This window comes from Hyla sarda, chromosome 3, assembly GCF_029499605.1.
Source record: "Hyla sarda isolate aHylSar1 chromosome 3, aHylSar1.hap1, whole genome shotgun sequence".
NCBI classification, from domain to species: Eukaryota; Metazoa; Chordata; class Amphibia; order Anura; family Hylidae; genus Hyla; species Hyla sarda.
The window spans coordinates 347,680,851-347,752,939 of record NC_079191.1 but is presented as its reverse complement, the minus strand read 5'-3'; positions in this window follow the sequence as shown (position 1 = coordinate 347,752,939).

The window sequence follows — 72,089 nt, the reverse complement described above, 5'->3', positions numbered from 1 at the left end:
ATATTCGTCATATATTCGCGAATATTCGCATATTCGTTATGTTCTCGTTTTATTTTCGCATTTGCGAACATTTCGTGTATGCGAAAATTAACATATGTGAATATTAGCATATGCAAAATTAGCACGCGTGAAAATTCGCATATGCGAAAATTAGCATATGCTAATTTTCGCATATGCAAATTTACGCACGCCAGTCTCACACAGTAGTATTACAGCCTTTTTTTTACACCACACAAGCTGGAAGCAGAGAGGGATGATCACTGTGATGTGTACTGTGAAAAAAAAAACAAAAAAAAAAACGAATATTCGTAATTACGAATATATAGCGCTATATTCGCGAAATTCGCGAATATGCGATATTCGCGAATAATATTCGAATTGCGAATATTCCTGAGCAACACTAATCATGAGATGAAAACGGAAAGACATCCATGAAGCAATCCCTGTGGATGTCTGTCCATTTTCGTCTCATGATGCAGTGATCAGACCACATGACCATCTCCCATTCCTCCTCTGGATCATCCAGATGTTTATTGGCAAACTTCAGAAGAGCCTGGACTAGTGTTGAGCGGCATAGGCCATATTCGAATTCGCGAATATTCGCGAATATATGGACGAATATTCGTCATATATTCGCGAATATTCGCATATTCGTTATATTCTCGTTCTATTTTTGCACATACGAAAATTCGCGTATGCGAAAATTAACATATGTGAAAATCAGCATACACAAAATTAACACGCGCGAAAATTCGCATACGCGAAAAGTAGCATATGCCAATTTTCGCATATGCGAATTCTTGCACACCAGTCTCACAGTAGTATTACAGCCTTCTTTACACCACACAAGCTGGAAGCAGAGAGGGGTGATCACTGTTATGTGTACTGTGAAGAAAAAAAAAAAAAAAAACGAATATTCGTAATTACGAATATATAGCGCTATATTCGCGAAATTCGCGAATTCGCGAATATGCGATATTCGCGAATAATATTCGAATTGCGAATATTCGCGAGCAACACTAGCCTGGACATGTGCTGACTTGAGCAAGGGGACCTTGCATGCTCTGCAGGATTTTAATCCACGACAGCACAGTGTGTTACTAATGGTTTTCTTGGAGACTGTGGTCCCAATTCTCTTTAGGTAATTGACCAGGTCCTGCCATGTAGTTTTGGGCTGATCCCTCACCTTTCTCATGATCATTGATGCCCCACAAGTTGAGATCTTGCATGGAGCCCCAGACCGAGGGAGATTGACCATCATCTTAAACTTCTTCCATTGTTGCCTTCTAACCAAGCTGCTTGCCTATTGTCCTGTAGCCCATCCCACCCTTGTGCAGGTCTACAATTTTATCCCTGATGTCCTTACACAGCTCTCGGGTCTTGGCCATTGTGGAGAGGTTGGAGTCCGTTTGAGTGTGTGGACAGGTGTCTTTTATACAGGTAACGAGTTCAAACAGGTGCAGTTAATACAGAGAGTGGAGAAAAACTAACAGGTCTGTGAGAGCCAGAATTCTTACTGGTTGGTAGGTGATTAAATACTTACAGTATGTAATAAAATGCAAATTAATTTTTTTAAATCATACAATGTGATTTTCTGGATTTTTTTTTTTTTACAATGAAGGATCAACCAATGACAGACTGTTATCATCTGCACAGAAGTCAGCCATGCTGAACATTTTCTGATAGTGGGACAAAAATGGAAACATTCTCAGGTTTCCTAGAATATTCACAGGAAGATTGTTCATACTTTGAGTGGTGACTTTGATCATGTATGGGCAGCTTAAACATTTCTAACAGCCAATATGAACTAAAATGTGTATGGATATATCTGTTAAACAATTGTTCATCAGATGATCATGTGTTCAATGGTTGTTCAACCATCAACCTACAATACTTTTAGCAAAGAAGTTTGAAATAATGGAGCACTCACCCAGATTTGAAGTCTTGCAGGGATAGCTTTATTCCAACAAAGGCATCACATCACACGATAGGGAGCAAGGTATCGGGGTGCGGGCATGAGGTGAGGGGTGGACAGACAGGTGGAGGAGCTACAATTGTTTCACGCTCTATAGCGCTCCATTGGGCTCCAGACTGACGTCACTACATAGAAGCACGTATAATATGCAACAGGTAGGCTTCACTCATAATTAGCATGCCCAGGTAGGAAAAAAAAAAGACACATATTTAAAACACGTAATAAGTAAAAAAATAAAAGTGACAAGTGCAAATAGAAAACAATGCAAAAACACTGTTTCATTTCAGCTTTTCAGATGAATTCAAGGCGAATTATCCATTTGGCTTCCGCCTGCATTAGTGCCTTGTGTCTGTCGCCACCTCGTCTGGGTGTAGCCACCCGTTCGATCCCGGCAAATTTTAGACATGATTTATCGCCTGCATGGGAATTTTTGATGTGGTGTATGAGTTTTTGTACACCTATCCCTGTTTGGATAGAACGCAGATGTTCTTTAACACGAACGATCATCTGCCTCTTGGTTTTCCCGATATAGAAAAAAACACAGGGGCAGGTAAGACAGTATACTACATTAGTTGTCTTACAAGTGATAAATTGTTTAACCTGTATATAGTTACCTCCTAATTGTAAAGTATTCTTAGAGTGACATAAGGAGCAATTACCACATTAAAAGTTTCCTATTGGTCTTGAATCAGTTAACCAGTTACTTTTTTGTTTAATTTTTCTTTTTGTGCTATTAATTACATTTCTGAGAGTTTTGTTCCTGCGAAAGGTAATGATCGTTTTTTGTGGAAAAGCACTTTTCAAATCATCATCCTGTTCAAGCATGAACCAATTACGTCTAATACGTCTTATTATTTCTAATAATTGTATTCATAGGAGAGTTAGCAAATGAAAATATAAATCTATCTGATTGTTTTTTTCTTAAATTTTTTTTGTCATTACGTAGGTTCTTCTCTGCTCTTTAATTCAACTTTTTTTTTACTTATTACGTGTTTTAAATATGTGTACTTTTTTACCTACCTGGGTAGGCTAATTATGAGTGAAGCCTACCTGTTGCATATAATAGGTGCTTCTATGTAGTGATGTCAGTCTGGAGCCTGATGAAGCGCTATACAGCGTGAAACAATTGTAGCTCCTCCACCTGTCTGTCCACCCCTCACCTCATGCCTGCACCCCGATACCTTGCTCCCTATCGTGTGATGTGATGCCTTTGTTGGAATAAAGCTATCCCTGCAAGACTTTAAATCTAGGTAAGTGCTCCGTTATAGTGTTGCTCGCGAATATTCGCAATTTGAATTTTATTTGCAAATATCGCATATTCGCGAATTCGCGAATATTCGCGAATATAGCGCTATATATTCGTAATTACGAATATTCGTTTTTTTTATTTTTTCACAGTACACATCACAGTGATCATCCCTCTCTGCTTCCAGCTTATGTGATGTTAGAAGGCTCTAATACTACTGTCTGAAACCGGTGTGCGAATTTTCGCATATGCGAAATTTGCATATGCTAATTTTTGTATATGCGAATTTTCGCATATGTTAATTTTCGCGCACGCGAATATTCGCATATGCGAAAATAAAATGAGAATATTACGAATATGACAAATATTCGTCCATATATTCGCGAATATTCGCGAATTCGAATATGGCCTATGCCGCTCAACACTACTCCATTATTTCAAACTTCTTTGTGATATATTTACCCAATGTGAACTGTCTCTTCTGAATGTGAGCACCACCTGAAGTCGTTTAACACGAGCCATACAGCTGGTTATCGTGACTGTGTATTCAAACTTCCGAAGATATGTGAACTTTGCTGACACGAGACTTTGGTGCCAGTGTCGCTCTACTGCTTAGTGCTACAATACTTTTATCTAACATGTATCTGCCCACCTTTAGGAGTCATCATCTTTAAATGGCACAGTCCTCCCTGTGCATCGGCATGACGTGCAAAGCTCTTTCAAGCTCACAGCTGTGGAATGCAAGTGAGTAGAAAGATAAATATTACACATTTGTAATTAGTGTTTTTTAACCTTATTTAAAAGATAAGCCTCGAACTAGCCAACTGACCCACATTTCACCTTTTAGTATCATTGAACCAATGGGTTTTTATTGTTTGTGAGGTGACTGAAATGTATAGATGAAGAGGCTGAGTGATATGACTATGCAGGTCTGAACTTTACACCCACATTTATTTACTTGATGATACAAATGTTTGTTGTTTATAAAGCAAAACTAACAGTCAATGTATCCGCACTAAATCCTGTACATGGGGTTATAGTGTGGGAGAACCATTTTAAAATTTGGCATACCTAGTCCTGATCTGCGGTCCCGCTTCAGAGACCGGTTATTAGCCAGCATTGCTAATATGTTAATCAATGGATATGCAGAATTAATGCAGGACCCGGCAAAACGAGCATCCATGCCTCTATTGCCTGGTCCCAGCTCTATTGCGAAAATCCATTGATTATCATATTAGCAATGCTGGCTAAAAACCTGTCTATATCTGGAACCGGACCGCAGATCTGGATAGGTTATGCCTCATTTTAATCTGTTTCACATGTAAAATAACCCTGTGTTTTGGGTTTAGTGCTGGTGGACCGGTTGTCAGTTTCCCTTTAATGAGGTGAGTGTCTATTATAATTTATTATAGAAATTATGTATTGGAATTAGGCTTTCAAAACTATTGCTGTTTGTTGGTATTTTATTTGATTTACTAGTTTTTATCATACAAAAAGTGGTAAATGTTTGCCATCAGAACAGCCTGAATTCTTTATGATATATAAGCAATAAGGTGCTAGAAATATTGTCCACACATTTTGATCTATAATAAAATAACATAGTTACAGAATGTTCTGCTAACAGTCTTTGAACTGTATTGAAATCACCAGAGTGGAGATCCATTGGATCACAAATACACTTTTATGCATGAGATCTTACTGTCACCATCTTCTCAGTTTTGGACCAGTCTGACCATTGCACTATGACCATGACTGGCTGTTCAGAATGGTCACTGACCCTATATGTAGTCCTCTGGGTTAATAAAAGTACCAGAAAAAAAAATATTTTTTATGAGTATTTTTTCCTATTTTAGGATGGAATGCTTTTCAGACTTCAACTTTTATTTTATTTTATTTGGATTTGTTGGCATGCCCAACTTTACTGGAATATATATATATATATATATTTTTTTTTTTTTTTTTTTTTTTAAAGCCAAAGTATTTGCAAAGTGCCATCGGAAGATCAGAAGAAGACAAAGGATTAAAGCTTGTACTTGTTATTGTAAACAAGATCAGAAATGTGATGTGGCTTTTTGTACAATGGTGAGGACAAATCCAACGAAATTACTAAATCCTTCAACTGATGAGGGCTGCATTCCTCTAACATCTAACCACAGGTCTGGTACCAGCACAACATTCCAGGCATTTCATACAGATGATTGAATTCCAAATCCCCTTGGTAATAGAAGTCGTTTCCCCTTTCACAATATCCAAATTCCTTTCAAAATCTGTGGTGTTTAACATGGTCCCAAACGTATAGAGCACATTATGTAACACAACCCAGAGACACAACCCAGTACAAACAGAACCCAGTACACAACTTTCTTTACAACCTGCATGTATTTTAATACAGTCTATACAAATACATATGTATGTTAATAGAAATATTAATATATAATAAAATTCCTTTAATATGGCATTGTGTCATAAGGGGTGTCATATTTTGATATTCATATAAAAAGAAGGAAATTCCTCCAGCCCATGTCCAACTTCTTTTATTGAAAGTAGGTAAAACTGTATAGGCAACAATTGTTTCACTGCTAATGCAGCTTCTTTACACCCTATAAAGTGATCACTCAACTTGCAATGGCTTTAACACACAATAGTTTCAACATACAATGGTCTTTTCTGGACCATTGTAACTTGAAACCAAACTCAACATACAATGCTACGGACAGTCCAGATCTGTGAAATATGCCAATGGCTGGAAGAACAAACCAATTAGAATGGGCATTCACTGGTAAAACACCTGTATTACTGAAGTGCATGCACTGAATTCCTGTCTGGTAGTGCCCCCTGCAGTATAGGGCGGTATTACATATTCTGTATTACTCTTAACCTATGCCACAATTAGCTGCTCCTTTGGACACCAAGTAAGGACGGCTCAATTTTACTTTTTTGGGACATTGCGTGTACTGTACAGGACCCTGAAGAAGATCCTGTCCTCTACATAGACAGTGATTACAGCTTCCAGCAGATCCTTCTTGCTTTTATATATAAGGATTTGCTTTCTCTATATTAGTTATCTACTTATTTTTGTTTACTCCTCACTTTTTCCTGTTTTTAGTAACATTTTGGTGGCCTCAGAACCAATTCTATAGTTATGGTCTCAACATACAATAGTTTCTACATACAATAGTTGTCCTGGAACCAATTAATATTGTAACTTGAGGGACCACTGTATTATGATAAAGTTTTGATTACGAGATGGTTGAAGTATAAAAAGTTTACAAAAGTTTATAGCCTAAAAATACCTTTATTGGAAAAGCGCCATGTAGATCATTCCAAAGCTGCATATAAAAGGGAATTTACTATACAATTGTCAAGACATTTATCAGCCAAACAAACATTTGTAGAAACATTTTTTCCTGATTTTAGCCTCATGTAAAAGACCCAGTGATCAGCTGATGAGCGAGCAAAATGCATGTCCGTCAGCTGATCGTATCTTATATACAGACATGAAATAATGTTTTGTTTGCAGCAGGTCTCCCTATGTAAACAGGAGATGTGCTGCAGCAAATAATGAAAGGGGATAGCAACATGGGCACTTGAGTGAATAGTTGATTGGTGCTTGTATCGTGTAATTCTCTGTTATATTGGTCCCTAATATATCCACAGTCTATATGATTTATTAATTAATGCTGCTTATCTGCAGCTTAGCCTCACAGATGAGGGCATATGCAGCCAACATACCGTATATACTCGAGTATAAGCCGACCCGAATATAAGCCGACGCCCAAAAAACCCAGGAAAAGTTGATGACTCGACTATAAGCCTAGGGTGGGAAATACATCATCCCCCCATGTCATCATCCCCCCCCCCCCCCGTCATCATCCAGACCCCCGTCATTAACACCCCCATCATCATCACCCTGTCCTTCCCCCTCCCGTAATCATCACCCTGTCATTTTCACCCCTGTCATCATCACCCCATCATCATCCCCTTCGTCACCCCCCCCCATTCATCATCACCGCCTGTCAATCCCTTTCAGTGGTCTTCAACCTGCGGACCTCCAGATGTTGCAAAACTACAACTCCCAGCATGCCCGGACAGCCGGTGGCTGTCCGGGCATGCTGGGTGTTGTAGTTTTGCAACATCTGGAGGTGCGCAGGTTGTAGACCACTGTCCTATACTTTACATTCGTCATCATCCAGAAACCCCCCTTTAGTTTCCTACTCACCTTCCCTCGGTGGGAAGGAAGGGTGAGCTGGTCCGAGCCATCTATGCTGCAGGGACCGTCCGGTGGGGAGGGTTAGTCTTTCCATCTTCACCGGGAGGCCCTCTTCTCCACTCCGGGTCGGCCTTGGACTAGTGACGTTGCCTTGACGATGACGCACAGGGACGTTCATGCGCAGGTATGTCTGCTGTCACTAGGCCGGGGCCGGCTTGGAGCGGAGAAGAGGCCCCCCCCCCCCCGGTGAAGATGGACAGCCCGGAAAGACTAAGCCTCCCCACCGGACGGTCCCTGCAGCATAGATTGCCCAGACCTGCTCACCCTTCCCTCCCACCGGAGGGAGGTGAGTAGAAAACTAAAGGGGGGGTCTGGATGATGATGATGGCCGCGGTGGTCTTCAACCTGCAGACCTCCAGATGTTTCAAAACTAAAACTCCCAGCATGCCCGGACAGCCGATGGCTGTCCGGGCATGCTGGGAGTGGAGTTTTGCAACATCTGGAGGTCCGCAGGTTGAAGACCACTGAGAAGGGATTGACAGGCGGAGGGTTCACTCGAGTATAAGCCGAGGGGGGCTTTTTCAGCACGAAAAAATCGGCTTATACTCGAGTATATACGGTAACTTAAATTTAGCTATATTAATAAAGAAATTCTTCTTATTATTACTATTAATATTATTATTTTGTATACCTTTTTTCCAAATTCCTTTAAATTTCTTTGATTGAACCAATTTTTTTTATTAAGATTATAAACCAATATATATATATATATATATATATATATATATATATATATATTTATATATATATATATCAGTAGTAAATATTTGGATCAGCCACATTCCAGACACGTTACTATAAGATAAGGATGGTGATGGCTCCTGCTTTTAATAAGCTCAGGAAATTCCATAATGAATATGCTTTACCATACAGGATATATCATTTCTTTTAATACACATGTTTACAATAGACACATGATCTGGTACTCGAATGATCCAAGCAAGATATTTATCAGTGTTCAATCCTCATACGGTGCCTCTGCAAACACTCATAACATTCTTTACGGAATAACATTGATTATCTCATAACAATGTGAAAAAAAGAGGAATGTCCAGCGCCAGACTCAGGAACAGAACTTTTATTGAAAAGCCATGGAAGCCATCAAACGGACTCAAGTAAAGTGACGCGTTACGGCCTCACAGGAAGGCCTTAGTTATACCATGAAGAAATGCATTACACAGTAGTCAATACTTGATCTTCATGTCTTGAAAGGAGGAAACAATGGGCCAGGATAATGTCCCCTGCCACACTATAACAATTGTTTAGGAATAGTTTGGGGAACATTTCAAGATTTTAAGGTGTTGGCTTAACCTCCAAATTCCCCAGATTACAATATTATCAAGGATCATGCAATGTGCTTTAAAAAAAGGCTGATCCATGGAGGGATCACAATGCATCTTACAGAATGAAAGTAACAGTAGCAAACATGGTGGAAAATATCACAGGGCACCTTGAGAAGTTGTGTAGAGTCCATACCACAATAGATAATAGCTTGGTGGCATAAAGAGCCCTACACAAAATTAGAGAAGTGGTTTTAATGTTCGGCAAAACTTTAAGTGTCTGGAGCCCAATGCAAAAGCTGTAACAGGGCACCTACCTAGCCCCCCACCCCCACCCACATAGCTCTGGTCTCCTTATTTGTGGTTGAGAGGTCTTTTTGACCACCTTAGGGACATTAAATGTAGGAATGAATGATAAAGGTATAAAGGAGTAGACAGGACATTTTTATACCCATATATATTTTACATGTTTTCAGAACATTTTTGTGGAATCCATAAGGGAATGTAAGTAATAATTTCCTGCCGTCTCTTTGTTCCATTTTTAACTGGTGAAAAACTAAAGGGTGCCAAAGTGTCTCAAACAGTACCTGTTGTTAGCAGAAACTTTTTATATAATGTAGATCATACTATAATAAGTGTATTTGTAATATGCATTGGTTAAACAAATGTGTATTTTTTGGGTGAAAAAATGCTGTCCTGCAGCTATTGCACATGTGCCTCTATGAGGAGACCAATACAGGAAGTGTGGGCTGGACAGGCAGGGCTCTGTGCACGCTCCTGACTTATTAATCAGCCTTCTGTTTGAGCCGAGAGCATGTCACAGAGCCTCAGTGCACAGAACCCTGTTTGCCCTCAGTGCACAGAGCCCTGCTTGTCCTCAATGTACAGAGCCCTGCATGTCCTCAGTGCACAGAGCCCAGCTTGTCCTCACTGCACAGATCCCTGTTTGTCCTCAGTGCACAGAGCCCCGCTTGTCCTCAGTGTACAGATCCCTGCTTGTCCTCAGTGTACAGAGCCCTGCTTTTCCTCAGTGCACAGAGCCCTACTTGTCCTCAGTGTACAGAGCCCTGCTTGTCCTCACTGCACAGAGCCCTGCTTGTCCTCAGTGCACAGAGCCCTGCTTGTCCTCAGTGTACAGAGCCCTGCTTGTCCTCAGTGTACAGAGCCCTGCTTGTCCTCAGTGCACAGAGCCCTGCTTGTCCTCAGTGCACAGAGCCCCGCTTGTCCTCAGTGCACAGAGCCCCGCTTGTCCTCAGTGTACAGATCCCTGCTTGTCCTCAGTGTACAGAGCCCTGCTTGTCCTCAGTGTACAGAGCCCTGCTTGTCCTCAGTGCACAGAGCCCTGTTTGTCCTCAGTTTACAGAGCCATGCTTGTCCTCAGTGTACAGAGCCCAGCTTGTCCTCACTGCACAGAGCCCTGCTTGTCCTCAGTGCACAGAGCCCTGCTTGTCCTCAGTGCACAGAGCCCTGCTTGTCCTCAGTGCACAGAGCCCTGCTTGTCCTCAGTGCACAGAGCTCTGCTTGTCCTCAGTGCACATACTAATGTTAATAGGCTAAAGGAGTACTCCAGTGTTTGCAAACATATTCCCTATGGAGCAGTAGAACCCCCCTGCAAGCTCCAGAACACTGCCCGAATGTCCCTGGGCACAGAACACAGGGATGATATGCCTCCTTCATGCATTTTCACTGTGCTGCACTCATAAAACTCTGGCGCTACCACAGAGGATGCATGAAGGGGGTGGCAACCCCCATGCTCCCTGCACAGAGAGAATTGGGTGCCATTCTAGAGATCAGAAAGGGGAGAGGTTTGAAAATGCTGTAGTAATCCTTTAAGCAAGCTTATTTGTCTTTAATTTTTATTTTGAATAAAAGTCAGGTGGCAGTATGAGTATACAGAAAGAAAGAAAAGATACATTTTGCAGTATAAAACATGATTCATCAGAGAGATTGGAGTTTTACCCTTCTTTTACTATGACTAAACAGAGAAACCTCAAAATACTCTTTAACTAGGAGCTTCCATGCATTACAACAAACACATGTTCTTGGTGAAGACGTAGCAGTGCACTTTATGAACACATTTTAAAAAGATCATCATTTTGCCAGTATAAAGCCAAAATAATCAGAAGTTCTGCTACAGACATTTTCCACTCAGTGTGATCTCTTTCTGGCCACATAGTGTATGCCCTGTGTTACACACAAAGAAGCAGTATTAATGCTGAAATGAATTTGAAAAGCAGAATCTTTATACATTTCCATAAATCATTCCATGTTTCAACTTTTTTTTTTTTTTTTACCTGAAATACTGGTCCATTCTACAAGTTGTGGGAATAACAATCTGTTCATTGTTTTCAAAGTAAAACATTTAACTTCCAAAAGAAGAGCAATGATATACCCCTGCAGTGCTGGAACCAAATCATACATTTCAGGACTTAGCAGCAATGCTCAAGGGGCCATTACACAAATAATTTAAATTTAAAATGGAATAATTTTTTTCCCTTGTTTTAAGTTTATATTCGTTTATAACAATGTACTAAGGAACATTACATACCACATTACCCGATTGCATTCCTGAAGTAGATTAATCCAAGTTGCAATACAGAGAAGGAATAAACTAATAACTTTATCAAGTATTTATTATTTATTTAAATATTTTATATGTTTTTAACTCGTATAAAAAATGTCTTCAGGATTGCTGTAGACTTTAGTGAGGGCCTTAAATAATTATCATGGCAATAGTACGCTTTCAAATCTGTTGTATAATTTGTATATGTTTTAAACAATGTACATTATTTATAACAACAAAACGTTTACTGAGGACCATGTTCCTTAAGATCCTGTTTTACATTCACTTGTAGGTCTTATAAGGAAACTCAGACAGGCTCATTGTTTCTAATGGTCTGTCCCTTATGCCTATACATGGTGTAGATTTGGAGACCTGAAAAGAGTCACCACAGCCTGAATCACAGCTTCTGCTCTCCTGCCCACCTATTTATGACAGACAATTTCTCCTTAAATACAGTGATAGCACAGAGAACCTTGTTAATAATCAGTGGGCAGGCAGGGTAGCTTCAGTGGTGACTTTTGTAAAGCGTACCTGTCATGGAAAAAAAATAATGCTTCTATATGTTACTCACTAGGTCATGCAAATGCTTTACACATCTTTTTATATATCTAGCTTCTGTATTTGGCTCATAAATCCCTCTGTTCTGCTACTCACTTATTCTGACATCCACTGCTCAGGAAAGGGTGCATCTAAGGCAAGCAATTAGCCCGCCTTTTCTCACTGTCTCCCTTCATTCAATCACTACAGGCTGCTCTGTAACCCTCTCCTCTAATGCAGTCTGATAGGACAGGGGTGAGCTCAGAGGAGTGCTAGTCCCACCCTCATTTACTGGACTTCGTCTTAGCCTGTGCTTCAGCTTAGACAAAGATGATGCTGCAGCCAGACGAGATTATGTTCTGGATGATATGGGGACCCCTTGTGGTCTTTTTTTTTATAAGCCATGATTTCTGCAAAAAGGAAATAACAAAAATATATAAAGTATATTAGAAATGTTAATGTTTTGCCAAAATGCACAACATATAAAAAGTTTTTGATTCTGACAGTGCATGTTCTGAACAGGTGAAGATTGTCTGAATGCATCAGTAAAAGCATCCTAACCAGCGGCGTACCTAGAGCATTTGGCACCCGGGGCGGACACTTTGTTTGGCACCCAGTGCTCTCCCCTACACAATCTTTCCATCTATAGGCCCACAAACTGTAATAATGCCCTTCTTGGTGTCCTGCACAGTAAAAGCGCAGGTAGGTAGGTAGCCAGTTAAATAGGTAACTAGGTAGGTAGATCAGGAAGCCAGATATGTAGGTAGGTGACAAGTTAGGTAGGTAGGGGGCTAGCTAGGTAGTTAGGCAGCCATGTATGAAGGCCAGGTATGTACATAGTTAGGTAGCTGGGTATGTAGGTAAGTAGTTAGGCATCCAGGTATAAAGTTAGGTAGCCCCCTTCCCTGTAGGTATAGGCAGCATAGTTAAACCCCCTTCCCAATAGGTATAGGAACAGAGTTAACCCACCTTTCTCCTTAGGCATAGGCAGCAGAGTCCCCCCACCCCCTTTAACCTTAGGTATAGGCAGAGTTAAACCCCTTTTTTCCCATAGGTATAGGCAGAGTCCCCCCCCCCCCTCTTCTCCATTAGGCAGTTACCCCACCCCCACCCCTTTCCTCCCCTTTCCCCATAGGTATAGGCAGAGTTACCCCCCCCCCTCTTTCCCATAGGTATAAGCAGGTACACCCCCCCTCTTTCCCATGGGTATATGCAGTTACACCCCCCTCTTTCCCATAGGTATATGCAGTTACACCCCCCTCTTTTCCCATAGGTATATGCAGTTACACCCCCCTCTTTCCCATAGGTATAAGCAGTTACACCCCCCTTTCCCATAGGTATATGCAGTTACACCCCCCCCTTTCCCATAGGTATATGCAGTTACACCCCCCTCTTTCCCATAGGTATATGCAGTTACACCCCCCCCCCTCATTCCCATAGGTATATGCAGCTACACCTCCCCTCTTCCCCATAGGTATATGTAGAGTAACCCCCCCCCCACCTCCCCTTCCCCATAGGTATATGCAGAGCTGAGGAAAAAAAAGGATGCTCACCTGATGTCCCACACAGCGATCTCCTCAGCAGCAGGGGCCGCGTCTTCTCCCCTCCACAGTAGAGGCGCCGATGAGTGACGTCATCGGAGCCTGCACTGCGTGCTGCGTGGGGGCGGAAGTCACGTCTCCTCTGTGTAGCTGCAGATGCGGCTCACACAGAGGGGACGCCTTCTCCTGTATGTTCGTGTATCGCGCATACAGGAGAGGGCAGCGCTGTCTGCTGGGGATCCTAACATATCTGACATGTTCCCTTTAGGGTAGCCATACACAGAAGAAGTAGGTAGATGGTTGAACAACTAATGAACAAAATATTATCTGGTGACTGATGCACTGCAACCATACACTATAATCTATATTGGCTGTTACAGCCGGTCAAACTGGCCATGCAGGATCAATGATACTGGGTGATGAACAAAAGAACTTTCTGGGAACAGTCTGAGAAAATTCTTTCATAGAAAGTTCATTTGTGGTCAAAAGAGCTTTCCTGATTGAAACTTGGAAACTTTTTCCAACTATTGGACAAAATGTTCCAACACCACCGACTCCATTTTAGAAAATTACAGTCTGTTATGGGTAAGCTCAAACTATCAATTATTATTGAATTTAACATGACCATTGCTTTTTGTAATTGTGATCATCCACTTAAATCATTTTTAATCTAATGGATATAGGTACCTTCATGGTAATGTGCCTCTATTCTAGACTCTGTTCAAGTTCTTTCAAATTTTACATGTCACTTCAACGATTAATTTAATGTGCACGCCATCAGTATAGAGCTGTTTTTTAAGAAATGTTTTTTAAGAAATGTGCCCAAGCTGTCTAATAAACTAAAAAAAAGCTTGCACTTACCTCACTCTCCCACCTCTATCATGGTGCCTTGTTTCCACTGAACTTTACTTCCTGGTGTTGGCCGTTGACACGTCACATTGCTGCTAAGCCAATCACTAACTGAGGCAATAGACCACTGCGGCCAGTGCTTGGCTGAACAGCAATGTGTCACGCTGACCCCAGCACTCGGTCTCCACTGAACTTCACTTCCTGGTGCTGGGGTTGGCATAACACATTTCTGCTCAGCCAACCACTGGGAGCAGTGTGACATATTGACCCTCAGCACCAGGAAGTAAAGTTTAGTGGAGGCCAAGCACCTTGATAACGGAGGCTGTGGGGGAATATGGGAGGTAAGTACAGGCTTTTAAAAACTTTTTCTCTTAATCTAAGATTTAGACATTTTGTATAACTTCAACAGATATTACCATGACATAGTATTATATAAGAGAGTAAAGAGTAAGACTGGTAGAGGCAGGCCAATAGATCTGGAGTACCGCTTACTTCATAACAATTCCACCCAGATAGATTTGTTTATAATACGAGGCATGTGATAAATGTATTATACACATCAGGTAGGGTGTAAAAAAAAAAAAAAACAGTGCATAACCAACTTTTTCAAATTTTAACTAATGACTTTCTGCACCGTAAATGATTCCCATTGCCGAATAAGGTCTTTGTTTACAAAACCCAACAATTAACCATGAGGAACTGGAATTTCAGTTACAAATCACAGTTTGACAGGACATTTCTCTAACCAGTGGAGGTAAAGAATTTTCTTATTAGACATTTCCAAAAAAGGATGTTTGAGAAGTGTAAGCAACAAGGATGTTAAATTAGCTGGATGTTTTAGTAGATTTTGTTATATTGAGACTACACCTGGGATACAGTGCATGAAAGAGAAACAACTCATGCCCAGTAACGCTCAAGTATATATATATATATATGTGTGTATATATATATATATATATATATATATATATATATATATATATAATAATGCCATTTTGGTTATTTAACAAAGATTACTGGTAAGTTATTAAGGAAATTCCAAAATATGTGTTATCATGAAAACTGGGTTCAAAGTTACTCAACTTCTTCCTAAAAATGTCTTATGTAATTTGGTATTAAAAATAATACACTGTATAGATGAGTGGGTGTATGTTGTTCTATAAGTGTAAACTAAATGACTAAACACAGATTGAAATCCTGTGCATCAAGTCTGCGCAGAATACTGTACGTGCGAATAGACCCTTAACCCGATAACGACCATGGATGAGTATAGACGTCTATACTCGTCCATGGTTCTCGTGGGTGCTGCCCAGTGCACCCACGAGATCGCGGCAGGGACTCGGCTGTAACACACAGCTGGGACCCTGCCGCACTGCCGGGACTGAAGTAAACTTTGGTCCCAGCAGTTTAACCCTTACAGCCGGGGTCGGAAGTGACCGCTGACTGTAAGTGTTATGAGGGAGCTCCCTTCAGTCTTCCCTGCAGCACCCCCGCAGCGCGATCACGGGGTGCTGTGTGTAATCCTCGGTGGGAGAGGACCTGCCACACGGCCGGGACCGAAGAAAACTTCGGTCCCGGCAGTTTAACCCTTACAGCCGTGGTCGGAAGCAATCGCGAGCTGTAAGGAGTTTTGACAGAGGGAGGGGGCTCCCTCTATTTCTCTCCTGTAGCACCCCGCAATGATCGCGGGGGGGTTCTGGTTACCTTTGAAAGGACCCCCAGGTCTGCCCCGTTATCGCCAGAGGCACATCCTGATATGCCACCTGCTAGTGTAAAACTAGCAGGCAGCATATATCTGAAATGCTATGGAATACTAAGTATTCCAGAGCATAAAAAAAGGGAAAAAATATAAAATAAAAAAAAGTGTAAAAAGTGTAAAAAAATAAAAAAAGAATTAAAATACATGTATTAAATAAATATAATGAAATATAAAAATGTATAATGTGTAGGATCACATGGCACACATCCGCAGCATATTACATGATGCGGATGCCCGCCAACAGTCACAATAATGAGCTCCCTGCTGCGGCTTGGTAGCTTTGTGTGTCCACTCATAGCAGCGGATTCCCCTCCGGCAGTCATGAGCGGACACACTGAGCTACCCAGCCGCAGCAGTGATCTCCCCCTTGTGACTGCTGGGGGGCATCCGCCGTGTGAAATATGCGCTCTATGTGACCCTAAACTGCGTCCCGTTCATGCTGCGTTTCCGCAGTGTTAGAGGTATCCGTCAGCATCACATCAAAAAGAGTGATGCTGACGTATACTGTAGCAGCTCCATTCATTTCTGAATGATATGGGTACAGTATACATTGGCATCTCTTTTTTGACATGACAACAGACACCTGTACTGCAGAAATGCAGTATGAATGGGGACTATTCATATAATGATGCCCTGAAAGCCAAAGGGGGCTCCTCTCCTTCTTGGTCCTACCAGGCAGTCAGGCAAACAGATATGGCCAAAGTAGGGGTACTGCCCAGCCCAGAACGAACAGGGTGATAAATTATGGGGCGTATTTCCTTCATTTCAAAAGCGACTTACCAAAATGATGTCCCACAAATAAAGAATTTGAGGAAAAAAAAGCTAATTGCTATTTTTTTCCACTGACTTTGAAATAATTCTAGCCACACAATAAGGGCTCAACGTACTTACTTTTGCCCTAGGTGAATACTTTAGGGGGTGTAGTTTAAAAAATGGGGTCACATCTGGGGGTGCAGTATTGCTAGAATGCTTTGCAAGATTAAGTGCGGCCTATAATTTGTATAATGATATCCTGAAAGCCAAATGATGCTCCTCTCCTTTTGAGTCCCACCATGTGGCCATGCAACCAAGTATGGCCTAAGCGGGGGTATTACCGAACACAGGACGAACAGCGTAATAAAATATGGGGCGCATTTTCTACTTTTCAGATGCAATGTACAAAAAATATGTCCCACAAATGATGCATTTGTGGGAAAAAAAGAAAATAAAAATTTTTCCACTGACTTTGTATCCATTCCAGCCACACAAAAAAGACTCAAAGTACTCACTTGTGGTCTGGATGAATACTTTACGGGGTGTAGTTTCCAAAATGGGGTCACTTGTGGGGGCTCTGTATGGTTCTGGCAGCTAAAACCCTTTGCAGGCATGAAGTGCGGCCTATAATCCATTCGGCCTAAAATGATACCCTGAAAGCCAAATGGCGCTCCTCTCCTTCTGGGTCCTACCACGCGGCCATGGAACTAAATATGGCCTAATTGGGGGTATTTCCAAACACAGGCCGTGCAGCTTAATAAAATATAGGGTGCATTTCTTTCAATATCAGAAGTGATATACAGAAAAAATGTCCCACAAATTATGCATTTCTGAAAAAATGCTAATTTTTAATTTTTAACACTAACTTTGTAATAATTCCTGCCAAAAACTATGGTGTTAAAATACTCACAGTATCCCCTAGCGAATACCTTGAGGGGTCTAGTTTTTAAAATGGGGTAAATTGGGGGGGTGGGTGTTCCTATGTTCTACCACCTTCAAATTTCTGCAAACCTTGCATAGCACATAAAAGAAAGATGTACTTTTAAAATTTTCAAAATTTCAAGTTAAATTGTTCTAATTAATTTAAAATGTTAATTAAAAACAAAAAAATGCTGTCAAAATAAAGTAGACATCTGAAAGTATGTGTCATAAACTATTTGGTCAGTAAGTATAAATATATGCAACCTATTAGTGTTAAAATAGCAAAAAATCTTTATTTTCTTTTTAATTTTATGATTTTTTGCATTGTAAAAAAAAAACTACAAATGATATCGGCTTACTTTTACTATGTACATGAAGGACAACTTGTGACAAAAAAAAGTCAGAATTATCGTCGTCAGAATTATATGTCAGAATTATCGTGATTGGCAAAACGTTACCAGAGTTATTCTCTAATAAAGACAGACATCCCCGATTTGAAAAAACAGGCCTGGTCTTTCAGGGGCGTATTGGTCCTTAAAGGGGTACTCCGCCCCTGGCATCTTATCCCCTATCCAAAGGATAGGGGATAAGATGTTAGATCGCCGTGGTCCCGCTGCTGGGGACCCCGGGGATCGCCGCTGCGGCACCCCGCCATCATTACTGCACAGAGCGAGTTCGCTCTGTGCGTAATGACGGGCGATACAGGGGCCGGCGCAGCGTGACGTCATGGCTCCACCCCTCATGACATCACGGCCCGTCCCCTTAATGCAAGTTTATGGCAGGGGGCGTGACGACCGCCACGCCCCCTCCCATAGACTTGTATTGACGGGGGGTGGGGGGCGTGACATCACGAGGGGCGGAGCCGTGTCGTAACGATGCTCCGGCCCCTGTATTGCCCGTCATTACATGCAGAGCAATCTCGCTCTGTGCAGTAATGATAGCGGGGTGCTGCAGCAGAGATCCCCGGTGTCCCCAGCAGCGGGACCCCGGCGATCTGACATCTTTAATGTCTAGGGGAAGAGTACCCCATTAAGGGGTTAATCTGTCTTTTTGGTTTTTTAAGCAATGTTGATTGTTCAATATAATGGTACAAATCTCTCATTAACCATTCATTGTAACATGCTGAGTAATACTCAGAAAGTTCTGTTGCCGGTTTCCTTCTTTTTATGATTCAGAGAATAATGATCTCCTTAAGGAAGTAATACATTACACCATTGTAAAGACCTTACATTGTGGACGCCAGCTCACAGTGTAGTTCTATATTACAATAGGTCAAAAGCCATAAAGTTTTTGTATCATCACCTCATCAAAAGGATGATGGCAAGAGCTGTATGTGACTTCACTTTCTGGCAGTACCGAGGACCTTTGTAGTAAGTTTTACATGCCTTCTCAAAATAGTTACCATTTCCATAGCTTTTACACATTTCCCATGAACGCTACAGGGATGCAGTTGTGATTCACTAAATCTTAAACAGGGACAAGCCAGGCTTTCATTCTATTGTGGAACCTTTCCCCAGAGAAGTGATAAATACATAAATCATGAAAGCTGACGTGGATACATTTGTAGTTCACTGGTGCAATCTTCAGCCTGTCCTGCCCTGTCATTGAAGCTGATGGGTGGTGGGTCCGCTTCCTTCCACCATGTAGTGTGAGTCTGCTGCTATCTTGGTGGAGCCTGCTAGAGGCCCCTGCCCAGTAACAGTATCATGTAATGCATAGCTAAGGATAGTTAAAGAGATATTGCGATGTTCAAACTTAAAATTTTGCTGATACATATAACATTGCTGATCTGTCTGTTCCAGTTCTAATACCACCAAAAGTTCATGTGTTCTGTGTATTTGTGGGTCTCGTCCTATGCCAGATAATCACTGTGCTTCCTGGTTAAACAGTTGCTCAGTAATACAATTGCCATAATGCAATGGTGTCCCTCTTCATCAGAGCCCTCCCTGCCCATTCTACTCTCACAGCACTCCTGCCTCACACATCTTACTATATCTCCACACAACACGTTTACAAGTTGCTGTATTCATTCCCTATCTGCTCCTCTGTCTGTGGCATTGCTTAGCACAAGGCAAAATGCCTTAAACACATTTCATTCCCTATCTGCTCCTCTGTCTGTGACATTGCTTACCACAAGGCAAAATGCCTTAAACACATTTCATTCTTCCCTAAATGTCCCAATAAAGATAAACATTTGTGACAACAACAAAGATAAAACATTTTTTAAAACACTATATTAGTAAGTTATATGTCTTGGGGTGATAGTTTTAGTAAAAACAATTTCCTGAGACTAACATACCCCTTTAAGCCAGGCCTACTCATTAAATGGGGTTATTAGGCATCAGATTTTTTTTTTCCAGTCAGACTGGGAGGCTGCTAGGAAAGAAATGGCCCACGTGTAGCTAACTACTACTTATATAGGGTTGGGCTGAGGGGGTGGGGAAGAGTGCAGCACATGTTCAATCAAAAAAAAGGAGGGGATAGAAAACACAGTGTGAATTCGGGTAGAAAACAAACATGGTGCACATCTACAATCTTGTATAATGATCTGATTGCTTCTCAGCATAATATCAAAACTAACAGGTTGTTAGTATACATTTTTGATCAAAAAGTACAAGCCCACTCGCCACGTCAAGGCCACCTATTTAGAGTGGGTCCCTAACGTCCCTAGCATAAAATGGCGTAGCACTGGGCGGCGACCACCTCCGCCGCGACACCAGTGCCCACGGGGGGGGAAACGACCCACTGGCAGAGCTGCCCCAATGCCACTAAAACCAGTCTATGGGCCGTACCCCCCGCAGACACAGCGCCACGGCAGCAACGGACGCCGCACAGCACCACACCAGTGTGAACAAGGTGTAATAGCTCACTTACCATGCTCTCCCAGTCAGAGAGGGAGGCTGCTAGGAAAGAAATGGCCCTTGTGTAGCTAACTACTACTTATATAGTAAGTTATATGTCTTGGGGTGATAGTTTTAGTAAAAACAATTTCCTGAGACTAACATACCCCTTTAAGCCAGGCCTACTCATTAAATGGAGTTATTAGGCATCAGATTTTTTTTTTCTGGCTTCAGTCTGGCATAAAAAAAAAAAAAAAATGTAATGCTTACCAGCCGGTCTCCCCTCCACTCCCTGACAGGGCTTGGTCCCTGCTGATCAGCACTTCCTGATTTTGGCACAGGACAGGAAATGTCAACTCAGCAAATCACTGGCTGAGGCATGTCACAACCATGGCCAATAATTGGCTGAGCAGGCATTTCCTGCATATCGATGTATTACCAAGAAGCACTTCCTGGAAGATGTTAGAAGGTCAGCTGCTCCCACAGAAAGCAGGTTTAGTCATATTTTTTGTAATATTTTAGTAATATTTCTCTCCACAAAGTTTTGTCAGTGATATACTAAAAACTGTATTTCTCATAAACACACTGTTACCTTATGTGTGCTGTGGTCCTCCTACCAGCCTCATCCCCATCCTGACCTAATATTAAATGGGGGCTGTATGGGGCCTTCTACTCAATGGGCGAGTATGGAAGCATACTAATATAAGGTGCAGTATGGAAGCCTAATATAATATAGGGGCTGTATGGGGGCCTACTACTATATGAGGGTAGTATAGAAGCCTAATACTATATGGGGGCAGTAGGCAGGGATTTAACCATGGTTATATAACCATGGCTACATCTGTAGAAGTAGTTCCTCATCCTGCCCCTATATATAATATAGTATTTCTTATGACCACTCTAATTGTTGGGGGGAAGGGGGAGTGTCCACGTCCAGAATTTGACTAACTAAATTTAGCTGTACTAGATAAAATCTAAACAAATATAACATTGTCTTCCAAATCAGTTTACAGCAGAATGTACTCTATACAGATCAGCAGGCAGGCACGCAATCTCTGCTTATTATATTCAAAACAAGCTGAGTACCCGGCGTTGCCCGGTTTTCCTTCCTAATCCTTGTTGCGGAGGAAAATCAACAAAGGTGGAAGCTTTTGACTTCATATGCCAGCCTCATAGAGTAACCCCCCGACCTGCGATGGCCCCGACATATGATAAAATCGACATACGTTGGCCTCTCAGAGGCCATCGCATGTCGATGTCAGCATCGACATACGATGCTTTTATATGTCGGGGCCATCACATTAACTGCTATCCGACAGTGCAAAATGCTTAAGCTGCTGTCGGATAGCAGTTTAAGCATCCTGGGAAGGTTCGCCTACCTATTCCCGCTGCTCCGGGTCCACTTCGCAATCCTCCAGCGTCTTCTGCATCTTCTCCAGGGTCCGGGCCTCGCTTTCTGGCGTAGTTATTACGTCACTATGCACGCCGCGCCGGCGCAGCAGCGTAATAACATCACCAGAAAGCGCAGCCCGGACCCTGCAGAAGATGCGGAAGAAGCCGGAGGATCGCAAAGAAGACACCGGAGTAGCGGCACAGCATCGGGAGCCCCTTGGACAGCATCGGGAGGGGTGAGGACCTGGTTCAGAGTGGCGGGGACAGGTGAGTACAGCTCCCTATACTTTACATTGCACGGATCCCTCAACATACGATGGATTCAACAAACGATGTTGCGGGACCACTGTATATTGTTGTCATATCCCGTCCCCATATCCCATCCTCATATCTCAACCTTATATCCCGTCCTCATATCTCAACCTCTTATCCCGACCTCATATCCAGTCATCATATCTCTACCTCATATCCTGACCTCCTATCCCGACCTCATATCCCGTCCTCATATCCCATCCTCCTATCTCGACCTCATATCCTGTCCTCATATCTCGACCTCCTATCCTGACCTCCTATCTTGACCTCCTATCCTGTCCTCATATCCCGTCCTCATATCCCGTCCTGATATCCCGTCCTCATATCCCGTCCTCCTGTCTCGACCTCATATCCCATCCTCATATCTCGACCTCATATCCCATCCTCATATCCCGTCCTCCTCTCTCAGCCTCATATCCTGACCTCCTATCTCGACCTCATATCCTGTCCTCATATCCCCACCTCCTATCTCGACCTCATATCCCGTCCTCATATCCCGACCTCATATCCCATCCTCCTATCTCAATCTCATATCCTGTCCTCATATCCTGACCTCATATCTCGACCTCCTATCCCGACCTCCTATCTCGACTTCCTATCCTCTCCTCATATCCCGTCCTCATACCCTGTCCTCATATCCCGTCCTCCTATCCTGTCCTTCTATCTCGACCTCATATCCCATTTTCATATCCCAACCTCCTATCCTGAACTCCTATCCCATCCTCATATTCCGTCCTCATATCTCGACCTCATTTCCCATCCTCATATCCCGTCCTCATATCCCGACCTCCTATCCTGACCTCCTATCCCGACCGTATATCCCATCTTCATATCCCGACCTCATATCCCTTCCTCATATCCCCACCTCATATCCCTACCTCATATCCCGAACCTCCTATCCTGACCTCCTATCCCAACCTCCTATCCCATCCTCCTATCTCAACCTCCTATCCCAACCTCCTATCCCGACATCCTATCTCGACCTCCTATCCTGTACTAATATCAAGTCCTCATATTCTGTCCTTATATCCCGTCCTCATTTCCCATCCTTATATGCCGTCTTCATATCCCATCCTGATATCCCGTCCTCATATCCCGTCCTCCTGTCTCGACCTCATATCCCATCCTCATATCTCGACCTTATATCCCATCCTCATATCCCGTCGTCATATCCCGACCTCATATCCCGACCTCCTATCCCATCCTCATATCTCGACCTCCTATCCTGTCCTCATATCCTGTCCTCATATTCCGTCCTCATATCCCATTCTCATATCCCATCCTGATATCCCGTTCTCATATGCCGTCCTCATATCCCGTCCTCATATCCCGTCCTCCTGTCTCAACCTCATATCCCATCCTCATATCTCGACCTCCTCTCTTGACCTCATACCCCATCCTCCTATCTCAACTTCATATCCCATCCTCATATCCCGACCTCCTATCTCGACCTCCTATCCTGTCCTCATATCCCGACTTCCTATCCCATCCTCCTATCTCAGCCTCGCATGCTGTCCTCATATCCTGACCTCATATCTCGACCTCCTATCCCGACCTCCTATCTCGACCTCATATCCTGTCCTCATATCCAGTCTTCATATCCCGTCCTCCTATCCTGTCCTTCTATCTCGACCTCATATCCCATCCTCATATCTTGACCTCCTATCCCGACCTCCTATCCCGTACTCATATTCCGTCCTCCTATCTCGACCTCCTATCCCATCCTCATATCCCGACCTCCGATCCTGTCCTCCTATCCTGACCTCATATCCCGTCCTCATATCCCGACCTCATATCCAGTCTTCATATCCCGTCCTCCTATCCTGTCCTTCTATCTCGACCTCATATCCCATCCTCATATCTTGACCTCCTATCCCGACCTCCTATCCCGTACTCATATTCCGTCCTCATATCTCGACCTCATATCCCATCCTCATATCTCGACCTCCTATCCCGTACTCATATTCCGTCCTCATATCTTGACCTCATATCCCATCCCCATATCCTGACCTCCTATCTCGACCTCCTATCCCATCCTCATATCCCGACCTCCTATCCTGTCCTCCTATCCTGACCTCATATCCCATCCTCCTATCTCAACCTCATATGCTGTCCTCATATCCTGACCTCATATCTCGACCTCCTATCCCGACCTCCTATCTCGACCTCATATCCTGTCCTCATATCCAGTCTTCATATCCCGTCCTCCTATCCTGTCCTTCTATCTCGACCTCATATCCCATCCTCATATCTTGACCTCCTATCCCGACCTCCTATCCCGTACTCATATTCCTTCCTCATATCTCGACCTCATATCCCATCCTCATATCTCGACCTCCTATCCCGTACTCATATTCCATCCTCATATCTTGACCTCATATCCCATCCCCATATCCTGACCTCCTATCTCGACCTCCTATCCCATCCTCATATCCCGACCTCCTATCCTGTCCTCCTATCCCGACCTCATATCCCGTCCTCATATCCCGACCTCATATCCCGTCCTCATAGCCCAACCCCATATCCCGTCCCATCTTTGTGCGATGAGGTGTGGCTTGGAAGCTGGACCGACACATTCACCAGAAAATGCAGAGAGGAGCTTATGGAGTAAAGTACTTGAAGTCCCATATACTTGCATGGGACTTAAAACAAAAAGCCATCTTTTATATAAGGGTGTAGGTAAGGGATAATTTTACTATCATATCATATTTGACGTATAAGTAATATGTGTACCAGGTATTATTGAAATATCTCCAGCCGTACGGAAGTTATGTGGGAACATACCTTTCCCATTGATTTGCATGGGACTTTAAACAAAAACCCTGACCCTCACAAATGGGGGTAGTTAAGGGTTAAATTAACTATCCTATATTTTAATTGGACATATAAGTAACATGTGACCAAGTATTATCGAAATATCTCCAGCCGTTTGGAAGTTATGCAGTAGCATATATTTCCCATAGACTTGTATGGGACTTTAAACAAAAACCCCGACCCTGGCAAATGGGGGTGAGTAAGGGTTAAATCACCTATCCTATGTTTGTTGTTGACATATAAGTAACATGTGTGCCAAGTTTCATGCTAATATCTTCAGCCGTTTGGATGTGATGCTGGAACACACATACACACATACACACATATACACACACATACATACATACATACACACACACACACACACGCATACACACACACACACACACACACACACACCTACACATACACATATAGGGGGAGATTTATCAAAACCTGTCCAGAGGAAAAGTTGCTGAGTTGCCCATAGCAACCAATCAGATTGCTTCTTTCATTTTTGAAAAGGCCTCTGAAGAATGAAAGAAGCGATCTGATTGGTTGCTATGGGCAACTCAGCAACTTTTCCTTTACACAGGTTTTGATAAATCTCCCCCATTGAGTTATATATATATAGATTAAGTCAGATGTTTCACGGTTCATAATACTTTATCTAACTACTTCTGGGAGTCATTCCTATTATAAGAAAATATTAAGGAATTGTTAGTGTGTGTTCACACAGGAGCTAATCATAAATGGAGGGCACATATAAAGAAATCTACTGAAATCCAATCCGGCTTTGCATTTACCAATTGCAATTAAAAACCTAAACATGTGGACACCACCATCTTCATGTAATACTTTAATATATCAATGTAGGTTAATGAAGGCCAAAATAAATGGGGCACAATGAAAGTTATATTGGACATGTAGAATTGTATAAAATGTAGGGTTTCATTTTATGTTTCTCAGATTCCTTGCCTACAATATAAGCCAGTTCTTTAGAGATTACTGTCCTAATTAATAAGCCAGACTTCAGATGTGAGCGGCTGCCTCTCAGCTATCCCATTTTAGCATTTTACTGCATGATAACACAGGCTAATAAACGGGATGCAAGGGAACCATGAAGAGAACCTAAAATTAAAGCTTTACAGATTTCCTGTTTTTTCTCCCCCTCAGTACTAAAAGAAGACTTTCAGCTAAAATGTTTCATTATAGTACCCTCACCCACAAAACAAATATATAGTGAGGGACTAGGTAGCGAAACAGTCGTCTCTTGGGTAGACAGGCGCTCTGCAGCAGTCAGGCAAGAAGCTCGCAGTCCACACAGCTTGAGTACAGAGCTATTGGCCTCAGACAATTTTATTTTCAGGCTGTGAATCCAGAATTTAACCTTTTCAGGACGTAGGGCATATGCATACGCCCTGCATCCAAGGTCTTTAAAGACACATAAATGTGGCTATTTTAAGTGCATCTGAAACTGGCCTTAACATGAAAGACTGTTAACTCACATAATGCAGGCCAAATACCTGGCACCAAAATACAGTGGTCCCTCAACTTACAATGGCCTCAACATACAATAGTTTCAACATATAATGGTCTTTTCTGCTCAACATACAATGCTACAGACAGTCCAGATCTATGAAACATGTCAATGGCCGGAAGATTTGACCAATCAGAATGGCCATTTCACTGATAAAACAACTGTATTACTAAAGAGCACTGACTGGCTGTCTGGCAGAACCTCCCTACAGTACAGGATGGTACTACATGTTTACTACTACTTTTTACCCGTGCCAGGGTTAGCTGCTCTAATAGACACCAGGTGAGAGTGGCTTCATTTTACTTTTTTGGGACATTGGATGAAAATCATCAAGACCTGTGCTAAGAAAAAGTTGACAAGTTGCCTTTTAAAAATGAAAGAAGTGATCTGATTGGTTGCTGGGGCAACTGGATGACATTTCCTCTGCACAGGTCTTGATGAATTTTCACCAATTTTGTGTACTATATAGTACCCTGAATATGCTCTTCCCCAGCAGCTCTTTCTTTTATATGTACAGTTTTGCTTTATCTCTATTAGTTATCTACCTATTTTTCTTAAATCCTCACTTTTCCTTATTTTTGGATGACATTTTGGGGCTTTAGAACCAATAACCAGGTTTCCAGGGAGTTATGGTCTCAGGATACAATGGTATTAATTAACAATGGTCGTCCTGGAACCAATTAATATTGTAACTTGAGGGAGCGCCGTAAACACGTCATCCATTCTACCTTATACCCATGTACTGTAGATCACTGCTCTCACAAGTTACACCAGCTCTTTTCCCTGGGATACAAGAGACTGGCTGAACTGCCATCACACCTCCCCACTGATTTACATCCCAAAACTAGAACTGGATAGAGTGGGGTGTCCTTAATTCTCTCCCCACTCCAACAAACCGGGCTCCATTAACCAGGTTTTTAACAAAACATGGAGACTCAAGTGGGTGGGGCCAAGTGTAGTTCTCTACACAGCAAGGTGTCCAGAAGTGACATTGTTGATGGTATAATTCACAATCACGATCAGTGGACATCCCAGAGGAAGAACCTTGGCCAATTATAAACAATATGCCATAGCTTTATGAGATAAATGGCATGGTGTATGTAAATATGGGTGTTCCTATAAAATGTCAAAAATTTGGCATAAATTTTGTAATAACATCAAAAAGGAAGTTCCTCTGCCTGTATGAGTATCACAAATGTATCCCCATTTACTTAAGCAGAGAAAGCATAAAGCCTGGTTCAGACTGTTTCTATACAGTGGTCCCAGTGTGTTAAAATTAATATCCAGTGATAGACGCTGTAAGAAAAAGAACAGAGATTGATACCATGGTTGCCATCTTGAATTTTTCTTATTTTTTTACTCATTAAAATATATGGAAAGTTAGTGTTTTTACAGACAAATTGAAAAACCATAAAGATTGTGACATGACCAAAGCAGAAGCAAATGTCCATAACAAAAATCTCCTACTCTGGCAGTTCCTGACACAGACAAAGGTGGCAGCATAGAGCACTGTGGTCAGACTGGAAATAACTACACATCTTCCTCTGAAGCATACAGCAGCTGATAAGTACAAGAAGGGATAAACATTTTTTTCCCCTCCGGAGTAACCCTTTAACATAGTCATAGTTATTAGCTGAGGCTAATCTCTGGCTGTTTCCATAACTTCTACAGAAAAGCTCCCTGTTTAAATATACCCTGCATAGATGTGGCTGGTTGTGACTGTCTGATCAGGTAGGGTGGGGGTCCCCCATTCTGTGGATATGCCATAAATGACACGGATAAGCATATCTCTTAGTCAGTAATATGCCATCATTGCATGACAAAAATACTTTAAAACCAATAGTAAACTGGTGTCTGAGACATCTAGCTAAACCCTTTGCATTATACATTGGTGTTTCAAGCATATTTGGTGCCCAAAAAGTAACCCTGTATCCTACTTCTCCAAGAATTAGGTATGGCAAAGTGCAGCGATGGATTGTATATCAGCAATAAAAAATATATCCTCTTGCAGTCTGAAAATTGTCACTTTGCCCTATGTATAATACACCCCTGGTTGTACACATTCTAATCAGTCCACAATGGCAATCGTTCCGAGACTGAGAAGTATCCATGGTGAAAGTTGCCTATTTTGGAGATCATAAAAGATAGCCTTAAAATTTTCATAAATATTAATTTTTTAAAGCTAAATATAAAGAATTCCCTCCAAGTCAATTAGGTTTAGAGCTCCTTCATTTGCATATAACTTGACAGTTGCCTTATAATGTCACCCGAATCTTTAATACTAAAATAAAACCATATTCTGATGAGTACTATAGATTTGAATATAGAGAGCCAGACAGTTAATCCGACCCTGAAATAAATGAATGTAAGTCCATTTGGGGAGATATTTAACTTTCATGATCCCACATGCTAAATAACTGCATTTGTTACATCTGTCAAAGCGACTGGCCTCAAGAATTATCATTGCCATTACCTCCTACAGTGATCCCTATAATCTTAGACAGTGAAGTGTCCTAGGAATAAGAGGATCAATGTTGCCCTTCATTTCCTTTAACGGTCGGAAGGCTCGGTTTCCTTAAATGTGGAAGACATTGAGTTAAAATGTTAGCGAAACAGACTGTGAAGCCAGCCCTTCAGGCTAGATTCCTCTTAAAAATGGCATATTACTCCATCTTTCCAGGGAGAAGGGGACATTAATCTAAACTCCTTTGTACTAACAAAAAGGTAACCACTGCCCGGGGAAAGACATTACAATCAGCACATTTTCTAAAGACAAAAATTATCTCGTAAAAAAATGTCTTTAAATGGAAATTCCTTAACCCTGGTGCCAGTTAATTACTTATATATAAATGGTTCCCCTTTAGCAATGTTCATGTTCATCTAGACACACAATTCTGACCAAACACAGGAAATATCAATACAAAGAACATGTTCTTAGTATAAACCCTTAGTCACAGAGAGTCGGCAAAGTGAGCTCTGCAGCTTGGAGCTCGCTCTGCTGTCTCTCTGTGTGACTGCCAGCAGCACATCCGCATGCGTAAAATATGCTGCGGATGTGCTGTGTGCGACCCTATCCTTAAAGGACAAGTATCATGCAAGAAAACATATCCCCTAATCGAATGCCCCCTCCCCCCCCCGCAATTTTTTGTTTAGAGTCCAGCTCTCCTATACAGCGGCGTGTCATGACCCCTGCACGAAGAGGGGGCCACCACGCCCCCCCCCCATATAGCTCTATTGGAGAGCCATTCGGCAATCTTCGGCTCTCCCATAGAACTATATAGAAAGGGCGTGGTGGCTCCTGCTTCGAGTTGGGTCATGGCGCACATCTGTATAGGAGAGCCAGGGCTCTAAACAAGAGATTGCGGGGGGGGGGGGGGGGGGGGGTTGTAGGGGTTCCAGCCTTTAAGGACTTGGGAAATTTTTGTTTTTGCACTCTTGCCATAATAGCCATAACTCTTTTATTTTTTTTTCCATTTGCACACCCACATGAGGGCTTGTTTTTTGCGGGACCAAAAGGGGTTAATAATACAGGGGTTAACACTATTGTAGATGGCTCATACAGATTAATGCATGCAAATCAATGCCTATACCTATGTATTGCATTGTTCCATGAAATATGTTGTCTAGGAGCAGATTGGCAGCCACGGAGGCTCAGGTAAGCCCTCCGGCTTCAGTGACTATGGATCTCCTGGCCACAATAGTGCCATAACCATGAGATTCGACCCACTGCACAACCAACGATACCTCTAACATGCATTTAAATGCCCCTTAGTCTTTCCAGAAGCTTCTACATAAAAAGTACCCGGATAATGTTATGTGATCAATGATCCACTCATGCTGTACAGATGCCATGCAAATGTTAACCCTTACACTTCTGTGATACCTCAGTGTATTTTGGACTGGCAGCGTGTTATACAAAACACCAGTTACACACCTTAACTCATGATACTCCCAAACACAGATATGCAATTGTAACACCCCACAGGTGTGATCCACCTGTGGCAGCCGGTCAAGCAGGCAAATGGGGCAAACTGATACAGATGCAGCAGAGCTGAACAGGTGTTTATAGCTGTGAGAACAACTAGAAAAGATGGCTACAGGCTACTGAAACATAGCAGACAGTCAGGAACAGGATCAGGAACTCAGGTACAGGAGACAGAGTTCAGGGACCTAAGCAATACAGGAAACACAACCAGAATGCAACCTTGCTGAGGCCAGGATCAGCAAGTGTGGCAGACTTATACATACAGAGTTTGGCAGGGATTGGAGGAGGATCCATTAGGGAGTACATGCTGGCTCTATAAAACTCAGTACTCGCTCATGGACCCTAGTGGAAAATGCAACAAGAGACACAAAAGAGCAGGATGATCAGGAAATACAGCAGACACATGGCACAGAGAATGTCACCTGACGCTGGTAAGAACCAGGACACATGGTATGCTGGTGGTTGCCAACCAGTGGCATTACAGCAGTCCTCAGCCACATGACAACTTCATATTTTTGTAGCTGGGACATGGGTTCTTCATTCCTCTCTGACTACTTGCTTGTTGTATTTGTGGTGTCCCGGTACCGCATCCTATACGGTACCTATGTATGTGTGGGTCCCCATAGCCAGAGTCCCTAGGACGTAGGGATCCCTGGCATTTAATTAACCCCTTGTCGCCTCTATTTCTACTAATAGACCAGCGGTCTATATGAGGTTAATGTAAATATAATGATATAGCTGTAAATAAATGGTTAATTACCTGTACCATAGCGTTGCAGGACCTGCGGGTCATGTGACTAGGTGAACTCTATGGTATTAAGCTTAAGGACCTTTGGAGGCCCTGTGACGTAAGCAATCCCATTACTCTTTGTAATGGTGAATGGCAGATGTTCGGACCAATCAGATTCGCCCCGCCCCCTGACCATATCAGGGAGCGGTGGCCATCTTCTCTCTCTCTTGTTCCTGGGCAAGCAAGCAAGCAAGACCTGTACAGCAACTAACGCAGTGAGTTAGGCCCGAGCCTTGCGGCAACGGCTGAACAATTCTAAATATAGAGTGTATCAATTCCCAGACACTCTGCAGCATCACCGGACCTAATAATACCCCTAAATCCGGACGGATCTGCAAATATCTACCCTAAATTCAGAGACTGTTTAAATATCATGGTCCGCCACAACTGTCAGTCACTAAGCAAGCTAAAGACTGTTTATATGAGACTGTTACTGTGTCTTGGATACTGCAAGCACTTAAGTAAAGTTGTTCAAGTTCAAGTTAAATTCTTCTTGTGGACCTTCAGTCATTTCATGCACCTATTGTTACTGGGAAGGGCGGCGATAGGCCGGAACATTGATTCAGCATACCAGCCCTCAGCCTGGCGTCACAAACTATAGGGTTAACATTAACCCCTCCTATACCGATACCATACCACCACTACCATACACCCCCCAAGGGCTACCACATATTATTTCCAAGCTCTACATCTTCTCCTCTTTTTTATTTGATTTTGGGGTTCCTCAGAGCTCAGTTCTAGATCCTCTCTTATTTAATCTCTACATACCCCCTATTGGACAAACCATGAAAAGATGTAGTTTTCAGTACCATCTTTATACTGATAACACTAAACTATACCCTTCTAATGACATCACCGCTGCCCTTCTATAAAACAACAGTCTCTTTGGGCACACTAAGTAAATTGCGATCAGAATGTCCAAGAGGCAAAATAAGTGTCGATTCTCGGCGGTACAGATCAGCTTAGGAAATTGAGCAAGGAAATTTCTCACTAAATTTAGTCAGCGTGCATGGGCCCTAACAGTAGTCCTCTCTCTATCTGAAAGAGAATCTTTCAAAAACTAAACTTCATAGGAGGAATTATTTTTTAGCAGACTGCTCCAGATTTGGTAAAAGAGTGGAGTGAGACACATTTTCAAAAGAAACTTACTTGCCTTTTACATGTTTTCGAAAGAATTTTTGCCTTGTATCCCTTTAACGCAAAACTCTACACTTTACTGACAATTCATCAGACACAGTAGTTATTTTGTTCTCTTTTTGTGGCTATATGAGTTTTACACTTGTATTCCTGCATGTTTTTGGTTATACACATGACAATCACAAGTATATCAATCATGTGCTTGTCATTGAACTACTGCCTCCAGTCATATTTCTTTTGGCATACTGATAATACTAAGCAGATAACATTTATCTATGTTCTCCATGCAAAGAAACAAAGAGTTGGGTTTTAACAATTTATGAGATTGCCTGAAGCAAACTATTGACTATTGAGCAGATTAAGAACTTCTAATTTATAGTCAACAAATTGTGAATGAGGGACTATTCACCATAAAAAGTACATAATCAGTATTCTACATCAGATGTTAGACTTTTATAGAGAATTCGAGATCTGGTTAAAACTCAAAAATATTATAAAAGATAAAGAAATATTGTAAATGAAAATGTGCAGATCATAATTACAATCATCACTCCATGCACTGGGCATTGTTTGTGCGCATACTCTACAGATCTAAGGATAGGTACAACACTATGATCTCACCCTTCCTAGATCTTCTTAGGATCTGCAACAACCTGAGGCAATGTTAATGACATCAGATTATGTTGCCTATTTATGTTGTCTACATAATGATCAATATTATTTTCTTAACCTGCAACCAGTCAGTGGCGTTGCGACCCGGGTGCGGGGGGTGCGGCCCGCACCGGGTGACACCAACCTAATGGGGTGACACCAAGAGGCTCCGCAGCACCCCCCCCCATCTGTGCCCGACCGGCCTCCCATCCGTCAGCACCCCCCCCCCCTGCGCTGTGTGTGCGGTGCGCCCGTCCGTCATCACCCCCCCCTCTTTCACCTTCACTCTGCGCCCGTCCGTCATCACCCCCCCCCCCCCCACCTTCACCAGCACTGTGCCCGTCCTCCGCTCCCACGTCTGCGCCGGCCTGACGTCACACCGCATGGCCGCGTAGGAGGACGTGAGTTACATCACTCGCACGGCGCCCGGTGAGAAGGAGTGCTGCGCTGGATGGGTGAGTGTGTATGTCTGTCTCTCTGTCTGTCTCTATCTATGCTTGTGTGTGTGAGACTGTGTGTGTGTGAGACTGTGTGTGTGACTGTGTGTGTGTGTGTGTGTATGTGACTGTGTGTGTGTGTGTGTATGTGACTGTGTGTGTGTATGTGACTGTGTGTGTGTGTGTCTGTCTCTATCTATGCTTGTGTGACTGTGTGTGTGTGACTGTGTGTGTGAGACTGTGTGTGTGACTGTGTGTGTGTGTGTGTATGTGACTGTGTGTGTGTATGTGACTGTGTGTGTGTGTGTCTGTCTCTATCTATGCTTGTGTGACTGTGTGTGTGAGACTGTGTGTGTGACTGTGTGTGTGTGTGTATGTGACTCTGTGTGCGTGTGTCTGTCTCTCTGACTGTGTGTGTGTGTTTGTGTTTGTCTCTGTGTTGTATGTGTTTTTTTTGTGTGTGTGTGGGGGGGGGGGGGGGTGTATAACCAGCGATCTATTGTGGGGAGACTTTGACCCATTGTGGGGAACCTGCAAGGGAACCTGCGGCCTAATGTGGGGAAACTACTACCAGATGTGCGGAGTCTATGCTACCTAATGTGGGGAGTCTATGCTACCTAATATGGGGAATCTGTGCTACCTTATGTGGGGAGTCTATGCTACCTTATGTGGGGAGTCTATGCTACCTAATGTGGGGAAATTGCTACCTAATGTGGGGAATCTGTGCTACCTAATGTGGGGAAATTGCTACCTAATGTGGGGTAACTGGTACATACCTAATGTGGGGGAACTGGTACATACCTAATGTGGGGGAACTGGTACCAAATGTGGGGAATCTATGCTGCCTAATGTGGGGAAACTGCGACCGACCTAATGTGGGGGCACTGCTGCCTACCTAATGCTCCCCCCCTGGCAGTAGCACCCTCATCATCCACCAGCAACACCCCCCCCCCCCCAGCAGCCCCTCCATCAGCAGATCCTGATGGTGGATGATGGAGGTGCTCCTGCCAGGAGGATGATCCTGCGGATGGATGATGGGGGTGATACTGCCAGGGGGGATGGCCAGTAGCACCCTCATCATCCTCCAGCAACACCCCCCCCCCAGTAGTAGCACCCCCATCATCCACTAACAACACCACCAATACCCCCCCTCCCGTAGTAATAGCATCAGCTAACGGATGTTGAGGGGTGTTACTGCGGTTGTGGTATTATATTCAGAGGGTGCACTGTATGGCAACGTTATATTCAGAGGGCGCAGTTTGTGGTAGTATTATATTCAGAGGGCGCAGTTTGTGGTAGTATTATTAGAGATGAGTGAACTTACAGTAAATTCGATTCGTCACAAACTTCTCGGCTTGGCAGTTGATGACTTTTCCTGCGTAAATTAGTTCAGCTTTCAGGTGCTCCAGTGGGCTGGAAAAGGTGGATACAGTCCTAGGAAAGAGTCTCCTAGGAATGTATCCATCTTTTCCAGCCCACGGGAGCACCTGAAAGCTGAACTAATTTATGCAGGAAAAGTCATCAACTGCTGAGCAGAGAAGTTTGTGATGAGTTGAATTTACTGTAAGTTCTCTCATCTCTAAGTATTATATTCAGAGGGTACAGTATGTGGCGGTATTATATTCAGGGGTACAGTATGTGGCAGATTTATATTCAGAGGGTACAGTATGTGGCAGATTTATATTCAGAGGGTACAGTATGTGGCGGTATTATATTCAGGGGTACAGTATGTGGCAGATTTATATTCAGAGGGTACAGTATGTGGCAGATTTATATTCAGAGGGTACAGTATGTGGCAGATTTATATTCAGAGGGTACAGTATGTGGCAGATTTATATTCAGAGGGCGCAGTTTGTGGTAGTATTATATTCAGAGGGCGCAATTTGTGGTAGTATTATATTCAGAGGGTACAGTATGTGGTAGTATTATATTCAGTGGGTACAGTATGTGGCAGATTTATATTCAGAGGGTACAGTATGTGTTGGTATTATATTCAGAATGTACAGTGTTTGGTAGTATTATATTCAGTGGGTACAGTATGTGGCAGATTTATATTCAGAGTGTAAAGTATGTGTTGGTATTATATTCAGAATGTACAGTGTGTGGTAGTATTATATTCAGTGGGTATGGTGTATAGAAGGTTTATAATCAAAGAGTGTAGTGTATAGTAGTATTATATTTAGAGGATACAGTGTCTGTCAGGTTTATAATAATAATTGTTTTCATATAGAGGATGAGAATCCGCTGACATAGTGAGGAGACGTCTGGGCGTCACATTCTGCAGAGAGAAGATTTAGCTGGAACAAGTCCTGGCGGTATGTACCATCTGAATTAGATAAGGGAAGACTATAGAGAAGACGTCACCTGTAATCACTGATATTGTGTATTCCCCTCACTATAGAGAAGACGTCACTGATATCATTGTACATTCTCCTCTCTATAGAGAAGACGTCACCTGTAATCACTGATATCATTTTGTATTCTCCTCACTATAGAGAAGAAGTCACCTGTAGTCACTGATATCATTGTGTATTCTCCTCACAATAGAGAAGAGGTCATCTGTAATCACTGATATCATTGTGTATTCTCCTCACTATAGAGAAGACGTCACCTGTAATCACTGATATCATTGTACATTCTCCTCACTATAGAGAAGACATCACCTGTAGTCACTGATATCATTGTGTATTCTCCTCACAATAGAGAAGACGTCACCTGTAGTCACTGATATCATTGTGTATTCTCCTCACAATAGAGAAGACGTCACCTGTAGTCACTGATATAATTGTGTATTCTCCTCACTATAGAGAAGACGTCACCTGTAGTCACTGATATCATTGTGTATTCTCCTCACTATAGAGAAGACGTCACCTGTAGTCACTGATATCATTGTGTATTCTCCTCACTATAGAGAAGACGTCACCTGTAGTCACTGATATCATTGTGTATTCTCCTCACTATAGAGAAGACGTCACCTGTAATCACTGATATCATTGTGTATTCTCCTCACTATAGATAAGACGTCACCTGTAGTCACTGATATCATTGTACATTCTCCTCACTATAGAGAAGACGTCACCTGTAGTCACTGATATCATTGTGTATTCTCCTCACTATAGATAAGACGTCACCTGTAGTCACTGATATCATTGTGTATTCTCCTCACTATAGAGAAGACGTCACCTGTAGTCACTGATATCATTGTGTATTCTCCTCACAATAGAGAAGACGTCACCTGTAGTCACTGATATCATTGTGTATTCTCACAATAGAGAAGACGTCACCTGTAGTCACTGATATCATTGTGTATTCTCCTCACTATAGAGAAGACGTCACCTGTAGTCACTGATATCATTGTGTATTCTCCTCACTATAGAGAAGACGTCACCTGTAGTCACTGATATCATTGTGTATTCTCCTCACTATAGAGAAGACGTCACCTGTAGTCACTGATATCATTGTGTATTCTCCTCACTATAGAGAAGACGTCACCGGTAGTCACTGATATCATTGTACATTCTCATCTCTGTGTCCTATCAGAGCTGGAGTCACTTGTCAGTTCTACAGTTAGGTCAGTGAAACTACAACTCCCAGCATAACCTCACCACTGCTCAAAGGGGTACTCTACTGGAAAACATTTTTTTTTAATCAGCTGGTGCTACAAAGTTAAACAGATTTGTAAATTACTTCTATTTAAAAATCTTAATCCTTCCAGTACTTATTAGCTGCTGTATAAGCGATTCACAGGAAGTTATTTTCTTTTTTAATTTCTTTTCTGTCTGACCACAGTGCTCTGTGCTGACACCTCTGGACAGTTCCTGACATGGACAGTTCCTGACATGGACAGAGGTGTCAGCAAATAGCACTGTGGTCAGACTGGAAAGAACTACACAACTTCCTGTGGAGCATACACCAGCTTATAAGTACTGTAAGTATTAAGATTTTAAATAGAAGTAATTTAAAAATCTGTTTAACTTTCTGGCACCAGTTGATATAAAAGTAAATGTTTTCCAGTGGAGTACCCCTTTAAGTAATTCTGGGAGCTGTATATTTCAATGGTGAAAACTTCTTTAACACTTTCCCATTCTGTGGCAACTGGTATATCTGATTATTATACTGGAATTTCTCACAATGCGCTACAACAGTGGTGTCTGTCACAACAGGCTAAAAACTTACTGGGGGGAGGGGGTACGTATGGGGGTGACACCATTTTCTACCGCACCGGGTGACACCAACTCTAGCAACGCCACTGCAACCAGTCTTGAACATTATCATCATAAATGATCTCCTCCTACACTATATTTTCCTCATCTTCACCGGGATCTAGTTGCAATGGCCTTTGTAGCATTTCATCCTCAAACCATCATGTTATCTTGTTGATCGTATAGTACACCACTACCACAATATCCATTGAAGCACCTGCTTAGCATCTCTGCTGTACCAGATTGTAAGAAAGGCTCTTCTTTGGAATGATGTAGACCTTTGTGGTTGAACAAATTGTTTTTATTGTTTTTCATGACAACTTGGCCCTTGACTGGAGGCTGAGAATATGCAATATGCAATAAAGTCCAGTTTAAGTGGGTTTGCACCAGCTGCTTCATATGGATTTGACTTGTGCTTCATAGGGTCCTTGTGTCTGCTACGGCACTAACTTTGACATATTGCACGACTACCTACTGCTATAAATGTACAGTGTGGACAGCAAACAATATTTTGTGCAACAGGAGTTGGATCTCATTCCACAACAACACAATCTCAGTCTACGTCCTTGTTAGAAACTATATAGGGGAGATTTATCAAAACCTGTCCAGAGGAAAAGTTACTGAGTTGACCATAGCAACCAATCAGATCGCTTCTTTCATTTTTTTAAAAGACCTCTGAAAAATGAAAGAAGCGATCTGATTGGTTGCTACGGGCAATTCAGCAACTTTTCCTCTGGACAGGTTTTGATAAATCTCCCCCATTATCTTTTTAAAGACAGCACCATTTGTAAAGCATCAATAACAGTAGTACACATCTTTAAAGGGGTACTCCACTGAAAACATCTGTTTTCAGCGGAGTACCCCTTTAACTTGCAGTTTTAGTGCAATACTTCAACCTTTACTTGAATACAGGAAGCTAGGTTAGTCTGTCTAAACCTAGCAGACGTGTCACTGTCCCTCTTGACAACACTATCCTAAACAGACTGCTAGACTGTAAGATGAACAGGCCTCACTAGTAGTGTTGAGCGGCATAGGCCATATTCGAATTCGCGAATATTCGCGAATATATGGACGAATATTCGTCATATATTCGCGAATATTCGCGTTTTATTCTCGCATAAGCGGAAAATTCGCGAATATGAAAATTTACATATGCGAAAATTAGCATATACAAAATTAGCATAAGCAAAAATTTGCATATACGAAAATTAGCATATGCAAATTTTGACATATGCGAAAATTCGCACAGTAGTATTAGAGCCTTCTTTACACCACACAAGCTGGAAGCAGAGAGGGATGATCACTGTGATGTGTACTATGAAAAAAAATAAAATAAAAAATAAAAAAAAAACAATATTCGTAATTACGAATATATAGTGCTATATTCGCGAATATTGGCGAATATGCGATATTCGCGAATAAAATTTGCATTGCGAATATTCGTGAGCAACACTACTCACTAGCCACTGATCTACCTCCCTCTACCTCCTCTCTAGTGCTTCCACAGTCAAACCAGCAATGGCTCTGAAATGTAAGCAGTCTCACTATGTGATGGGAGGGGGGGTTGACTGTAAAATATTCCAAACTCTCACAGTCTCTCAAGTGCGCTCAGGCCCCCCTCTTCGGAGACCCACTCTAACTGACACTGAAGCGACACATCCCCTATGCAAATGAAGTACCCCTTTAATTTTTCTGCTATCCACAAACTGTTGTGTTCATCTATTAACCCCTTAACGACGCAGGACGTATATTTACGTCCTGCGCCGGCTCCCGCGATATGAAGCGGGATTGCGCTGCGATCCCGCATCATATCGCGTCGGTCCCGGCGCTCATCAACGGCCAGGACCCGCAGCTAATACCACACATCGATGATCGCGGCGATGTGCGGTATTAACCCTTTAGAAGCAGCGGTCAAAGCTGACCGCCGCTTCTAAAGTGAAAGTGATCCGGCTGCTCAGTCGGGCTGTTCGGGACCGCCGCGGTGAAATCACGGCGTCCCGAACAGCTTGCAGAACACCGGGAGGGCCCTTACCTGCCTCCTCGGTGTTCGATCGGCGAATGACTGCTCCGTGCCTGAGATCCAGGCAGGAGCAGTCAAGCGCCGATAACACTGATCACAGGCGTGTTAATACACGCCTGTGATCTGTGTAAAAGATCAGTGTGTGCAGTGTTATAGGTCCCTATGGGACCTATAACACTGCAAAAAAAAGTGCTAATAAAGGTCATTTAACCCCTTCCCTAATAAAAGTTTGAATCACCCCCCTTTTCCCATAAAAAAAATAAAACAGTGTAAAAAAATAAAATAAATAAACATATGTGGTATCGCCGCGTGCGTAAATGTCCGAAATATATCATTAATTAAATCGCACGGTCAATGGTGTACGCACAAAAAAATTCCAAAGTAAAAAAAAGCGCATTTTACGTCACTTTTTATACCACTGAAAAATGAATAAAAAGACATCAAGACATCAAAGTCCGATCAAAACAAAAATCCTACCAATAAAAACTTCAGGTCACGGTGCAAAAAATGAGTCCTCATACCGCCCTGTATGTGGAAAAATAAAAAAGTTATAGGGGTCAGAAGATTACATTTTTAAACGTATAAATTTTCCTGCATGTAGTTATGATTTTTTCCAGAAGTGCGACAAAATCAAACTTATATAAGTAGGTTATCATTTTAACCGTATGGACTTACAGAATAATGATAAGGTGTAATTTTTACCGAAATATGCACTGCGTAGAAACGAAAGCCCCCAAAAGTTACAAAATGGCGTTTTTTCTTCGATTTTGTCGCACAATTATTTTTTTTTCCGTTTCGCCGTGAATTTTTGGGTAAAATGACTAATGTCACTGCAAAGTAGAATTGGTGACGCAAAAAATAAGTCATAATATGAATTTTTAGGTGGAAAATTGAAAGGGTTATGATTTTTAAAAGGTAAGGAGGAAAAAACGAAAGTGCAAAAACTGAAAAACCCTGAATCCTTAAGGGGTTAATGCACACATCTTACTGTTTTCACCTTAACTGCTACTTCTTGCACAATATATGTGTGGTGAGGGTGTGATGAGGGCAGATGGAATTACCCTAGGGGCAGATGGCATTAATCCTGTGTGTTCATAACGCCAGGGCGTGGTTTATAATCTACACCACCCGAAGGAATACCGCTGGATCCTGGGCGCCAAGTTACGGAACAACGGCAGCTTTTCTGAGTCAGACAGATGTAACAGTCTATACAGCTTTGCTAGGTCCACGGAGGTGACCAGTGACTTCAGGGACCTCAGGGCTTGCTGGGACTTGTGGTGGACTGGGACAATTTGCTGCAGAGCCACGCTGATTGAAGACAGATTGACGTGGACTGACTTGACTATGGCAGACTATGACTGACTTCACCCCTTCTGTAGTTTACCATGTTTTGACTTGACCTGTGGGGAAATGGACTTGAGAATCCATGGCTGCATGAATGACTTTAGGCCTCCTCTGTACTCCAGACACACATCTGGGACTTGACCTTACTGCCACTCAGCTAAGCAGAGAGAGAGCTAGCTCCAGCCAGGGCTTATATGGGGGAGACTAGGAGGGGTCCCATAGATCACCCTTAGGTCACATGGTCACTGATACTTCATTGGGTTACAATCACATGACAGCAGGTCCTAAAGCTATAACACATTTTATGTACATTATATGGTATAACACAAAAGGTAGAACAAAGGGGGAGGGAGGGTGGGTGGCAGGGGTCACTGTATGGAGTCTGTAGGGTACAGGGGTGCAACCCCTGTACTGGGCCTCCACATATGCCTTTTTAAACCTGCCTGAACAGATTTGTTATTTTTGTGCCCTTTTTGAACCTTTTTGACCTATGAACAACCTGAGCAGGATTGGACACAGATGTCAGCGTGGTTGCAGTAGCTTCACTTGCCAGCACATATTAGAAGCTGTTATAAGAATTAAAGAATAAGGCATGCAAAAGTAAAAGACAGTAAAAAAAACAAAAAAAAAAAAACAAAGTTTGTATAGTAAAAATACAAAAATAAATGAATACTAATGAAATTCAGGTTAGCAAAATGTCTGATTTATTGAGACAGAAAGTATAAGAAGACTGTGTACTTAGCAGGTTGTGAAATGTGCTTTACTTCTATAGGCCGCATAGCCAGAAACCACATCACAAAACTATATAATTGGAAGTAAAATCGCATGCACTAATGCTGCATGGTTCTCAGCTGTGCTGTACAATCCACTACGTGCACTACTCCCATACATCTCATTGTTTGCACAGCACAAACAAATCCCACATACCTGCAAACAGATTGTTACAATTCACTTGAACCTTCAATAAATCTCACTATAACCTAGGTTGGATACAAAGTTAAAACCCCAATGCGGCAACTCAACTGATCTACCATGGTGCCTCTAACTCCTTAAAGGGGTACTCTGGTGAAAACCTTTTTTCTTTTAAATCAACTGGCTCTGGAAAGTTAAACAGATTTTTACATTATTTCTATTAAAAAATCTTAATCCTTCCTGTACTTATTAGCTGCTGAATACTATAGAGGCAATTATTTTGTTTTTGGAATGCTCTCTGATGACATCACAAGCACAGTGCTCTCTGCTGACATTATAATAATAATAATAAGTCTTTATTTATTTATTGTTGCCCTTAGTGGGATTTGAACCCAAGGCCCCAGCAGTGCAAGGCAACAGTACTAACCACTAAGCCACCATGCTTCCCTTAGCATACATCTGTCATGCACGGTTGCTAAAATGGACAGAGATGTCAGCACTGTGCTTGTGATGTCATCAGTGTTCCAAAAAGAAAGGAATTTCCTCTGTAGCATTCAGCAGCTAATAAGTACTGGAAGGATTAAGATTTTTTAATAGAAGTAATTTGCAAATATGTTTAACTTTCTGGCACCAGTTGATTTAAAAGAAAAAAGGTTTTCACCGGAGTACCCCTTTAATGTAGCATGATAACACTGTACATCCTGGTGCTATTAAGGATGTATGAAGCGGGCTCAAAAAATATATACAAATTGGGTATCATTGTAACTGTACTGACCTGAAGAATACAGATAAGATGTCCGTTTTTCTGCACAGTGAACAGTAATAAAAATACAAACACACAAATTGCAAAAATATACTGAAAATAAACTGCACATACTTTTTCGTTTTTGAAGTATGGAAAAATGACAATTGGGACAATTGGTCGCACAAAAAAGCCCTCTTTCTATAGATGGAAAAATAAAAGTTATTGCCCTTAAAATGTAAGGGGGAAAAACCAAAAATGCTAAAATTTAAATTGCCCTGATCCTTGAAGAGGACCTAACCCCAAAAAATGAGATTGCATTATTATTTGAAGAGAAACTGACAGTGGGTTCACCCGCACGTAGGGTTATAGTGCAGTTGAACCTGATTAAAATTAGGTATCATTTACCTGGCTCCAGGGTCAGGTCCCAGAGATAGACCCAGTATTAGTAACCGTTGTTAATTATACAGTCAGGGGGTGTGTACTAGGCATGCATGTGCCTTAAAAGGGCACTGTCAGATACAAAAACTTTTGATATGTTTTAAAGCATGCAAAACCAGTAGCTTTTGCAATTGCTTTCATTAGAAAATTTTCTGTATTTCATACTGAAAAATCCAGTCAAACAACTGCCCCCCCTGCCTGCTTGGACACATACTAGTCCTGCTGTGTCCATGCATCATCACCTATGTCATGGACACACTTCCTTGATCCTCCCACTGTCAGCTTGTGTTCCGCTACTGTCAGTGAGGACAAGCTGGGAGTTGTAGTTTTGCTAATGCTAGGGGAGATTTGAGCAGACAGCATACTGAGGGAGGGGGCGGAGACCTGCACAGGGAGGCCACTTTGAGAGGAATTCAGACTAGTGAGCTAAATTAAAAGTGTAATAAAAAAATAATAAAGGTGCTAGACACATAAAAAATAGACGTACATGGTCAGGTTTAGGTACTGAGTGATATATAAAAAAAAAAATTTTTTTTGTTGGATCTGATGGGTACACTTTAATGTACAACATTCACGCCCCCTGACAGTATAATCCCGCCCATCACTTTATAATTCACTCCCATTATTGAAAGGAAGTTTACGCCCATGTGACTGATTCCCTGAATGATCAGACACATTATAAGCCCTCATATCTTGGTAACGGAAGGGCGTATAAAGAAACTGTAAAAAGGTGTTTGATCAAGGTACGCTAAGCTGTTTATTCACTTAAGGACTAAGGGCATACCTGTACGCCCTGAGTCTGCTCCCTTTCTATAACATCGGGGCCACGGCGTGGCCCCCCATCATAGCGGGTCAGGCCCGACCTCTAACAATGGCCGGGACCCGTAGCTAATAGCACTATTAACCCTTTAGACGCGGTGTTCAAAGTTGATCGGTGTTCAAAGTAAACATATCCCGGCTAGCTTAGTCGGCTGTTCGGGACCACCGCGGTGAAATTGTGGCGTCCCGAACAGCTGTAACACACAAGGAGGGCCTCTACCTTCCTCCTGTGTGTCCGATCACCGAATGCAGCAGAATCATTGATCAATGTTATTCTATGGGATAACAATGATCAATGTAAAAGATCACTATGAGCAGTGTTATAGCCCCCTATGGGAGCTATAACGTTGCAAAAGAAAGTGAAAAAAAAGTTAATAAAGATCATTTAAACCCTTCCCTAATAAAAGTTTGAATCACCCCTCTTTTCCCTTAAAAAAAATGAAAATAAAAATAAACATATGTGTATCGCCGCGTGCAGAAATGTCCGAATTATAAAAATATATTGTTAATTAAACTGCACGGTCAATGGTGTAAGCGCAAAAGAATTCCAAAGTCCAAAATTGCGTATTTTTGGTCACTTTTTATGTCATGAAAAAATGAATAAAAAGTGATCAAAAAGTCTGATCAATACTAAAATGGTACCGATAGAAACAAGATCATGGCGCAAAAAATTAGCCCTCATGCCGGCCTATATGCGGAAAATAAAAAAGTTATAGGGGTCAGAAGATGACAATTTTAAACATATTCATTTTCGTGCATGTAGTTATGATTTTTTCCAGCAGTAAGACAAAATCAAACCTATATGATTAGGGTATCATATAAATCGTATGGACCTACAGAATAAAGAGGTGTCATTTTTACCAAAAAAATGTACTGCATGGAAACATAAGCCCCCAAAAGTTACAAAACAATGTTTTTTTCTTAAATTTTGTCGCACAATGATTTTTTTTTCGGTTTCGCCATAGATTTTTAGGTAAATGACTGATGTCATTACAAAGTTGAATTGGTGGTGCAAAAAATAAGCCATCAAAGTTGAAAGAATTATGATTTTTTAAAGGTAAGGAGGAATAAACAAAAGTACAAAAACGGAAAAACCGTGAGTCCTTAAGGGGTTAATAACAATAAAATCTTAATTTTGGGTGGTTAGCAACAGAACAACAAAAGTAAAACAAAATCAAACCTATATTAGTTGGGTATCATTTTAATCATATGGACCTACAGAATAAAGGCAAGGCTTAACTTTTACCCTGCAAAATTACAAATGGCAGTTTTTTTTTTTTTTTTTTTATTTTGCCCCACAAATATATTTTTTTCTGGTTTAGCCGTAGATTTTGTGGTGAAATGATTAATGTCAAAGTAAAATTGGGGGTGCAAAAAAACAGGCCCTTGTATGGGTCTGTAGGTGGAAAATTAAAAGCGTTAAAAGTATGTATAGGGGCCGGGACCCCTGTCAGGGGGAAAATGAATAAAAAGATAAACAAATGAGAATTTTCTGGTTATAACGGGTTAAGGTTTATTCTGAATCATTATATATTGGAGTAGATCAGAACCAGTATGCTACACATTATGGCTGTTTTTACATGTACTCTTTCCACTGCATTCTTGGGCTGCTGTAAATGACCTCAGATGCCAAACGCTGAAATCCAGCATGTTCTTTCACATGCATACTATACTTTTTTAACAGGAAAAATAATGGCAGTAATAACCAAATGCAATCATGTTTTTACATGTGGTACCACAGTTTTCTATAGAAGCAGCACTAAGAAAATGGGAACCATATCCCATGAACTTTACATAGAATTACAATGCAATCTAAAACAGTATTTCCCAACCAGGGTGCCTCCAGCTGTTGCAAAACTGTAACTCCCAGCATGCTGCTGTCCAGACATTCTGGGAATTGTAGTTTTGCAATGCCTGGATGCACCCTGGTTGGGAAACACTGATCTAAAAGAACGTTTTCTTATGTATATTGATCAGACATTTGTTAAATAGATGCTCTTTTTCGTGTTCAACTTTTCAAACTGAATTTTTCCATCGTGTGAACATTCCCTTGGGATGACATGTCACGGGAACCAGGAAGCAGCGGTGATGAGCAGGGACCAGGAGATGTTGGAATGTCTGCTGCAGGAAATCAGGGTGAGTATGACTTTTTTTTTTTTAAATATATTTACTGTACCCCCAGCCAAATATTCAAATAATGTGTCCCTTTAATTTGAACCTAACTTAAAGGGGTACTTCCCTGGAAAACATTTTTTTTTAAATCAACTAGTGCCAGAAAGTTAAACAGATTTGTAAATTAATTCTATTTAAAAATATTATTACTTCCAGTACTTATCAGCTGCTGTATGCTCCAGAGGAAGTTCTTTACTTTTTGAATTTCCTTTCTGTCTGACCATAGTGCTCTCTGCTGACACCTCGGTCCATTTTAGGAACTGTCTGGAGCAGCATAGGTTTGCTATTGGGATTTGCTCCTAAACTGGACAATTCAAAAAATGAACTGAGGTGTCAGCAGAGAGCACTGTAGTCAGACAGAAAGGAAATTCAAAAAGTAAAGAACTTCCTGTGGAACATACAGCAGCTGATAAGTACTGGAAGATTTTTAACAAAAAGTAATTTACAAATCTTTCTGGCACCAGTTGATTAAAAAAAATGTTTCCCCCTTTAATTTTAAGGACTGGCAGAAAATAATAATCCAATATATTCATATCTCCAAAATGAGGTTTTTCCTTTTATGTCATCTGAAAGTTGGGAAACCTAAAGGATGAAGCCTTTGTAAGTGGCAGTGGTGACAATAAATTGTTCAAAATAGCCCATAATGCACACATAAAACATTCAAAATAAGAAATAAATAAAACATTGTGCAAGTTTCTTTTATATGGATATGCTCTACATTGTGTTTGAAATGTTTTGCCTTGTGGTTTTTATTAAAGTGTGTATCATTCCTGATTACATTGAAATGTAGGTTGGCTCCAAGACAAAAATCCATTCTGACTCGTAAAAATGTGTTTGCTTTAGTTGTTGATAAGGTAAACAAATATTTCCCTCGAAATAATCTGCAACCATTTATACCAAGCAAATAGTGTTCCCCCTAGCCATTAAGATGTGTTTGTGTGTAAAATATATATGGCCCAATAAACCATTGTAGATCCTTAAGTGAATCCAAATACAGCCGAAGGAATGTGCTGAATATTACACAATGCTATGTGAACAATACAACCCATGTTCTGTATGTCTACAGCTGGAGGTTACTAGACAGCACAGGGAAAACTGCAACTACAATTGTAATCACATGTATTAGGAGTCTTATTTGTTTAAGGAAAATGCCAGGAATTCCACATTTGTGTAGTGGAACGGAGATGCCAGATTGTGTCTCGTACAATTTTTATTGTTTATTTCAGCGAAACGATCAGAAAGCTGACATTTGGGAATGACAAAGTCTGGATCGAATTCTTCAAGATCTGTCTGGGTGTTTTTTTTTCAGACCTTTGTTAACATTTGGAAAAATGAGAGGAATTCATTGAGGATTTATTGTTCTACTGTGGTTTAGGGTGTACATGTAGAAAACGAAATCAGAGTTAAATGTAAGCTAGATGGTTTGGAAAATCTCACTAACATTAAAAGAATGGGAATACTTTGAAGGAGTTCTCCAGGATATGAAAACTTATCCCCTATCCTAAGGACAAGTTTCAGATCGCAAGGCTTCGACCGATGGGCCCCCTGCGATCTCCCATACGGGGCCCCGACTCTTTGCCAAAATAGCACGTTTCAACCACCGCATGACGCTGCAGCTGACAAGCCCCATCAATAAATCTCTATGGCAGAGAAGGAGACTGCCGAATGCAGCGCTCCAACTCTCCCATAGTGATGTATTGAGGCGGCGTGTTGGCCCCCGTGTCATGCGGTGGTCGGACTCGCCCCCTTGTTGCTGACTGTTGGGGCCCTGTATGGAAGATCGCAGGGTTCCCAGTGGTTGGACCACCCCGTGATCTAAAAACATATTCCCTATCCGTAGGATAGGGGATACGTTTTCATATCCTTGAGTACTCCTTTAAGTTGCTTTTTTCTTCTTAGGTATAAAACATGTAAGTTGCAATTATATATAATTAAATCCAGAAAACACAGTTAAAGTGGAACTCCGGTACTTCAAAACGTATCCCCTATCTACAGAAGAGGGAATATGTGTCTCATTGCAGGGGTCCAACCTCTGAAACCCCCTCAATCTCTAGAACAGGGCCCCATCTCTCCCTGTGCATGGAGTAGCATGTCTGTACACACTCCATGCATTCTGCATGGAAGTGCTAGATAAACTTGAGTACAATGCTCCTGTATCTCCGGCACTTCCATAAACAGTGCATTGAGGCCACTAGCAAAAACTAATTTTTGCTATTGCACTCCTTATAGTAAATAAAAAATTAAGTTTTCTATGTTTTATATGTGTTTAAAAAAGCTGCCACTTGGTGTCTCCCTACTTGTCCAGAGCATATTTCCCCTTCATCTCTTGTACAGACTTTGGACTCCTGCTGGACTGGCCTCAAAGTGAGGGAGGAAGTTCTCCCCTGTATGGCTTCAGAATATGTCACGGCTGCTGGATAAAGCCCCTTCCCAGTCTGTGAATCTGACTGAGCAGAAAATACACAGCAATATCAAGCTAGAAAACTAAAAAATAATACAAACTGTTACGTTATGCGCTCTGGCCGCACACGCTGGCCCTGAGCGCATGGTCCCGTTACCTGCTGCTGGGGCTGGGATTTGCATCGTGGGACACACCCGTCTGTGTGGTCGAGCCATGCCAGGGGTAGCGACCTAGGTGCCGTCTGCCGCAGCAAGTCCGTCCCGCTTTGAGGCGGGCTCTGGTGAAAACAGGTACTTTAGATTCCGCTTCCTGGTACGGTCCGAGTCATCTGCCACTCAGGTTCAGCGGATCCACTATCATCTGTGTTCCAGTCTACTGAAACGTGAGTGTTACAGAAAGATCCGGCAATAGATCCCGCTGAGGTACCCCTGCCTGAAGTCATGGATCATCCCTCCATTGTGGTACGTCAGTCTCTGCAATTGGCGCGACAGATGCAGCAACTTACCCAACTGTCTGCTATGATGCAACAGCTATTGGCCCTGCAGCAACAACAGCAGCAGGTACGGCAAACTGGCCCACTACCACCACCAGTTCCTGCAGTGTCTTCTGGCTCCCAGCTACGTCTGCCTTTATCTTCTAAGTATGAAGGAGATTCCAAGTTATGCAGAGGCTTTGTTACACAGTGCTCCATTCACTTGGAGCTCATGTCTGAACAGTTTCCGACGGAACGTGCAATGGTGGCCTTTGTCATTAGTCTACTGTCCGGAAAAGCCCTGGCCTGGGGTACACCCTTTTGGGACCGTGAGGATCTGGTATCCTCCAATTTGTCGGCTTTCTTGGCAGAATTTTGCAATGTCTTTGAGGAACCCGCACATGCCTCTTCAGCTGAGACGGCTTTGCTGAACGTCTGTCAAAGGAATTTTTCCATTGGTGACTACGCGTTTCAATTCCATATAGAAGCCTCGGAAACCTGCATGGAATGATGAGGCCTTGTGTGCTACATTCAAAAAAGGACTGTCAAGCAGGATTAAAGATGCCCTCGCAGCACGTGATCCTCCATCTTCTTTGACTGAACTTATCCACTTGGCCACACGCATGGATGTGCGTTTTGCTGAGAGACAGGAGGAACTGCACTTAGAGAGAGAACCTGCCCGAACACTGAGATTTCCTTGCCTGGCACCCGTGTTTCAACGTCCACCTCTTCAGTTTCCTGTGCCTCTTGCTGAAGAGGCTATGCAAGTGGATCATTCTCACCTTACACAACAGGAGAGATCACGACGACGCAGTGAGAATTTGTGCTCGTATTGTGCTAGCCCCGAACACTTCCTCAAAGACTGTTCTGTACATCCACAGTATCCGGGAAATCGCTTGCACCTAGGTCACGTAGGAGAGGCGTCCCTAGGTGTGAATACCACCTCTCCTCACTTAACTATTTCTGTACAAGTCTTCGCTTCTACAAAGTCTTCCTTCAGTGCTACAGCATTTTTGGATTCTGGATCAGCAGGTGACTTTATTGATGCTTCTTTGGTCCACAAGTATCATCTTCCCCTTACTCGGCTTGCCAAGCCCTTGTTTATCTCCTCTGTTAATGGACAAAATCTGGACCGTATGGTTCAATTCCGTACAGAATCTCTCATCATGCAAGTGGGAGTATTCCATAAAGAAAAGATTGAATTCTATGTTCTGCCACACTGTACTTCAGAGATTCTCTTGGCCTTCCTTGGCTGCAATGCCATTCTCCGCAACTCGATTGGAAAACTGGAGAAATAATTCCCCGGGGACAATCCTGTCAAAATCTTTGCCTCCAACCAGTTCAGCCTAAAATTGTTTCTCGTCTTCCTCCTTTATCTGGCCTGTTGCCACCGTACCAACATTTCTCTGATGTATTCTGCAAGAAACAGGCTGAGTCTTTGCCTCCAGATCGTCCTTACAACTGCCCTAGTGATCTTCTGCCTGGTACCACCCCTCCTCCTGGAAGGATATACCCTCTATCTGTTCCTGAGACCAAAGCTATGGCTGAGTATATCCAGGAGAATCTCCAAAAGGGATTTATCCATAAGTCCTCTTCTCCTGCTGGAGCTGGTTTCTTCTTTGAAGGGAAGAAGGATGGCTCACTCTGTCCGTGCAGGGGACTTAACAAAATTGCAGTCATGAACCGTTACCCACTACCTCTTATCTCAGAACTTTTTGACCGTCTACGTGGTGCAAAGGTCCTCTCCAAGTTGGACTTGCGTAGAGCGTATAACCTTATTCGTATCGCAAGGGAGATACTCGTGACGGACATTTTGAGTACCTTGTAATGCCTTTTGGTCTCTGCAATGCTCCAGCCGTTTTTCAAGAGTTTGTCAATGATATCTTCCGTGATCTTCTCTACACCTCTGTTGTCGTATAACTAGAAGACATCCTGATCTTCTCTTCCAAATTAGAGGAACATGGTACTCATGTTCGTCTGGTTCTTCAGCGACTACGGAAGAATCATCTCTACGCCAAACTGGAGAAATGCCTGTTCGAGAAATCTAGTCTTCCGTTTCTTGGCTACATTGTCTCTTATGGGGGCCTGCAGATGGATCCAAATAAATTGTCTGCAGTATTGGATTGGCCTCGTCCTTCGGGCCTACGTGCTATGCTTTCTGGGATTTGCTAACTACTATCGTCAATTTATCCCACATTTTTTGTCCTTGGTTGCTCCAATCGTGGCTCTCACTAAGATTTCTATTCCTAAGTCTTGGCCGTTGAAAGTCTGCATTTGCCTCTGCTCCTGTGCTTACAAGACCAGATCCGAAGAGGCCCTTTGCTTTGGAGGTTGATGCCTCATGTAATGGAGTTGGCCCCGTTCTTACTCAGAAAAACGCCAAGGGAAAGACTGTAACTTGTGGGTTCTTCTCCAAGACCTTCTCTCCTGCTGAGAGGAGTTACTCCATTGGAGATTGTGACCTCCTCGCTATCAAGCTAGCTTTGGAGGAATGGCAACTTTTATTTGAAGGTTCTTCTTATCTGGTCATCATCTACTCCGACCATAAGAATCTTCTATACCTTCAGTCTGCTCAGCGTATGAACCCCCGCCAGGCAAGGTGGTCACTGTTCTTTTCTAGGTTCAACTTCTTCATCCACTTCTGTCCAGGCAGATAAGAACATCAGGGCTGATGCTCTCTCCAGGTCCTCTGACGTCATTGGTTTTGACTCCATGCCTAGGCATATTATTCCTCCAGACTGTTTGATTCCTGCTGTTCCAGCTGAAATTCAACAAGTTCCTCCGGGAAAATCCTTTGTGCCTGCCAGATTGAGACACAAGGTACTGAAATGGGGTAATTCTTCCTTGACAGCAGGTCATCCTGGTATACGCAAGACTCTACTTCTAATCTCCCGGCACTACTGGTGGCCCCATCTTGAACGTGATGTTTCTGATGTTGTTCGTTCCTGTGAAACTTGTGCCCGTAACAAAACTCCTCGTCAGAGACCTGCAGGACTCTTACAGTCTTTACCCATTCCTGAGACTCTCTGGTCCCATATCGCCATGGATTTCATCACCGATTTGCCACCATCTCATAATAACACTGTCATTTGGGTCGTTGTAGATCGGTTTTCCAAAATGGCTCATTTCATTCCTCTACCAGGTCTTCTTTCTGCCCCACAGCTGGTGAAGTACTTCTTGTTTCATGTCTTTCGTTTACATGGTCTTCCTCAGCATATTGTTTCGGATTGTGGTGTGCAGTTTGTCTCTAAGTTCTGGCGAGCCCTTTGTAACCGTCTGGACATCAATCTGGTCTTCTCTTCGGCCTACCACCCTCAGTCCAACGTTCAGGGGGAGAGGGTGAATCAAATTCTTGAGGCTTATCTTCCGCATTTTGTTTCAGCTCGCCAAGACGAGTGGGTCGACCTTCTCCCCTGGGCTGAAATCTCTTATAATCATAAGGATTCCGAGTCCACAAGGTCGTCTCCCTTTTTTGTTGTCTACGGACGCCATTTCTGTTCTCCTCTTCCTCTCTCAGTTTCCTCCAGTGTGCCTGCTGTTGAGGAGCTGGTCTGTAACTTCTCCACCATCTGGCAACAGACTCAACAGTCTTTATCCCAGGCTTCTTCATGCATGAAGGCGCAAGCTGATAAGAGTAGAAGACCTCCTCTGTCTTTCTCTCCTGGTGACATGGTGTGGCTTTCATCCAAGTTCATCCGCTTCAAGATAACCTGTTACAAGCTTGGTCCTCACTACCTTGGTCCCTTCCAGATTCTACAAAAAATTTATGCTGTCTCCTGCAAACTCCGTCTACCTGCTACATTACGTATTCCCAATTCCTTCCACGTCCCTCTCCTCAAGCCTCTTGTCACAAACCAGTATTCCCAAAAGAATCTTGTCCCCACACCTGTCTCCAGCTCTTCTGACGTCTACAAAGTTAAAGAGATTCTTGCCACTAAAACCGTGAGAGGTAAACAATTTTTTCTGGTCGACTGGGAGGGTTACAGTTCTCAGGAGACATCTTCAGAGCCTGAGGAGAGTATCCTGGACGTTACCTTCTCAGGAGTTTTCTGAATTATAAAAGGAGGGGGAGACCAAAGGGGGGACAACTGTTACGTTATACGCTCCTGCCGCACATGCTGGCCATGAGCGCATGGTCACGTTACCTGCTGGGCTGGGATTCGCATAGCGGGAAGTGTCCGCATGGGAATCCCAGCCCGTCACTCACCTGTTTCTTCTCCTGCCCCGCCTCTGCCTCTCTGCTCCGGCGTGCATTTCCCCGTCCCCTAGGGTGCACGCTCGCTGGAGCTTTAAGATTTAAAGGGCCAGTGCACCCATTAGTGAAGTAACACCTGTGGCTCATTGATAAATTCCTCCACCTCCGACACTTCCCTGTCGGATCTTTGTTGCCCTAGAGCTTAAGAGAAAGAATTCCTGTGTATTGCCTTGCCGTGTATCATACCTTTGCTCCGTGACCTGACCTTGCTCCTTTGCCGCCTGCCTACTGACCATTTGCTACGTTCCGACTATGCTACTGGGCTGCCTGCCCTGACCTCCAGCTATCCAGACCACGAGTTGCCTAATCCCACCTGTGCCTTGAATCTCCTTAGCCGCCTGTGTGGTCGAGCCGTGCCAGGGGTAGTGACCTGGGTGCTGCTTGCTGCAGCAAGTCTATCTCGCTTCGCGGCGGGCTCTGGTGAAAACCAGTGGGCACCTTAGACTCCCCTTCCTGGTACAGTTCGAGTCATCTACCACACAGGTCCATCAGATCCACTATCCTCTGTTCAGTTTTCTAGTCCACTGAAACGTGAGTATTACACAAACAAAGACATTACCATGATGGGAACAGTGAACTGGGAGGATTATAACATTTATCAAGATCATGATAGGTACTCTTTAAAGTCCTAGAGTACCCCTTTAAGGTTTCTGTAATTGTAGACATTTTCTTTCTTTTTAATCTGTATAATGACACTATACACCCTGTTCCAAATTATTGTGCAAATTATATTTAAGTGTCACAAAGATTAAATATTTAGTTTTTCAGTTTTTTGTTTTTGTTTTGTTTTTTATTTTTCAAGGTGAGTGTTCCACATTATTGTCACGATTCGGCTTCCAGGTAGTGGATCCTCTGTGTCAGCGAGGGATTGGCGTGGACCGTGCTAGTGGACCGGTTCTAAGAGGCTACTGGTTTTCACCAGAGCCCGCCGCAAAGCGGGATGGTCTTGCTGCGGCAGTAGCAACCAGGTCGTATCCACTAGCAACGGCTCTACCTCGCTGACTGCTGAGAAGGCGTGGGACAGAAGGACTAGGCAGAGGCAAGGTCAGACGTAGCAGAAGGTCGGGGGCAGGCGGCAAGGTTCGTAGTCAGGATGGGTAGCAGAAGTTCAGGTACACAGGCTTTGGACACACTAAACGCTTTCACTGGCACAAGGCAACAAGATCCGGCAAGGGAGTGCATGGGAGGAGGTCAGATAAAGGCAGGGAGCAGATGGGAGCCAATTAAGCTAATTGGGCCAGGCACCAATCATTGGTGCGCTGGCCCTTTAAGTCGCAGAGAGCTGGCGCGCGCGCGCCCTAGAGAGCGGAGCCGCGCGCGCCAGCACATGACAGCAGGGGACCGGGACGGGTAAGTGACCTGGGATGCGATTCGCGAGCGGGCGCGTCCCGCTGTGCGAATCGCATCCCCGACGGCCATGACAGTGCAGCGCTCCCGGTCAGCGGGACTGACCGGGGCGCTGCGGGGAGAGAGACGCCATGAGCGCTCCGGGGAGGAGCGGGGACCCGGAGCGCTAGGCGTAACAGTACCCCCCCCCCTTAGGTCTCCCCTTTTCTTTGACCGGTAACTGCCTCCCCTGGGATGAGGACACCGGGAAAGAATGGAGGGTTTCCTCAACGGCAGGCAGTACAGCAGGAGTGGGAATGGGGAGGGAGGGCAGAGGGCGAAGCCTGGCACGGGGCAGTGTGACACCAGGACGGGGGCCATGAGGAGGCACAGAGGTTTGCCTGACGGGACTGGGAGGGGGGGAGAGGCACTTCCTATGGCAGGCAGAGTCCCAGTTCTTTATCTCCCCGGTGGTCCAATCAAGGGTGGGGGAATGAAGCCGGAGCCATGGCAGACCGAGGAGGACCTCAGAGGTACAGTTGGGGAGAATGAAGAACTCAATCCTTTCGTGGTGGGGTCCGATAGACATCAGGAGGGGTTCTGTGCGGTAACGCACGGTGCAGTCCAATCTGGCTCCGTTGACCGCGGAAATGTAGAGCGGTTTGACGAGACGGGTCACCGGGATGCTGAATTTATTAACAAAGGACTCCAAAATAAAATTCCCGGAGGCACCAGAGTCCAAGCAGGCCACGGCTGAGAGGGAGGAGTTGGCTGTAGGAGAAATCCGCACGGGCACCGTGAGACGTGGAGAAGAAGACTTAGAACCAAGAGATGCCACACCCACGTGAGCTGGGTGCGTGCGTGCGTTTCCCAGGCGTGGAGGACGGATAGGGCAATCCACCAAGAAATGCTCGGTACTGGCACAGTACAGACAGAGATTTTCTTCTCTACGGCGATTCCTCTCTTCCTGGGTCAGGCGAGACCGATCCACTTGCATGGCCTCCTCGGCGGGAGGCCCAGGCATAGACTGCAAAGGATGCTGTGGGAGAGGTGCCCAGAGATCTAAGTCTTTTTCCTGGCGGAGCTCTTGGTGTCGCTCAGAAAAACGCATGTCAATGCGGGTAGCCAAATGGATGAGTTCTTGGAGGTTGGCAGGAATCTCTCGTGCGGCCAGCACATCCTTGATGCGACTGGATAGGCCTTTTTTAAAGGTCGCGCAGAGAGCCTCGTTATTCCAGGATAGTTCAGAAGCAAGAGTACGGAATTGTATGGCGTACTCGCCAACGGAAGAATTACCCTGGACCAGGTTCAGCAGGGCAGTCTCAGCAGAAGAGGCTCGGGCAGGTTCCTCAAAGACACTTCGGACTTCAGCGAAGAAGGACTGGACTGTGGCTGTGGCAGGATCATTGCGGTCCCAGAGCGGTGTGGCCCAAGACAAGGCCTTTCCTGAAAGAAGGCTTACTACGAACGCCACCTTAGACCGTTCTGTAGGAAACAAGTCCGACAACATCTCCATATGCAGGGAACACTGAGACAAAAATCCACGGCAGAGTTTAGAGTCCCCATCAAATTTGTCCGGCAGGGACAAGCGTAGGTTAGGAGCGGCCACTCGCTGCGGAGGAGGTGCAGGAGCTGGCGGAGGAGATGGTTGCTGCTGTAGCAGAGGCAGAAGTTGCTGTAACATGGCGGTCAACTGCGACAGCTGCTGTCCTTGTTGGGCAATCTGCTGCGATTGCTGAGCGACCACCGTGGGAAGATCAGCGAGACTTGGCAGCGGCACCTCAGCGGGATCCATGGCCGGATCTACTGTCACGATTCGGCTTCCAGGTAGTGGATCCTCTGTGTCAGCGAGGGATTGGCGTGGACCGTGCTAGTGGACCGGTTCTAAGAGGCTACTGGTTTTCACCAGAGCCCGCCGCAAAGCGGGATGGTCTTGCTGCGGCAGTAGCAACCAGGTCGTATCCACTAGCAACGGCTCTACCTCGCTGACTGCTGAGAAGGCGTGGGACAGAAGGACTAGGCAGAGGCAAGGTCAGACGTAGCAGAAGGTCGGGGGCAGGCGGCAAGGTTCGTAGTCAGGATGGGTAGCAGAAGTTCAGGTACACAGGCTTTGGACACACTAAACGCTTTCACTGGCACAAGGCAACAAGATCCGGCAAGGGAGTGCATGGGAGGAGGTCAGATAAAGGCAGGGAGCAGATGGGAGCCAATTAAGCTAATTGGGCCAGGCACCAATCATTGGTGCGCTGGCCCTTTAAGTCGCAGAGAGCTGGCGCGCGCGCGCCCTAGAGAGCGGAGCCGCGCGCGCCAGCACATGACAGCAGGGGACCGGGACGGGTAAGTGACCTGGGATGCGATTCGCGAGCGGGCGCGTCCCGCTGTGCGAATCGCATCCCCGACGGCCATGACAGTGCAGCGCTCCCGGTCAGCGGGACTGATCGGGGCGCTGCGGGGAGAGAGACGCCGTGAGCGCTCCGGGGAGGAGCGGGGACCCGGAGCGCTAGGCGTAACAATTATTAAGCAGAGCACCATTTTCAAGGAATATGGGGAAATAGTTCAATGTCTTGGACGAGGTATGAAAACAGTAAATATTTCACAAATACTTAAGCGTGATCATCACACTATTCAGAGATTTGTGGCTGACGGGTTTCTGCAGATAAAGGCAAATTGAGGAAGATTTCTGCCAGATCCATGCATCAGATCAAGAAAGCAGCTGCTAAAATACCATTACATATCAGCAAACAGATATTTGGAGCTGCTGGTGCCCCTGGAGTCCCAAGGACATCAAGAGTCTTGCAACATCCAGGGTCTTGCAACTGTGCATAAACCTTCTATTCGGCCACCATTAACCAATGCTCACAAGCAGAAATGGCTGCAATGGGCAGAAAAATACATGAAGACTAATTTTCAGACAGTCCTGTTCACTGATGAGTGCCGTGCAACCCTGGATGGTCCAAATGGATAGAGTAGTGGATGGTTGGTGGATGGCCACCCTGTTCTAACAAGGCTGCGACATCAGCAAGGTGGTGGTGGAGTCATGTTTTGGTCTGGAATCATGGGAAGAAAGCTGCTTGGCCCCTGTAGGGGTGTAGATTACCTCTGCAAAGTGAGTGGAGTTTCTGACTGACCACTTTCTTCGTTGGTATAGAAGGAAAAACTATGTTTTCCGTAATAAAATCATCTTCATGAATAAAAATGCACCATCTCATGCTGCAAAGAATACCACTGCATCAATGGCTGCTATGGGGATAAAAGGAGAGAAAGTCATGGTGTGGCCTCCATCCTCCCCTTACCTCAATCCTATTGAGAACCTTTGGAGCGTCCTCAAGCAAAAGATCTATGAAGGTGAGAGGCAGTTTACTCCCAAACAGCAGCTCTAGGAAGCTATTCTGACATCTTGCAAACAAATTCAAGCAGAAACTGTCCAAAAACTCACAAGTTCAATGGATGCAAGACTTGTGAAGCTGCTATCAAATAAGGGGTCCTATGTTAAAATGTAATAATTTTAGCGTAATTTGGAACAGTGCATTGTAAGTTTTTTATGTTTATAAAAATAACTGTTATTGTTAGGAGGTTTGTTCAATAAAATTTGAATTATACTCTTAATATTTGATAACATGAGAATTATGTTGACTGTTATTTGAATCAATTATTTAGGTAAATGAGAATAATATAATTTTCATAATAATTTGGAACAGGGTGTAGGTTCGGGTACAATGACAACCTGATCATCTACCAATATTCAACACTACCTAGTAAGCTGAATCCAAGGCTACCCTGCAGCAGACCACAAGTGCCACAATGGCATCCTACAACAGATAAAAAGGTGTGGATGTATAACACTTAGAATAATACAAAACAGAAATTGAGGTGCACTACTGTGGGGGATGTAAACAATGACATTGGCTTACCCTCAAAACTGATGTTAAAATTGAGACATTAGCCAGTATATCCTTAGATGAAGGACATACCTGAGCCTGCACACCAATGACAAGGTTTCTCAAGTGGCGCGGGACCTAACACTAAGCCTACCTGTGCATGATAAGCAAAACCAGGGGCCAGTGGGCACTTAGGGGAGCATTAAGTCCGGCTCACAGACTACTCCCAGGTTACCTCCAGTGTGGCTAGGCACACATACAATGGGAGGTGGGAGAAAGGCTATAAGCCCCACTCAAGTTGGCTGATATGTTGCCGGCCTCACAGGTGCAAATTAATGCTACCTATAGCATAGATGTGGCCTCAAATGGCAGGAGGTGCTCAACCCCTAATGCAGTTGGTCATATATATTGGGGATGCAGATCCTACACTTGTGGTCCATTGCTAAGGGCGATCCCCACCATATTCTAAGTGTTATACATCCACACCTTTTTATGTGGTGTAGGATGCCATTGTGGTACTTGTGGTCTGCTGCAGGAATCCTCCATTGTATGCATTTTATGCTGGGGATCGTCCTTAGCAACGGACCACAAGTGAAGGATCTGCTCCCCCAATATATATGCACAACTGGATTAGGGGTTGAGCACCTCTTGCCATTTGAGGCCACGTCTTTGTTGTTTTTGTTGTTAAATTTACACTAATGCGCCTGTATCATCAATATAGGTAGCATTAATTTGCACCTGTGAGGCCGGCAACATATCAACCAACTTGGGTGGGGCTTATAGCCTTTCTCCCACCTCCCATTGTACGTGTGCCTAGCCAGACTGGAGATAACAGAGGAGCTGGTCTGTGAGCTGGACTTAATGCTGCCATAATTGCCCACTGGCCCCGGGTTTTGCTTATCATGCACAGGTAGGTTTAGTGTTAGGTCCTGCGCCACTTGAGAAACCTTGGCATTGGAGTGCAGGCTCAGGTATGTCCTTCATCTAAGGATATACTAGCTAATGTCTCAATTTTAACATCAGTTTTGAGGGTTAGCCAATGTCATTGTTTACATTTACTACAGTAGTGCACCTAAATTCCTGTTTTGTAATATTCTAAGGCTACCCTGTCACTTCACTGGTCCTGCCATGAGGCTGGACCAATGTGGCAACCAGGAAACAAGGTGTCAGAGTGCGAAGACTGAATACTGGCACAAGTCAAAAGGTGGGGGGGAAAAAACAGGGTAGCAAAGTGATTGACTAGGTAAGGTCGGCAACCAAGAGAGCACGTTTAATCACAATCAGCAGGTAAGGGGTTAAACGGGTCACAGTCCAATAGTAAAGAACACAGCAATGTCCGAAGGCAGACAATGAAGCGAAACCCCAAACAGGTGAGTATATTACAGTTTCCCAAAGATAGCCTTCTACAGAGTCTGCTGCTGATGTCCCCTTGCTTCTGAAGCACCCTGACAATCTTTGTATTAGCACAAACTCCTCATAGTTTGCCCCTCATTGTGCCCCGAGTATGATAGTGTCACAAATAGTGCCTCTTGAAAATAGTAGTGCCACAAAGAGTGGACCCTAAAAATAAGTTTCACACACAGTTCCCCTGAAGATCAAAACTACTACAACTGGAAAATGGAGTAGTGGCCCATGACAACCAATCAGATTCAAATTTTTATTTTCCAAAGACTCTTTTTTAATTTAATCTGATGCTACTGTCACGATTCGGCTTACGGGTAGTGGATCCGCTGTGTCAGCGAGGGATTGGCGTGGACCGTGCTAGTGGACCGGTTCTAAGAGGCTACTGGTTTTCACCAGAGCCCGCCGCAAAGCGGGATGGTCTTGCTGCGGCAGTAGCAACCAGGTCGTATCCACTAGCAACGGCTGAACCTCACTGACTGCTGAGAAGGCGTGGGACAGAAGGACTAGGCAGAGGCAAGGTCAGACGTAGCAGAAGGTCGGGGGCAGGCGGCAAGGTTCGTAGTCAGGATGGATAGCAGAAGTTCAGGTACACAGGCTTTGGACACACTAAACGCTTTCACTGGCACAAGGCAACAAGATCCGGCAAGGGAGTGCATGGGAGGAGGTCAGATATAGCCAGGGAGCAGGTGGAAGCCAATTAAGCTAATTGGGCCAGGCACCAATCATTGGTGCACTGGCCCTTTAAGTCTCAGAGAGCTGGCGCGCGCGCGCCCTAGAGAGCGGAGCCGCGCGCGCCAGCACATGACAGCAGGGAACCGGGACGGGTAAGTGACCTGGGATGCGATTCGCGAGCGGGCGCGTCCCGCTGTGCGAATCGCATCCCCGACGGCCATGACAGTGCAGTGCTCCCGGTCAGCGGGACTGACCGGGGAGCTGCAGGGAGAAAGACGCCGTGAGCGCTCCGGGGAGGAGCGGGGACCCGGAGCGCTAGGCGTAACAGTACCCCCCCCCTTAGGTCTCCCCTTTTTTTTGTCCGGTGACTGCCTCCCCTGGGATGAGGACACCGGGAAAGAATGGATGGTTTCCTCAATGGCAGGCAGTACAGCAGGAGTAGGAATGGGGAGGGGGGGCAGAGGGTGAAGCTTGGCACGGGGCAGGGAGACACAAGGACGGGAGCCATGAGGAGGCACAGAGGCTTGCCAGACGGGACTGGGAGGGGGGGAGAGGCACTTCCTGTGGCAGGCAGAGTCCCAGTACTTGATCTCCCCGGTGGTCCAATCAAGGGTGGGCGAATGAAGCCGGAGCCATGGCAGACCGAGGAGGACCTCAGAGGTACAGCCGGGGAGAACGAATAGCTCAATCCTCTCGAGGTGGGGTCCAATAGACATGAGGAGGGGTTCTGTGCGGTAACGCACGGTGCAGTCCAATCTGGCTCCGTTGACCGCGGAAATGTAGAGCGGCTTGACGAGACGGGTCACCGGGATGCTGAATTTATTAACAAAGGACTCCAAAATAAAATTCCCGGAGGCACCAGAGTCCAAGCAGGCCACGGCTGAGAGGGAGGAGTTGGCTGTAGAAGAAATCCGCACGGGCACCGTGAGACGTGGAGAAGAAGACTTAGAACCAAGAGATGCCACACCCACGTGAGCTGGGTGCGTGCGTGCGTTTCCCAGGCGTGGAGGACGGATAGGGCAATCCACCAAGAAATGCTCAGTACTGGCACAGTACAGACAGAGATTTTCTTCTCTACGGCGATTCCTCTCTTCCTGGGTCAGGCGAGACCGATCCACTTGCATGGCATCCTCGGCGGGAGGCCCAGGCGAAGACTGCAAAGGATGCTGTGGGAGAGGTGCCCAGAGATCTAAGTCTTTTTCCTGGCGGAGCTCTTGGTGTCGCTCAGAAAAACGCATGTCAATGCGGGTAGCCAAATGGATGAGTTCTTGAAGGTTGGCAGGAATCTCTCGTGCGGCCAGCACATCCTTGATGCGACTGGATAGGCCTTTTTTAAAGGTCGCGCAGAGAGCCTCATTATTCCAGGATAGTTCAGAAGCAAGAGTACGGAATTGTATGGCGTACTCGCCAACGGAAGAATTACCCTGGACCAGGTTCAGCAAGGCAGTCTCAGCAGAAGAGGCTCGGGCAGGTTCCTCAAAGACACTTCGGACTTCAGCGAAGAAGGACTGGACTGTGGCTGTGGCAGGATCATTGCGGTCCCAGAGCGGTGTGGCCCAAGACAAGGCCTTTCCTGAAAGAAGGCTTACTACGAACGCCACCTTAGACCGTTCTGTAGGAAACAAGTCCGACAACATCTCCATATGCAGGGAACACTGAGACAAAAATCCACGGCAGAGTTTAGAGTCCCCATCAAATTTGTCCGGCAGGGACAAGCGTAGGTTAGGAGCGGCCACTCGCTGCGGAGGAGGTGCAGGAGCTGGCGGGGGAGATGGTTGCTGCTGTAGCAGAGGCAGAAGTTGCTGTAACATGGCGGTCAACTGCGACAGCTGCTGTCCTTGTTGGGCAATCTGCTGCGATTGCTGAGCGACCACCGTGGGAAGATCAGCGAGACTTGGCAGCGGCACCTCAGCGGGATCCATGGCCGGATCTACTGTCACGATTCGGCTTACGGGTAGTGGATCCGCTGTGTCAGCGAGGGATTGGCGTGGACCGTGCTAGTGGACCGGTTCTAAGAGGCTACTGGTTTTCACCAGAGCCCGCCGCAAAGCGGGATGGTCTTGCTGCGGCAGTAGCAACCAGGTCGTATCCACTAGCAACGGCTGAACCTCACTGACTGCTGAGAAGGCGTGGGACAGAAGGACTAGGCAGAGGCAAGGTCAGACGTAGCAGAAGGTCGGGGGCAGGCGGCAAGGTTCGTAGTCAGGATGGATAGCAGAAGTTCAGGTACACAGGCTTTGGACACACTAAACGCTTTTACTGGCACAAGGCAACAAGATCCGGCAAGGGAGTGCATGGGAGGAGGTCAGATATAGCCAGGGAGCAGGTGGAAGCCAATTAAGCTAATTGGGCCAGGCACCAATCATTGGTGCACTGGCCCTTTAAGTCTCAGAGAGCTGGCGCGCGCGCGCCCTAGAGAGCGGAGCCGCGCGCGCCAGCACATGACAGCAGGGAACCGGGACGGGTAAGTGACCTGGGATGCGATTCGCGAGCGGGCGCGTCCCGCTGTGCGAATCGCATCCCCGACGGCCATGACAGTGCAATGCTCCCGGTCAGCGGGACTGACCGGGGAGCTGCAGGGAGAAAGACGCCGTGAGCGCTCCGGGGAGGAGCGGGGACCCGGAGCGCTAGGCGTAACAGCTACACTGGGTGTCAGAGGCAATACCCTGCTTTTCTTTTACACTAGTGGAGATATATCTCCATCACTGTGCTCTGTAATAATAGTGCCACTCAGTAGCGCTACTCAATGAAAATAAAATAATAGACTTTGTACCACTGTATTGCCGAAAACAATAGTTGCATATAATGTGCCCTCTAAATGTAATAGCACCACATATACTGAAGTGCCCCTTAAATGTAACAGCATAATGGCCATGTCCTCAAATAATAAAATAAGTATCTCTCTCCTTTCCTATACTATGTTGCTCAAGGCAAGCTAGCATCTGTTTGAATGTACAATTGTCTTAACATAATTTATGCCAAAAACACCAAAACATTCAAGTGCCATATGTTATATTTTTCAAATTATCAGGATGACACATGCATATAAACATTTTGTAATCTACATTTTATTTAAAAAAAAAAAAATTTCAGTGTCAATCATACACAAAATATCTGTGTTAGGCAGATGTTCGGTATATGTTTGCAGCCAGGTGACAACCTATATATTTCTTTTACTCAGACAATCACAAACTTTACCAAATATGATCAGAAAACCTACAAAACATGATATTTATCTTCTGACATTAAACAGAGGCTTACTTGAAGCAACCAGCCTCCAACATTCTGTAATGGAACTCCAAATATTTTGTGGGGGCTATTGGGTACCCTTTTGGCACCATAACCAAGTTTTGACTTCATCCTCCAAACCGTTCATAGCTATGTCCCTCAAATTAACTATGAAATCCAATGTTTTGGTTTTAGAAAATTTTTAAACCTTAGAATATGTGCCAGTTTGCTCCAGTCAAATACAATGCCCTCCATTATGCCATACGGCCATGTGTCCGTTTCCTTTTCATGTTTGTGTTTCTGAAACTGAAGAAGTTTTCATAATCATTCAGGAAACACTTGGGATCTGTGTTTGATCATCGTTCTGCGGCCAATGATTCTTTAGGGTGTGGCTGGGAATTACTGTACATGAAATGTGTTTTTAATGATTCACAGAGTAAAGATTTTCTCATGGTTTTTGTATAAAAGAGTATATTCAAAGTGCCCAAGCTGAGCATTGCCAGGTTCCCAGGGGATGTAATGATCGTGTAATGTGCAATTACTACCGGGAACATAGTCATGAACTGCCTGGCAGTCTATGAATATACCTTTTATTGCAGGTATGCATTTTATTCTTTTGTAGTTACACTGTATACTGTTTTTTGCTGTTTTATTTTATTTTTTTCTGGCACAGCACACATTAGTTACATGTAGCTGCCATATGGGCTTTCATCTAGTGAATGGCGAATCAATTTGGAACAAATCAGTGAATCATTTTGTGTTCCGCTGAGTATCCAGGCGTACGCTGCATACATGAGGACTCAGCTCCAAGGGGATGTGGTGTTTCCTGTAATAATACTCACCTGTTCCCCACCTCTGTCTGTGGCCAGGCCCAGACCAACATTCTCCTTTGTGGTCTCTAGTGACCATTTAGTTCCAGTTAAAGGGAACCTCTCAGTCACCTTTTACACAAGTTAGGACAACAGTGTTCAAACATTGCACTACCCATCTCTATGTGATGCTGCAAAGAGATGAAATGTAACTTTATTCAAAGCAGCTATGACTGGTTTTCCAGACAGGTTCCCTTTAACTACTCACACAAAACAGGAAGCCTACAGCATATTCTCACTCCTCAGTACATAATCTCTTATATGGGGGCCCATTACAGTCTTTCCAGCTGTTATCCAGTAGAGTGGTCAGGTGGCTGACATAATAGAGGTTTGCAGGATGCATAAGGTGTCTATTAAAGGTGTATCCCAGCTTTTTGTACATTTAAGGTATGTGTCCCTGATGTCAAGTTATGTGTGTGTTAAATGTACATGTAGTACCTGTCAGAGGTGGATCTTCCCCTCTTTAGGATTTTCATGCCCCCCCCCCCCCCCCCCCTTGAGCCATTCCCGACTTCCTGTGCGGCTCCAGACGACAGGTGATAACAGGAGGCTTGGCTTCTTCAGGTCTTGCCCGATAAGCCAGCCACCTGATGACATATGCGGTCCATCTACATGTCCCGATGTGCCTGCGTTGAACGTGTCAACACTTTCTGTAGACTGGGCTGGGATTTTGTGACAGCAGGGGTGTGTTCAATGCAGGCACATTGGGATGTACAGAAGGGCACACAAGTAATCTGAGGGGCTGGCTTGTCATGCAAGATGAGAGGAAGTCAAGCTCCCTGTGATCAGCTGTTGTCTCGAACCGCACGGGATCCCGTGAAAGGCTTGAGGGGAATGAAAGTCCAAAAATGTGGACGATCCACCTCTGACAGGTACTACATGTACATTTAACACATACATAACTTGGCATCAGGGGAACATACCTTAAAGGGGTACTCCCACCCTAGACATCTTATCCCCTATCCAAAGGATAGGGGATAAGATGTCTGATCGCGGGGGTCCCGCCGCTGGGGACCCCCGCATTATTGCATGCGGCACCCACCTCTTTTTACACCGGAACCGCTAGAGGCTCGGAGTCGCGAGTCCAGGACAGAAGCCCGTGATGTCAGGACGAAGCCCCCGTGTGACGTCACGCCCGTTCCCTCAATGCAAGTTTATGGGAGGGGGCGTGGACTATTCCTTTAAGTTCTGAATAGTATTACAAATATGTTTGTTTTTTCACATATATTGCATTTCAATGTACATCTGAATTGTTGATTTGGTCACATGTAGCCAATAATTGCAAGAGCCAGTCCCAAATCCACCCTTCCCCCTCCTAAGGGAAAGGTATGGACCTATATCTGTCCTTGTTAATTAAGGCCTGGCCTTTGTCCCTCAGCCCTGTTTTGTCTAAGGAGACCAAGTGTAATGACCCTAGGGTTTGGGGATTATTAATGTCAGACATACCCCATAGATAGGTCACCTGTAACCTGTTACAATTAACTATTCCTATCCTATTTCCAAGTTCTGCAGCAAGTATACAGACATCTACATTTTATCCTCCAGAATGAGAGTATAATTTCAAGAAAGAGTAGTGCTGAACAATTGGGGAGATTTATCAAAACCTGTGCAGAGGAAGAATGGTCCAGTTGCCCATAGCAACCAATCAGATCGCTTCTTTCGTTTTCCACAGGCCTCTTTAGAGGCCTGTGGAAAATGAAAGAAGCAATCTGATTGGTTGCTATGGGCAACTGCACCACTCTTCCTCTGCACAGGTTTTGATAAATCTCCCCCAATGACTTTTCTTTACTGGTCTCCAGTCAGACCAGTGCCAGGGATTACTTCCCTGGATACTCTTTACTAAATGTTGTGTCACAAATTGCCACCAAAAGAGTGAGTAACATGGAGTCATTATTGCATTTTACGCTACAGTTAAACTCCCATGAAGATGCTTGTCCGATAGTTTAAAATTTGGACTTGAGTCTGTAGACTGGCTGAGCTAGGAGTTCTGAAGACAGCTTAGTGAGTGTGAGGTAAAATCTGAATCAACATTGAATCCGAAATAACTTTGACAGCCTGAGTGGAGCGAAACCTCCTGAAAGAATTCTCTGGAGGTTCTCTAATCTTTCCTCTATTCAAACAACTTATTCACACTTCTGTATTTTAGTCATCATTTTCATGTGTTTTTTTGTGAGCTAAACCAGTGGAACGTAGACAGGAAAATTATAATGGAAAGATTTGTACCTTTTCAGTCTTTTGGAACCACGACTGATGTAAAAAATTGACCAAAATATGCAAACATGAATAAGGCCAAACACTGAGGTACTTGTCTATGACATTTGATGCAAAGAAAATACACAAATCCAATCATATTTTAGCTGTTACTTTTAAGGCAAATATTTTGTTACTGCTGCTTCCAATTAAACTCTATCGAGACCATCGGATGTCTGAATGTCAAGAACAAATTTTCCTACACAAAATAGCACACTTAGTTTGTGTTGTGACTAAGGTCAAGAATGCATTATTTATGTGTATAAATATAAACTGAATATTACTTTGCATGTTAAAAGGGTTTTCCAGGGCTTTGATAATGATGGCTTATCCTTTGGATACGCCATCAATATCAAGTTAGTGAGGGTCCAGCTTCTTACACCCCCACAATCAGCTGATCAAAGGGGCTGTGGGGATTCTGTGACTGCTGCATTCTCCTTATTGTTTACCAGTCTAAGCCGTGACAGGATATGTTTAAATATCCCAGGCATTCTCGTAGCCAGAGACTTTCCATGAGAATTATGTGATCAGGAGTCGAAATGCAGGAGTCCCATAGACTTGTATGGGCCTCCTGCATTCTGACTCCTAATCACATAAGTCTATGGGCGAGTCTTGAGCTACAAAAAAGCCCAGAATGTTTAAACATATCCTGCCACGGCTCATCATGACAAGTTCACTTTAAGTATCACTTTACGTAGCTGTGCCTGGTAAAAAGTTAAGTTAAAAGTAACCCCTTTAATTAAATGATTGGTAAGGGTGAAAGGAACTGTACCCAAATTGATCTGGTATTGATTTCCTTTCCTAAGGACAGGCCTTCAACTTCAACTTCAATGTCCTGTAAACTCCAAAAAAGGTACCAATCTGATTACACCAAAACTGTCCAAACAAATAACATACAAGACAGCAAAAACCAACAATTTTAGCTATGTGTATGGTGGTTTTGCAGAGGGGTCGTTTAATATTGAATTACTTAAGGTGGGGCTTAACATCAGAGACAATATCCAGCCAAGCAGCAAACATATTTGTCAATAGGCAAACAAATGGCCTTGTTTCCCAACAATGCCTGAAAAACTTAACTTTTCTTCTGCAATTATTTAAATATGACACAACGACACGTTGGTGCAAACAGATGGGCCACACACATTTCATCAGGGGGCTGGCTTTACAGGCGAGAAGCAGCCTGTGATCATGTTGTGGCTAATTAGGGTGCTGTGTGTAGTGAATGGACAGGGTGGTGAAACTAAGATAGAGTTTGTGATGCCAGGATAGTGTTAACCTCCACACTCAGATAACAGCTTCCTGGGCCAAGCACTGAGGCAATAAAGACCACAGATCCAGGGTTACGGAAACTACTTCAACTTTACTCAGGAACTTGCAGAATAATCAGGAACAGTTCAATGTTGAAGGCACTGTTTTCTGAAGGATGGTTTAGGAATCACTATTGCTTCTAGACACTATGGAACTTGTAGTCCTTGCTGACTAGCTTTTTGCTTGGCTGAAATATACGTTAGACTTCTTTTTGTAGCTTGAATAAGACTGAGGAGCTAACAAACATTGACTCTGCTCTTCACCTAGGAATCCTGTGTTAGGACTTACTGCCAGGGTGAACATAGACTTGTGGACCGGAGTTGCCTGAGGCTTCCTCTCCTGTTACATAGAAACATAGAATGTGTCAACAGTTAAGAACCATTTGCCCCATCTAGTCTGCCCAATATACTGAATACTATGAATAGTCTGGGTCCCTATATTTTACAAAGGATAGCCTTATGCCTATACCATGCATGCTTAAACTCCTTCCTTGAATTTGCAGCAACCACTTCTGCAGGAAGGCTATTCAAAGAGAAAAATGTGGCCCGGCACTGACAGGACTAGGGCAGTGTCTTCTCAGGTAGCAGAGGGACGTAACAGGATTGCCCTATATGGAGTTGGTATCGGATGGGCAATACCCACGTAATTATCAATATAGTGATGCACAAATAGAAGAAAGGACAGCACTCACCCTCCAATGTAGCTTTATTCAAACATCTCAAAGATGAAAGGCAGATGCAGAAGTGGATGCAGGGGACAGAAGTGGGACAGACTGTTTCACGCTTTACAGTGCTTCCTCAAGCCGGTATGCAACTTCTGCTCTTGTCGCGGCATCATAAGAAGGGGCCCCACCAAGCGATGTCACCGCAGGGCATCAATGCACAGTGAACACGTGATCTACTAACCATGTTTGGTCTACTTACCAACATGTTTGGTTAGTAGATCACGTTTAACTGTGCATTGATGCCCTACGATGACTTCTCTTGGTGAGGTGCCTTCTTATGATGCCGTGGCAAGAGCGGAAGTCACATACCGGCTTGAGGAAGTGCTGTAAAGCATAAAGCAGTCCGTCCCGGTTCTGTCCCCTGCCTCCACTGCTGCATCTGCCTGTCACCTTTGAGATGCTTGAATAAAGCTAGGTTGGAGGGTGAGTGTTGTCCTGTCTTCTGTTCGTGCATCACTATATTGATACTTACGTGGGCATTGCAACTCCGATACCAACTCCCTATTGGGCGATCCTGTTATGTCCCTCAGTACCGGCCCACGTTTTTCTCTCTTTGCATATATTGAGCTCTTGTTTTCCTGGCTCCTAAGCACGGAGGGCAAGAAGTTTGATCAGCATGAAAGTGGATCCACAAGAAGGAGACCCAAAATCCAGTGTGAAGGCTTGAAGAGTGGAGGACTACTTTCTGTCATGCAATGTGAAAGATCAGCTGACAGTCATGGGAGTCAAATTCCTTGAGCAACGTATCATGTCACTGGCAGATAGAGAATGCCGGTTATTTTGGACCATTAATTCTTTGGAATCTTATGAAGTTAGTCAACGTGCACCAAGGGGACTGTGGATCTATAAGGTTCCATCGCAGTTCACAGAAGACCCCCAGTTTATGTCTGAGTGGGAGTGTTACGCCGAGCGCTCCGGGTCCCCGCTCCTCCCCGGAGCGCTCGCTACACTCTCCCCGCTGCAGCGCTCCGGTCAGATCCACTGACCCGGGGCGCTGCGATTCCGCTTCCAGCCGGGATGCGATTCGCGATGCGGGTAGCGCCCGCTCGCGATGCGCACCCCGGCTCCCGTACCTGACTCGCTCTCCCTCGGTCCTGTCCCGGCGTGCGCGGCCCCGCTCCCTAGGGCGCGCGCGCGCCGGGTCTTTGCGATTTAAAGGGCCACTGCGCCGCTGATTGGCGCAGTGATTCCAATTAGTGTCTTCACCTGTGCACTTCCCTATATCACCTCACTTCCCCTGCACTTCCTTGCCGGATCTTGTTGCCATTGTGCCAGTGAAAGCGTTTCCTGTGTGTTCCTAGCCTGTGTTCCAGACCTCCTGCCGTTGCCCCTGACTACGATCCTTGCTGCCTGCCCCGACCTTCTGCTACGTCCGACCTTGCTTCTGTCTACTCCCTTGTACCGCGCCTATATTCAGCAGCCTGAGAGGTGAGCCGTTGCTAGTGGATACGACCTGGTCACTACCGCCGCAGCAAGACCATCCCGCTTTGCGGCGGGCTCTGGTGAAAACCAGTAGTGACTTAGAACCGGTCCACTAGCACGGTCCACGCCAATCCCTCTCTGGCACAGAGGATCCACTACCTGCCAGCCGGCATCGTGACAGTAGATCCGGCCATGGATCCCGCTGAAGTTCCTCTGCCAGTTGTCGCTGACCTCACCACGGTGGTCGCCCAGCAGTCACAACAGATAGCGCAACAAGGCCAACAGCTGTCTCAACTGACCGTTATGCTACAGCAGTTACTACCACAGCTTCAGCAGTCATCTCCTCCGCCAGCTCCTGCACCTCCTCCGCAGCGAGTGGCCGCTCCTGGTCTACGCCTATCCTTGCCGGATAAATTTGATGGGGACTCTAAGTTTTGCCGTGGCTTTCTTTCCCAATGTTCCCTGCATCTGGAGATGATGTCGGACCTGTTTCCCACTGAAAGGTCTAAGGTGGCTTTCGTAGTCAGCCTTCTGTCTGGAAAAGCCCTGTCTTGGGCCACACCGCTCTGGGACCGCAATGACCCCGTCACTGCCTCCGTACACTCCTTCTTCTCGGAAATCCGAAGTGTCTTTGAGGAACCTGCCCGAGCCTCTTCTGCTGAGACTGCCCTGTTGAACCTGGTCCAGGGTAATTCTTCCGTTGGCGAGTATGCCGTACAATTCCGTACTCTTGCTTCAGAATTATCCTGGAACAATGAGGCCCTCTGCGCGACCTTTAAAAAAGGCCTATCCAGCAACATTAAAGATGTTCTGGCCGCACGAGAAATGCCTGCTAATCTTCATGAACTTATTCACCTAGCCACTCGCATTGACATGCGTTTTTCCGAAAGGCGTCAGGAGCTCCGCCAAAATATGGACTCTGTTCGCACGAGGCGTTTCTTCTCCTCGGCTCCTCTCTCCTCTGGTCCCCTGCAATCTGTTCCTGTGCCTCCCGCCGTGGAGGCTATGCAGGTCGACCGGTCTCGCCTGACACCTCAAGAGAGGACACGACGCCGCATGGAGAACCTCTGCCTGTACTGTGCTAGTACCGAACACTTCCTGAGGGATTGTCCTATCCGTCCTCCCCGCCTGGAAAGACGTACGCTGACTCCGCACAAAGGTGAGACAATCCTTGATGTCTACTCTGCTTCTCCACGTCTTACTGTGCCTGTGCGGATGTCTGCCTCTGCCTTCTCCTTCTCTACTGTGGCCTTCTTGGACTCTGGATCTGCAGGAAATTTTATTTTGGCCTCTCTCGTCAACAGGTTCAACATCCCAGTGACCAGTCTCGCCAGACCCCTTTACATCAATTGTGTAAACAATGAAAGATTGGACTGTACCATACGTTTCCGCACGGAGCCCCTTCTAATGAGCATCGGATCTCATCACGAGAGGATTGAACTTTTGGTCCTCCCCAATTGCACCTCGGAAATTCTCCTTGGACTTCCCTGGCTTCAACTTCATTCCCCAACCCTGGATTGGTCCACTGGGGAGATCAAGAGTTGGGGGCCCTCTTGTTCCAAGGACTGTCTAAAACCGGTTCCCAGTAACCCTTGCCGTGACTCTGTGGTTCCTCCAGTAACCGGTCTCCCTAAGGCCTATATGGACTTCGCGGATG